The sequence below is a fragment of the Cherax quadricarinatus genome, chromosome 5, assembly GCF_038502225.1.
Source record: "Cherax quadricarinatus isolate ZL_2023a chromosome 5, ASM3850222v1, whole genome shotgun sequence".
Taxonomy (NCBI): domain Eukaryota; kingdom Metazoa; phylum Arthropoda; class Malacostraca; order Decapoda; family Parastacidae; genus Cherax; species Cherax quadricarinatus.
This window is the reverse complement of record NC_091296.1, coordinates 45,418,244-45,490,332: the sequence shown is the minus strand read 5'-3', so window position 1 is coordinate 45,490,332 and position 72,089 is coordinate 45,418,244. Positions and strand designations below refer to the sequence as shown.

Sequence of the window (72,089 nt, the reverse complement as noted above, 5' to 3'; positions counted from 1 at the left end):
TGTTTCTACTTATCTTTACTTCTGAACGAATCTGCTGAAATATGTGATGCATTTTTATAAGAGGAATTGATGATAATTTTAACATCTTTAAAGAACTTATCGGTCTTGAGTCACTTCATGGAAACACAAGAGGATCAGACATATTTGACAAAGTATAATCATGCCTAGAAAATCTGAAACTAGATTCTAGTAAACTCATCATTGTTTGTACTGACGGATCACCGTCGGTGATGGTAAAGCAGCTGGGACTGTAACTTTGCTGGAAACCTTTTTAGGTCTTCCTTTACTAAAATATCACAGCATTATATACCAAGAGTCGCTGTGTGGAAAAAAACTTAAATTTGCAACATGTTATGCTACCGGTTGTGAAATGCGTGAATAAAATTAGAGCAAGAGAATTAAACAGAAGAGAATTCAGAGAATATTGTGAATTGTTAGATTTGGAATATAGTGATCTCATCGTTCATTGTGAGGTGCGACTCTGGCTTTCTAGACGACAGCTTCTCAGTAGATTTTGGAAACTGAAAAATATTTTTTTTATTAACACATCGGCTGATTCCCACAAAGGCAGGGTGGCCCAAAAAAGAAAAACTTTCATTATCATTCACTCCATCACTGTCTTGCCAGAAGGGTGCTTTACACTACAGTTATAAAACTGCAACATTAACACCCCTCCTTCAGAGTGTAGACACTGTACTTCCTATCTCCAGGACACAAGTCCGGCCTGTCGGTTTCCCCGAATCCCTTCATAAATGTAGGTAGTAGGTTGGTAGACAGCAACTACCCAGGAAGGTGCTACCGTCCTGCCAGGTGACTATGAAACAGAAACCTGTAATTGTTTTACATGATGGTAGGATTGCTGGTGTCTCTTTTATGACTCATAAACACGCTGGATAACAGGTATATCTTAAGTCATACTACACCGGCAAGCACAGGCATATATATATATATATATATATATATATATATATATATATATATATATATATATATATATATACACATCTAGGGTTTTTCTTCTTTTTCTTAATAGCTCTTGTTCTTGTTTTTTTGTCTCTATTGTCCATGGGGAAGTGGAAAAGAATCTTTCCTCCATAAGCCATGCGTGTCGTACTAAAATGTCGGGAGCATTGGGCTGATAATAACCCCTTCTCCTGTACACATTTACTAAAAATCAGAAGAAAAACTTTATAAAGCTGAAAAATAATGTTCATAATTTTCTAGATGTGAAGAATGAGCTGCCTGAGGAAAGAGCTTATTTATGCGGCAACAAAAGGCTATTTGATTTAGAATCTTTAACTGATATTGCCAGCCATATCAGTCATCTAAATTTGAAACTGCAGTGCAAGAACAAAGTGTTTCCTTGCTACAATAGTTTTCCTCTTAGAAAATGAGGATATGGTCCAGTTTCCACATATAAAAGACCAGAGTGAATGGGCTGAAGATAACAGCAAATTTACAGAATATATTGAAAATTTCAGATTATTGCAAAAAGTCATTTGAAAGTCGTTTTAGTAACTTTGCTAAAGAAGAAGACTGCATACTAGCATACTCATTTTCACTTGAACAAAAAATTCTGAAAATGCTTAATAACAAAAATGGTGACCCTTGTAGGTTTAGCGCTATTATTGAAATAATAACATAAAAATAGAACTTACTGATTTGGAAATAAATTCATTATTGAAAATAAAATTTAATAAGAACATAAGAAAGGAGGAACACTGCAGCAGGCCTGTTGGCCCATACTAGGCAGGTCCTTTACAATCCATCCCACTAACAAAACATTTGCCCAACCAATTTTCAATGTCACCCAAGAAATAAGCTCACTACCCAATCATATGGAAGTCCCACTCAAATCCAGCCCCTCTCACACATGCATTTATCCAACCTAAATTTGAAACTACCCAAGGTTTTAGCCTCAATAGCCCAACTAGGTAGACTGTTCCACTCATCAACTACCCTATTTCCAAACCAATACTTTCCTATATCCTTTCTAAATCTAAACTTGTCTAATTTGAATCCATTACTGCGGGTTCTCTCTTGGAGAGAGATCCTCAAGACCTTATCTATATCACCTTTATTAATACCCATCTTCCACTTATGCACTTCGATCATGTCTCCCCTCATTCTTCGTCTAACAAGTGAATGTAATTTAAGGATCTTCAATCTTTCTTCATAAGGAAGATTTCTAATGCTATGTATTAATTTAGTCATTCTACGCTGAATGTTTTCTTACGAATTTATGTCTATTCTGTAATATGGAGACCAGAACTGGGCTGCATAATCTAGGTGAGGCCTTACTAATGATGTATAAAGCTGTAATATAACCGCTGAACTTCTGTTGCTTACACTTCTTGATATAAATCCCAGTAATCTGTTTGCCTTATTACGTACGCTTAGGCATTGCTGTCTTGGTTTAAGGTTACTGCTTACCATAACCCCCAAGTCCTTTTCACTATCTGTATGTCTAAGTTCAATATTATTTAACTTATAAGTGCTAGGGTTATGGACACTCCCGAGCTTCAGAATCTTGCATTTATCTACATTGAACTGCATCTGCCACTTTGAAGATTGAGACACTTATGCAACATATGAGAATCTTTATTCAGGAAACGTTTCGCCACACAGTGGCTTCATCAGTCCAATACAAAGTAGAAAGGCGTAAGGAGAGGAGGAGTTCGAGGTAATCAGTCCCTCAGCCTGGACTACAGTATATAAGCCACGTCTACGGCCCTATGCTGTACATACTACAAGACTGATGGACTGAACACATCGACTCCAGGCTGAGGGACTGATTACCTCGAACTCCTCCTCTCCTTACGCCTTTCTACTTTGTATTGGACTGATGAAGCCACTGTGTGGAGAAACGTTTCCTGAATAAAGATTCCCATATGTTGCATAAGTGTCTCAATCTTCAACTTGTCGGTTTTTCAAACCATTCATCACAACTGTCAGACACTGCAGCATCATGGGATCTTGTTACAAAGAATTCTTCAACACTTGTCCAACCTTTGGACGAAGACCTACTTAGACTAGTGGATGGTACCACTATGACGCCACCTCCTCTTGCTTCACCTCACCTCACTACAGTATATAAGCCACGTTTACGACCCTATGCTGTACATTCTACAAGATTGATGGACTGAACACATCGACTCCAGGCTGAGGGACTGATTACCTCGAGCTCCTCTCCTTACCCCTTTCTACTTTGTATTGGACTGATGAAGCCACTGTGTGGCGAAACGTTTCCTGAATAAAGATTCCCATATGTTGTATAAGTGTCTCAATCTTCAACTTGTCGGGTTTTCAAACCATTCATCACATCTGCCACTTTGCTGACCAGGTATTGAGTTTGTCTAAATCCTCCTGAAGTTCCCTGATATCTACGTTTGCATCAATTATCCTACCTATCTTTGTGTCATCGGCGAATTTGCTCATTTCACTAGTAATTCCCTCATCAAGATCATTGATATATATTATAAACAACAACGGGCCGAAGACTGATCCCTGTGGAACGCCACTTTTTACAGATCCCCACTCGGATTTAACCCCATTTATGAACACTCTCTGCTTCCTGTCTGTGAGCCATGACTCGATCCACGAGAGCACTTTTCGCTGAGTCCCAAATGCTTCCGACATTATTAATTTTCGGCGATCATTACCCTGTAAACATTTTCCAAAAATAAGAAAATTTGCCCAGTTATAATTGTCGTTTTGGAACAACGTACAGATGTGAACAAACACATTTATCCAGGAAATTGATTAAAAACTGAGGTCGCGACTGACTGATTTAATCTGAAGAATTGTCTGCTGCTCTCAGTAACTAACGTAGCTACAAATATGTTTATCTTGTCTTTATATTAAATTATTTTTTGTAAAAATGCAAAATATTTCCACATTAACATATTTTTAGAGAAATGAATGAGAGTATAAGTGTGGTATGGAGCATCTGAAGTAGAACATGACAAAATTGGCGCATAGAATGTAAAAATTGGCCACCCCTGGTCTATCTCTTTTCATAAAGTTTACAATTGAATTTCAGCATAATAAATCATTGCCTTTTTATACTTTTTAATTATTAAGGGTAACCATGAATTTGAATTCAAAATATACAAAAAAAAAAAAATCAACAAATAGCTGCTGTTCTGTGAACTATTATCTTTCATATTATGATAGGGTTAAACTTTTTTGAAGTCTTATCCTTGATATTGAAAGCTTTGTGAATTTGCAGCACCGAGTTAATAGATGAAGGAATTTTGAAGATTTATGGAATAACGAATGATTAGTAGACACGTTGAGCCCAATTATTGCAAAGATTTCTATTTTAAATATTAAAAACAATATAGATTTAGTAGAAGAATTAAGCATTATGACTAATTTAAATTATTACAACATGGATAACTTTCATGTTACTTCCTTGTTTACAAATGTTCTGGTTGATGATTTATTAAGTTTCCCATCTGAGGAACTTGTTAATTACGATTTACCATTGCCTGTACTTACTGTCATTAAGCTAATGGCGAGTTTTACACTCAGAAGTTTGGTATGGCAATGGGAAATCCTTTCTCATCTGTCCTTAGTAATTTGTACATTAAATATTTTGAAACAAGATCGCTTAACAAATCCTTCCCAACAGAGATAAGTGACATAGAAATGTTGAAGATTTTTTTTTGTCTTTCTTGATATACCTTCTCTACTTAAGAATTTATTTATGATTTATTAAGTTTCCCATCTGAGGAACTTGTTAATTACGATTTACCATTGCCTGTACTTACTGTCATTAAGCTAATGGCGAGTTTTACACTCAGAAGTTTGGTATGGCAATGGGAAATCCTTTCTCATCTGTCCTTAGTAATTTGTACATTAAATATTTTGAAACAAGATCGCTTAACAAATCCTTCCCAACAGAGATAAGTGACATAGAAATGTTGAAGATTTTTTTTTGTCTTTCTTGATATACCTTCTCTACTTAAGAATTTTAATGTCAAAGTTGTATTTAAATATCTTGATACAGGAAAAAACTTTTGGTAAAATTTCCCCAAATAATTATAATAGGTGTGTGTACAAGATTCCTTATAAAAAACGTGATAAAGGTTATTACAGTCAAACAGGGAAAAGTCTTGAACTAAGATTAAAACAACATAAATATAGCATAAGAACTGGACAAGATTCTAATGCTCTGTTTATTCGTGTGAAAAATTTTAACCATCTACTTGATTTTCAGATGGCCGAGAAAGTTATATCAAGCGGGTCCATGGTTATAAAAAAATAGTTTTGAAATTAATATGAATATTGCTTTAGGATTATATAAATTGGAATCATTTATAATTAATGAAATTTTAGAAAATTTAAGATACATTAGACAAGTTAAAATCTTAAAGTTTGAGTAGAATATAAGCTTTGACAGATCCTTGACTACCTACCTACAAAATAAAAAAGTCAGGTATTGTAAGTTGACCGTGACGTGTGATCTCATTCTTATATGCCTTTCTGTTGATATTTAATTTTAACAGATCCTTGATAATATGAGAGATTGCGAAAGCTATTTTTTTCACAGCGGTTGTTCTGCATATATATATATATATATATATATATATATATATATATATATATATATATATATATATATATATATAAATATATAAATATATATATATATATATATAAATATATAAATATATATATATATATAAATACATAAATATATATATATAAATATATATATATATATATATATATATATATATAATGTCGTGCCGAATATGTAAAACTGGTCAATTAGCAAGAACTCATTTAAAATTAAGTCCTTTCTAAATTTTTCTCTTATACGTTTAAAGATATATTTTTTTTTTCATTTATGTTAATGTATAAGGAGATTATTTGGTGTAGCTGGTAGCAGGGGAGTAAATGATACGTCTTCGGAGAATTCTTAACTTTATTTGTAAAGTCGTGGTGGGTACACAGGCTTGTGTGTTATGCCCATGGCCCAGGACGGCCATCCCACAAGAGGAGAACTAGTAGGCCTTGTGTCTTCCTGCTAGGCTGCTGAGAGAGAGTCAGAGAGTGTGGGCCCAGCATCCCACAGACCTGGAGCAGGCCCAGAGGGCAGCACCTTAGTGCCGCAAAATATGAACTAAGCTGGCAGACAGCATAGGCTGTCTGTGCAGAAATATTTACTGAAACACTCGATGTGACATCATGTGATGTCAGGCGTGATGTGAGGTGACGTCAGCAGCATTGTGACGTCAGCAGATATCTCGAGATGACGTCAGGCAGACATCGTGACGTCATGAAGTCGGGCAGCAGCATCGGTGACGTCAATGTGATGCGGGCAGCAGACCACGGCATGAGGCCTGGGACATCTGGCTTGGTAACCCATGTGGCTTGTAGATCCACATGACATCGCGCACACCCCACATGGCGTTGGGATCCACATGGTGTCGTGATCTACGTGGCATGCTGATCCACATGGCTTGCTGATCCATGTGGCTTGCTGATCCATGTGGCTTGCTGATCCACGTGGCTTGTTGATCCACATGGCTTGCTGATCCGCATGGCTTGCTGATCTATGTGGCATGCTGATCCACATGGCTTTGAGTGGCCTCGGGCACTCGGATGCACAGCTCTGGCAATGAATTCACATGGAAAACAGCAGAAAACACAGCAGAGGGAGTGGGCAGTGGTGAGTGTATGGTAGACGGGTGAGCGTGAGTAGGGCGAGCATGGGCTAGGCGAGGAAATGGCCACTTCCTCCTCTTCTCATCTCCCACCCATAAACACAGGGAGACACACTGGACGACACAGAAATCACCACAAAACTCACCTCTGGCTTGCTGAAACAGCTGTGCTGAGCTGAACAACAACAGCAACATACAAGTGATGCTGAACACGTGACTTGAGAAACAGCGTGGGACGCTGTAGCGTGGGGTCACTGGGACGCCACCTACAATTCTCGAAGACATTCGGCAAATTTCGGCTGGATCCTGCTTGTACCTGTGTCTGGATGCTCAAACGTGCAGACACGACATCAAGATAATCGTTGAGAGACAGATGCTTCTTGTATAGGGTGATAACGTGAAGATGACTTCATACCTCTTTCTTCCTCTCTCCAGGCAAACACAACTGCTGCGACCACCGTTGCTACCAATGTGAACGGGTTTATTGGTAATGCTGCAAGCGGGGTGTGAATTATAAACGTCTTCCTGAGGCTTCTTAACTTTATTTGTAAAGTCGTGGTGGATACACAGGCTTGTGTGTTGTGCCCATGGCCCAGGAGGGCCATCCCACGAGAGGGAGAACTAGTAGGCCTTGTGTCTTCCTGCTTGGCTGCTGAGTGAGTGTAAGAGTGGGCCCAGCATCCCACAGACCTGGAGCAGGCCCAGAGGGCAGCACCTTAGTGCCGCGAAATATGAACTAAGCTGGCAGACAGCATAGGCTGTCTGTGCAGACAGTACAGGCTGTCTACAAATGTAAAAATTAACAATTTTGTACGAAATGAACCTTATAAAATTTACCTAACGTTATTATAACAAGCGCAATTTAATATAGTCTAATCCAACTAAATATATTTTAGATAAGCTTACAACAGTTTAATAAACAAGCTAAATGAAATATATTTTTTTCGTTAGTTTCAGAGCGATTTTTGGAAAATTATTGTATACACAATTTTTCGCTTGCCTTATTTGGTAAGAACAGCATTGCTATTTAAGCCATAATCACAAGTTTTATCTATTCGGCACGACATATATATATATATATATATATATATATATATATATATATATATATATATATATATATATATATATATACGTATATATATATAATGTTAATATGAGAGGGGGAGAGAGAGAGAGAGAGAGACTTAAAAAAAATTACGTATGTAATACACAGTTACACTTATATATGCACACAAATACGTGCAAACATGTATGAGTCTGTGTGCATATGTATACACGTTGTGGAAAATACTGTATATATATTCCAGAAATTCAGTATTTATATGTATATAGATGGCCATAGTGAATATAATAACATTTACGTCATAGAAAATGGGAAACTGAGCCTGGGGAGAAGGGAGACTCGCCATTGTTGTTTGAATGGAGTAAGACGTTAATTAATATTGTGAAGAATTTTCGTGCTCTAGAGGTTAAAATTGGGTTGACACCTCTCAAATAGGAGGCGAAACTGTTGGATGCGCAGTCCTGCATAACTTGAGATATCAGGCGACTGGACAAGACAGCTCCAGGAACCTCAGATAAGTCTGTTATGTTATAACTCTGGCCAGTTGTTATTTTCATGTATAAACAGTGAGGTTTTCTGAGTATGATACAACTTAATCTCCAGTTAAATTGGCGAGTGATTTTTAAGATATTCTCCTTCTGTTATGTATATTTGTATCTATAATCATTTTTTAATTTTAATATACAGTCTACAGATTTATATATTTACCAGCATTCCTGGTGATACAAATTATTTATAATTAATAGGTCCAGAGCGATCGACACCATGCCTAACCCTTCTAGGGTAGGGTAGGTGCCTGAGCCCGAGCCTTTAGCTCATAAGACTGTCATTCCCATTTGCCCCCTTGGGGCGGGGATGGCAGACCAGAGAGGCCTAGCTTGTGGCTAGGCCTGGGGACAGTTGGTCCCAAAGATGAGGAGGTACTTGTGCCTCCTCCCATGGGAGACTTAGGTCTCAGACACTCCCTAAAGAGGGAGCCAAGGCCGGGCCACCACTTGGAAAAGGCCCGGGCCGGGAGAATACCGGCTAATCTTTAACTAACTAACTAGGTCCAGAGCAACTTGTGGATGTGACAGTGGTAGGTATCGAAGGGGGACATTTTTTGTGGCCTAGGTGTCCCAAATTCCTACTTGTCTAACTGATAAATAATAATTATCTATGTTCATTTATTGTTATGTACATAATGATACATTCAGATAAATGCAATTTTCCACAAACGTCCTTTTTGCGAGTATTCAGGTAAAGAAGGAATTCGGGGATCCCTTTCTCGGATTGGCAGCGAGTTCAATATACCTTGATTGGCTATCGTGTAATTTATTCCCATACGAACATTTCTGTTCCAGCCGTGAAGGTCTGTTTTTTTCCTGCAGATGTCCGGGTATTTACCTAATTGCTGACTGAAATGTGATGATAGCTTCTCCAATAATGTAGAACTGATGAACTGACGACTAACTTGATTTACTGCCTATCGGACATGCTTATCCCAGACAATAGTAACTTGTACATCTAGAGGATGAAAAAGGCTCTAGCATTTTCGTGATGAATTCATTGAAAGGAGCATTATTATAAGTCATCCAACATGTCTCATATATATCTCCTTTACCAACGTCAGCCTTGTCCGCCACCACCACCACCACCACCACCACACTGCTGCCCTGCGATCATAACAATCGTTGGCCAATTACTGCTGTCCCTGCGACCATAACAATCGTTGGCCAATTACCGCTGTCCCTCCTCTCCAGGACCCTCCCTCACCTGTTAGTCATTGTTGCACTAGCAATCCTCGTCACATTAGCAATATAAAAGCCTGATTTTCATGTTTTACCTGATATCATGATTTTTCTGCCTTTCCCCTTCATGCGTGATATTAATTATTTATTGCTTGTAATAAAGATGTTAAATCAACTATTATATTTAACCTTCTTATTAATTTATTATTATTTTATTAACACACTGGCCGATTCCCACCAAGGCAGGGTGGTCCGAAAAAGAAAAACTTTCACCATCATTCACTCCATCACTGTCTTGCCAGAAGGGTGCTTTACACTACAGTTTTTAAACTGCAACATTAACACCCCTCCTTCAGAGTACAGGCACTGTACTACTGTACTTCCCATCTCCAGGACTCAAGTCCGGCCTGCCGGTTTCCCTGAATCCCTTCATAAATGTTACCTTGCTCACACTCCAACAGCACGTCAAGTATTAAAGACCAATTGTCTCCATTTACTCCTATCAAACATGCTCACGCATGCCTGCTGGAAGTCCAAGCCCCTCGCACACAAAACCTCCTTTACCCCCTCCCTCCAACTTTTCCTAGGCCGACCCCTACCCCGCCTTCCTTCCACTACAGACTGATACACTCTTGAAGTCATTCTGTTCTCCCCATTCTTTCGACATGTCCGAACCACCTCAACAACCCTTCCTCAGCCCTCTGGACAACAGTTTTGGTAATCCCGCACCTACTCCTAACTTCCGAACTACGAATTCTCTGCATTATATTCACAGCACACATTGCCCTCAGACATGACATCTCCACTGCCTCCAGCTTTCTCCTCGCTGCAACATTCATCACCCATGCTTCACACCCATATAAGAGCGTTGGTAAAACTATACTCTCATACATTCCCCTCATTGCCTCCAAGGACAAAGTTCTTTGTCTCCACAGACTCCTAAGTGCACCGCTCACCCTTTTCTCCTCATCAATTCTATGATTCACCTCATCTTTCATAGACCCATCCGCTGACACGTCCACTCCCAAATATCTGAATACATTCACCTCCTCCATACTCTCTCCCTCCAATCTGATATCCAATCTTTCATCTTTCATGTTATACTCATAACCGTACTCTTTCCTGTATTCACTTTTAATTTTCTTCTTTTGCATACCCTACCAAATTCATCCACCAATCTCTGCAACTTCTCTTCAGAATCTCCCAAGAGCACAGTGTCATCAGCAAAGAGCAACTGTGACAACTCCCACTTTATGTGTGATTCTTTATCTTTTAACTCCACGCCTCTTGCCAAGACCCTCGCATTTACTTCTCTTACAACCCCATCTATAAATATATTAAACAACCACGGTGACATCACACATCCTTGTCTAAGGCCTACTTTTACTGGGAAATAATCTCTCTCTTTCTACATACTCTAAATTGAGCCTCACTATTCTCGTAAAAACTCTTCACTGCTTTCAGTAACCTACCTCCTACACCATACACCTTATTAATATGTTTTATTTATTTTACTAAAAGAAATTTTCCTGAATATAGAGGTGAAATCCTTTCCCTGACAAAGGGTACAGGGACCCCATTTCTGGTAGAGGGTATTGAGGTCAACTAAGTTCATACGATCGCTAAGAAACGAACAATATGCAGACAGACACAGAGCACTTAAGCGTTTGATATAATGGAGACTTTTGATACACTAAAACACGAAGAATTATTTCAAGTGCGAAATGAGTCAATATCTCGAAAGAATGGGAGGAAATTTTCAGGAAGTACTACGATCCACTATATAGAATTTTAGCTAAATATAATTTTAAATAAATGGATAGGTACTAGGCAAAGACACACGTAGTCAGAGCGAATAGTTACAAGGTAGCCATCGGTGGTTACTTGGCGATTTCCTGGAGATTAATTGGAGTAGGTATCGGAGGTCATCACCGCTGCGGCCCGGTCCCAGACCAGGCGTTGTGGTTGCTGGCTGATCAGGAACTGTTTGAGAATTCTTTCAAGTTCTCTCTTGAAGTGTCTAGGTTTGTTGGCAAATTTCCATTAAGCCTGAGACCGTTGAATAGTGGTCTTTTACACTTACCAAGTTCCCTCTTGTGTACAAAAGTAGTAATTTAGCTGTGCAAGCTCAGCACAAGTCCCTGCAGTACCTTCCAGGTGTAGAGTATGATGCATCTTCCTCGCTCACATTCTTAAGAAGACATTTCTAAGGACTTTACGAGCTCCCAGGTGCTTAATTTAGATTATACGAGCTGAGACGGTTTTCTGAACATTTCCCAGCTCATCGTTTTCACAGCAATAACCCAATCATGAGAAAACGAATGATTTTCTTTAAATTGCAATAACATTTTTGTGCACCTTGAGCATGAGATCTGACAACAACTCCCAGGTCTCTCACGTTCTCATTGGATTGAGTTAGTCTTGTAGTCTGATCATTTTTATATTTCTCAAATCTCCTGAAATGTAGTAAACAATTTTTTCCTCATTAATCATCATATTATTGTTGTGGTATTTATAGCAGTGGCTGCTCAGGTACCCAGGTGTCCACATCCACCTGCAAAACTAGTCGTACTACAGTTGATACTGGCCTTTCCTTAGGCCCCGTATATTCGCAAATACAAATGAAGTCGTATTGCGTGTTTGTTGGGTTAATTTTGTTACTGTCATCGTAGTTGTGGTTCTGGAGGGTGGCACTGGCTGTGCCTTCAGTCCAACAAGGTTCCAGATGTGTGGAATATTTTAATTATTTCTTTCCATTTCCTTTTTTCCGTTTCCTGCCACTACAAAGCAGTTGAAGTGGGATCATTGTAACTACTTTGGTTTGTTTCATGGGGTCTGAACCTCCTGGTCCTTTTTAAACGGTATGCGGGGCCGTTGGTGTCATAGCATTGTTTTCTGATGATTGATGACTGGCACATTTAAGGATGGAAGAATTTAAAAGAGGTAGAATGACACTCTCCTCTGGACAGAAAGTCGCGTCAGTTTTTTGGGTGCTTAAGGTTGCACGTCCCATTTATTTTCCCAGGTATACCATGTTTACAAATACCCCAAGCATAGAATTTGCCCCTTTTTGCTTTTTTTGGCTAAAATTTGTGGTAGATGCATTCGCAATTTGTATAATCTTCAGTAACCATGACACAAAACCACCACCAACTCTTTCTAGTAGACCAACATTGTCCCTCGAAGCAGACTCTTCCTCTACTACACTTGTAATAGAGGTTGTGGTTTTGTATAATGGTGCCTTTTTATTGGGGCTGAATTGGTGGCCGTGGTAGAATCTTCAGTCTAGTCTGGATCATCACCACGGCTGGGGGGGTTCAGCTTGATGATGCTTTGGTTTCTTACACTTTTCTCGGTGGGTCTCTATTTATTTCCGAGTCATCTGTTTTAATATGGGCATTTTGTAAGTTAAATTTTGCTCCTTTCTCACATTTAGGATCAGTAGGGATCGTCGCTTGCCCTTCCTTCCATGTTCTATATATCTTGGGTAGACTATCCAAGAGGGCCTCTTTGTTTTTCTGTTTATTATTTAACCTCCTTAGTACTTTCTTGAATCCTGTCCAAAATCCCATCCATATCCTTATTGCAGATCCACAAACACTTTGAAAGTTGAATGGCATTTTTGGAAACAGTGTTTATTCTGGCATATGATAATGAACTTTTTTTCCCAAGGACCTTTTCACATGTCCCACAGGTATTCCTGTATACCTTTCTGGTCCGTCCTGTCAGCCAAGTATCACGTTAGATCAGTATAATTGGAAACAGCCCTGAATAAATAGATTTCCAAATCAAAGCAGTCTCTGAGCTCATAAGCTCACTATCAGCTTCCTCGCTCTCCCAGGCGAGTTAGGCACCTCGTTTGCTTATTAGATAATTAAGTTCAAGAAGATCAACGTCCACTCACAGTAATTAGCGAAGTTAATATAACAGTCTACCAGCCGGAAATACGTGTTGCTTCACCAGTCGAGGAACCGTCTGTCACGACACTTTGCTGAGGAATACTGACTCTCCTATGAGAGTGAGATTGAGCGTGAGAGCGTGAGAGAGTGAGTGAGTGAGTGAGTGAATGAACGAGAGTGAATGTGAGAGTGAGAGTGTGAAAGAGTAAGCGTGAGAGTGAGTGAAGATGAATGAGGATGAGCGAGTGTGAGGGTGAGAAGGTGAGTGTGAGTGTGAGTGTGAGTGTGAGTGTGAGTGTGAGTGTGAGTGTGAGTGTGTGTGTGTGTGTGTGTGTGTGTGTGTGTGTGTGTGTGTGTGTGTACGTGTGTAATTGTGTGTACGTGTGTAATTGTGTGTACGTGTGTAATTGTGTACGTGTGTAATTGTGTGTACTCAGCTAATTGTGGTTTCAGGAGTCGAGTCATAGCTCCTGGTCCCGGAGTGCGTCTGTAGAGGGTTTTTAAACTTCAAACCAAGGTTATCTGATGAGAAAGATAATAAATAAATCAGAAGGCTCTCTCCCTACCCTCCGCTCTCTCCAGGCACTGCCGGTATGAAACAGCGGAGTAAAATGTGCAATAGTACTTTAAAGAAATGGCACGAAATTTACCAGAGAGGTAGAAATTGAATGGAAAGCTTACTACAAGCCACATTTACTATCTAGTATTGTCCCTACCTCAACTGCTAGTGTTAATCCTCATAGACCTGTGTGTACAAGTGATCCAGTTTTGGTTACCATTGGTTTGACTTCTTCATGCTGTGGTGCAGGTGGATTCAAACAGCTGGATATCCAGGGCAGCTTTGGAACAAACACCAGAATACCGGTGGACACTGCCTCCAATACCCCGGTGAACGATATAAAGGAAGGGTTACAGAAAAAAGGTCACAGAGAAAATTTGAGAAGGTAAACCTAGGTTAGAAAACATTAGGTACAACTAGATTTGGTTTACTTATGTTAGGTTTCCCAACACTATTTTGAGCTGTAAGCAATTTTTTTTTTTACTGTGACTTATTCAACTGTCCAAACATCTTCAGTGACCTTTTATGCTGTGAATTTATTGGCTGGTTTCATCTACCTCGTGGCTTAATTCAACCACGAGGAATGACTTGAAACGGAAAAAAAGTTTATGGATTTGCCCCAGTGAGACAGGAAGCTGGACAGGCATAAGGGAAATATTGAAAAGAGAAAACCTAAAAAATGTAAGAAATTTCCTATGGAGCTTGCCAAAAATGTGTAGTGGAAAAATGTAGGGAGAAATGAGAGTGCGAAAATATAGACAGGTACCAAGGAGCTGAAATATGGGCGGAGAGAGTCAATCAGGAAGGAAGAGACGGAAAAGAGACTACAAGATAGTGAGAATATTGAAAGGAGAAAGAGACGTCTGTAGCAGGGAAACAAGAAACAGAACAACCGAGAGGAAAAATGAACACGAGAATCCACATCACTTGGCAGAAAGTGACAATGAGTCTTAGTAAATGTTGGCAGTCAGGACATCTGCAAATAAGGGATATATCTATGTGGAAGAAAATGCTGGTATCAACAAACCAGAAAATGTGCAGACATGATAAGGAAGAGGAAGTGTCACTTTGAAAAGGAATGCGTGTGCCTTCATCCAGTTATGTGCAAAGCTTTAATGGAACTCAGAGAATGTTATGACCGTAGCTGTCGATTGTACAACAGAAAAATACACAATCGATACTGGAGAAAACAGGGGATCTAACAAAGCACAAACTGAACCAAAGCATCCCAAATGGTGAATCGTGGTTTCTTTCTACAAACATTCAGGGATTGAAACCAAATAAAACATGACTAAGTTATATTAGTATTCTCACCGAAGCGAATACCATAATTTGGAGCATTAACAGAAATACATACAAAATATTTCGAAAGATGAGATAAAGAATAAAAAAAACTGTATGTATTGATGTGACAGAATTATAAATCACAGGGAGAAGTAGGACTATGTGAAAGATACTCTTAGTTGCACAGATTTGTTGAGTTAATCGAACGATACAGTAGAAATTCTAAGTATTAAAATTGAAAATAGGAATCTGGTAATTATTCTCGTATATAAACCACCGTCAGCAACGACTGAGGAATTCAGAGATCAGTCTTAAAAGGTTGGAACATCTCCCACCAAACATTGGAGATTTCCATCTCCCAAATGTAAAATGGAAGATGGCTCATCATAACATTATACCATGGCAGCGGTTAAGTATATTGTAAGATATTAGGTAGGAGTAAACTTCCTTGTGCATTATTTTTTAGGAGATTATAGGTAGTAAAGTTTCATATAGGCCTATGGTTATTCACTTCAGTTGGATCGCCTCTTTTGAGGATCGGGGTAACCCTTGCTTCTTAAGTACGGGTGTGGAAGTTAAAGATTCAAATGATTAGTTAAACAGAGTTGCAATAGTGAGTGAGACCATATGAGCTGCATTTATGCACATGAGTGGCGGCAAATTATTGAGGTTTCCTGCCTTGTTTTTCAATGACTGTATGATGAGTGAGACTTCAGTAGGATCATTTGGAGCTAGATATGGATAATATGGATAGCTTCCGGTAAGGTTGCCATTTGCATGAGTATTTGAAGTTAGGATTATATTTGCTAGTTTTGATCCTATAGTAGAGAAGAAAACATCAATACACAAATAACCCGCACATAGGAGAGAGGAGATTACGACGACGTTTCAGTCCGACTTGGACCATTTACAAAGTCACACTAACAAAAAAGAATGTTACTTCATAAGTAAATGGTCCGTGTCGGACCGAAACGTCGTCGTAAGCTCCTCTTTCCTATGTGCGGGTTATCTGTGCATTGTTCCAGTCACGGTATTGTGCCTTTTTATTATTTATTTAAGAAAACATCAAGTTTGTTGGCAGTGTCTGCAGGCTGGACGCGAGGTTCATCTGGTTCAGTTTGTTCATATTTCTGTTCCTGGACGGTTTTCGAGAGCCCAGTGAAAAGGGTGACATGGTTGCTAAACTACCAGTGACTCTTGTCTGGTACTGAAATAAATATTTATGCCTTGTATGTAATAAGGAGGACGAACATTTTCTGCTTTCATGCGCCTATTAGAGGAATTCCTACTGATTTTATATATTTTCTTGTGAATTCTTTAAGAAAAAGGGAAACAAGAACTGTGTGGAGTGAGAAAAAAGTTTAAGATAAGGTGGCATTATCTCACCATTGTTGTTTATATTATATATTGATGAAGTAATGAGAGAAATAGCTTTAATGAATGTGGAATGTAAGATCTGCTTTCGTAAAGTAAATGTATTTCGTATATGCTCGTAGAAATAAATTAAAACAGGTAAACCAAGATATTACGTATTTAGTAAAAATATTAAATCTTTTAATTTTGGTAATATTATTAGCAGCATGAAATCTCTGAGGATTTTAAATACTTGTTTTATGCAATATTTAAATGTTTTATAAATTTTGAAAGGATTAATTCTGATTTTTTTTTAATTTAAAACATACTGCATACCTGATTATGGATTTAATTCCAAGTATTTTAGCATTTTTTATGCTTTTTTTATGTTTCTTTAAAAACATTGCTGATAGGCTTTATTCCTATTCTTCGAGTTTCTCTGGTAGTGCAGTAGTTTGCTGGTTACAATTTTCAGGCGGCTTCTTTTTTGTCTACCTCGCCTGCTACTGACATATGTAGCCTGAGATATGCTCATTCAATTTGGTGACTGCATATTTCAGCCTAATCTCTCTCTGTTTTCTACTTTTCTTTCCCTGTGACTCAGCGAGTCTTGTCTATTTCTTCTCCCTGAGCTGATGCTGCCCATCCCAAAGGTCTGTCTGAATCTCAGATCCCCCAGACGTGCTGGTGTTGTCATATTGGTAAAACTGTCGTGAAACGAGTGCAGTTAAGGCTACCGAGTAGTAATTTTACACTCTTCGGCTACACTCATCTTTTACTTCAGTCAAGCATCTCCTTACAACTTACTTTAAGATTCGTCGACTGTGGCAACGTTAAGTGGGACTAATCTTCTACTGCCTACCTACAGCTGGCTCTTGACACCAGCCACCAGTCCCCGACCTTCTCGTAAACTGAGAACTGCACTGCCGTCTCTTGTTCATACAATGATCTGACCACCATCCTTACCTTCCAGTTTGTTACTACTACCCTCCTGGAACTGGATCGTATTTCCATCCATGGCTTTATGCATCCACTGGTTTTAATTGGACGTATATAAACCTGTTAATCCTGGGATTCCAATTATTCCTCTGATACCTGAAAAAATTACTCATGTTTGGTTTACGATTATTCATACTTTCATTAATAAAGTTAATGGCATTTAATCAACATCTTCATCCTGTTTATCTTATGATGTTAACTTTTTTTTCTGTTTTTCATTTTCCTGAGCAGGAAAGGTGACTCCTCCCTTTCCCTGGCAACTGGAGACCTTACCAGGATATACAGGATTAATTAAAGTAACAGGATTAGTTGCTGTGTCTTTTTCTTGTGTACTAAGAAAGTGTTGCATTGTTAAATGAGCGAGTCATGTTTGTTTTTCCTTCAAAAGTTTGTGAGAAGTCGATACCGTAAACTTTTATAATTTTATGGTTCAGTGTAACTTAGACTTTGGTGTTCTTGGCTAAGCAGAGTACCTATGATAAACCTTTATTCTATGTTAGCTTTAACTAGGAGTTTCACCTAATCAAAATTATACACAATTTTTATCCTCTCTCGCCAGGTGATTTTATTACTGAATTCGGAATGCATACATTCTTCTAGACACTAATTCACTACGTGACTTCTTGGTGGGTAATCAAATCATCTCGCTACTCCCTACCATCGACACCATGCCCAACCCTTCTAGGGTAGGGTAGGTGCCTGAGCCGGAGCTTGCAGCTCGCAAGCCTGTCATTCCCATTAGCCCCCTTGGGGCGGGGATGGCAGACCAGAGAGGCCTAGCTTGTGGCTAGATCTGGGGACAGTTGGTCCCAAAGATGAGGAGGTACTTGTGCCTCTTCCCATGGAAGACTTAGGTCTCAGACACTCCCTAGACAGGGAGCCAAGGCCGGGCCACCACTTGGAAAAAGCCCGGGCCTGGAGAATACTGGCGAATCTTTAATAATAAAAAATAAATAACTACTCCCTAATGATCAGAATGTTTATCTGAGATAAAAAGAAAAGATGGTTTAAGCAGAGAATTTGTACACTCCGGCTCTTAATCGTTATCCTAAAGACAGTGTAAAGTCTAAGATTGAACAACAGAAGCTCTCTAAACCGTTTAAACAAACCAGAAAAACTCTGCTTCCATTATAAAATGTTTTACTTATGGTGAGAGTGGACATAAACTGATTATCTAGAAGGAAAACCGAAACTTTTCGAAGATGTTTGGCCGATATTGACAATTTTTTCTTTTAGTCAAGGAACAGCAAATGACATGCATATATCTATATTTCTTTAGGATATAGGTTGTTTGTTGAGGAAAAAATGGTAAGTGGTGCACTGAGGGGATCTTTGGAGACAAAGAACGTCATCCATTGAAACAGAGGGGAATGTGTGAGAGTATAGATATACCACCGTTCTTATATAGGTGTGAAACATGGGTCGTGAATGTTGCAACAAGGAGAAGGCTGGAGGCAGTGGAGATGTCGTGTCTGAGTGCAATGTGTAGTGTGAATATAATGCAGAGAATACGTAGTTTGGAAATTAGGAAGAGGTGTGGAGTTTCTAAAAATATTATCCAGAGGGCTGAGGAGGAGCTTTTGAGGTGGTTCGGACATTTAGGGAGGAAAGAACAAAATAAAATAACTTCGAGAGCGTATAAATCTGTAGTGGGAGGAAGGTAGGGTAGGGGTCGGCCTAGGAAAGGTTGGAGGGAGGGGATAAAAGAGGTTTTGTGTACGAGGGGGCTTGGACTTCCAGCAAGCATGCGTGAGCGTGTTAGGAGCAAGTGGAGGCAAATGATTTTATGACTTGAGTGTGAGCATGGTAACATTTATGAAGGGCTTTGGGGAAACCTTCAGGCCGGACTTGAGTTCTGGAGGTGGGAAGTACAATGCCGGCACTCTGAGGGATGAGCGTTGATAAGTTGCAGCTTTATAAATGTAGTGCAGGCACGCCTCTGGCAAGACAGTGATGACGCGAATGGTAATGAAAGCGTTCTTTTTCTTTTTTTTTCGGGTTACCTGCCTTGGTGGGAAACGGCCGATGTGTAAAAAGAAAAGTTGCTTGTGTGTTTCACATAAGCTGTTTCCAAACCCGAATTCCTCTAAATTTAAGTCTGTAAAATTTAACAGGATTACCTTGGCAAATCTGAAAGTTTTCCTGCTGCAGATTTGCTTTCTCATATATAAATGGAATTATGGGGAAACTGATACACATTACCCCTACAGCTTCATGCTCGTTCCTAGAATAAATATCAATGTAGCTGATTTCCCTGCTGTGCTTGATTAAATAGAAATTCCTAGAATTCATGGCTCTCTCTGTTTTCAGACATTCCTAATTCTTGACGAATCTATGAAAGAGAAAATGTATCCATGACTATTGTTAAAGAGATAAGTCCACGGGAGATCGATAGTAACACTTTGTTGAATCTGCATTAATTCCTAATGTACCAAACCCTGGCATACCTTCACCATTTGTTCGTACATTTACAATTATGGTTATACGAGCCATATCAAAGGTAAAAAAAATACATCTTTCGTTTAACTTGAAATAAAGCCACTTGACATCTCGCATGGCGATTTTGTCAGACTTCAGAATAATTATCCTAGTCTTAATTAGTATCGTAAAGTATCTGAAAGTGCTGAGGTGATCTATTGATCTCATAAATTCATTGTTATAGATTACATTTTATTCTTGATGATGGTAAGTTTTACTCAGCATACTGGCATTAATAATGATAACCTAGTTTTGCCAAGAGTGTCAAATTATGGTTCTTAAAATATCTCATTATTTGACAGCGTTAAGACATTTTCCTCAGGGACAGATCCTGTTTAAAATTAAAGACTTATGTTTGACCTGGAATGACTTCGGATATTCGAGACTATAAGGTCAAGAAGAGCTCCCGTTATAAAGCTGCCATTTTTTTCAGTCTCTCTTGAATTGGTGGCTGTAGATATTGTAGGTCTTCTGTCTACTCGTTTATCTGGTAGCCCTGTAATATATACTAACCTTGATAAATAAAAACACTAGTGCAACATTCTTTAGTCAAATGCAGAGAACGGTAGAGCCGATGTGTTATGTCCATCAGTCCTTTTTAACTTCTAATGATGTTGCAAAAGCCTTGTTGCTTGTCTTCTCTAGTTGGAATCCCGAGAGAGATGCCAACTGATCACGGTGCACAAATAATTTCTGGCCTTATCGATCAAGTATAAAACATAATGAGGTGGTGTAGTGTAGGGTGGTGTAGTGCAGTGTGGTGTATTGTAGGGTGGTGTAGTGTAGGGTGGTGCAGTGTAGAGAGGTGTAGTGTGGTGTAGTGTAGGGTGGTGTAGTTCTGGGTGGTGTGGTGTAGGGTAGTGTAGGGTGGTGTAGTGTAGGGTAGTGTAGTGTAGGGTGGTGTAGTGTAGGGTGGTGTAGTGTAAGATGGTGTAGTGTAGAGTGGTGTAGTGTAGAGTGGTGTAGTGTAGAGTGGTGTAGTGTAGAGTGGTGTAGTGTAGAGTGGTGTAGTGTAGAGTGTACTGTAGGGTGGTGTAGTGTAAGGTGGTGTAGTGTAGGGTGGTGTAGTGGTGGGTGGTGTGGTGTAGGGTGGTGTAGTGGTGGGTGGTGAAGTATTATAAAAAGGATTATTTGGTGTTCTGGAGCGGGGAGTAAATGATACGTCTTCGGAGGCTTCTTAGTTTATTGTTAAGTGTCGTGGTGGGTACACAGGCTTGTGTGTTTGTGCCCATGGCCCGGGCAGGGCCATCCCACGAGAGAGAGCTGGGAGTACTTGTGTCTTCCTGCTAGGCCGCTGTGAGGGTGAGAGCGTGGCAAGGGCTGGCAGGCTGGCGTGCCCACCGAGAGGCCTGGCTACAGAGGGCAGCATCTTAGTGCCGCGAAATATGAACTAAGCTGGCAGACAGCATGGGCTGTCTGTGCAGACAGTACAGGCTGTCTACATTCGCTCGGCCACCTACCGCGCGTCGTCCCGACGCGACAATACTGATGGTAAAAGAAACTCGGTCTCTCTCTCGTAGGAACAGGGCACAGAACACAAAATAAAAACATATATATACATATGGACATGGAAAAAAAACTTCCTACAGGGAGGGAAGAAAAAAACATGTGGGGTGTGCTAAACATTGAGGTCAAAGGCAGTGAGCATCAAAGTGCATCACTGCACGCCTTCCTGCATCTGGACAGATACTGCAACACGGGAGACATCGCTGCGGCTGAGCTGTGATTTAACAGGGTACGGTCTCCTCTGGAACGGTGAAGCAGTCATCGTAGGAGTCGCTGCAGGTTTCACTCAACCTGGGGCACGACATGCTGGTGCCCTCGAGTGAGGCATCGATAAAACTCGGCAACAGGGCAGGACTTCTGGTAAGCGACTCAGGAGGACACTTCTCGACTGGTACTGTCGATGGGCTGTCACCGCCGGCGAGCGTGGAGCGAGTTGTGGAGCGAGTCGTGGCAGAGACGACTGGGCGAAACATCTGGGAGTCGTAACATCATACACCAGACTGCAGTGAGAGAGCTAGCAGTCAAAGTGACATCTTTGTGCAGGCTGCTCACTGAAGCTTGTGACACGAGGCTGACACAGAGCCTGCCGACAGGGCTAACTGCGGCTTGGCGAGTATCATTCTCTGGGCAGTTGGAGTTCCAGCAGCTGTTAGTCTAAGTGTCCCCAGACTTGTTTCTCTACATATAACTGCACTCTGAAGGTCTGGAGGTGAAGTGAAACAAATCTCGATGGGAATCGTAGCAGGTACGATTCTGCAGAACATCACGAGCGACGAGCATAAAAGCTTTCTGTACAAGGGGCTAGGTCACTCAGGGCTGTCTGATAGCTGTCAAATACACTGGTCACACGGGTGACTTAACACAGTGGTGCTACTCAGGTCTGGCTCAGACCTCACTGGACACACGGAAACTTTAAACACACCGCGGTACAAGCAGTACACTAACATGTGAGAACACTGACTGAGAGGAATTAACACACGACATATATCTTCTCTTAGTCCTCTCGACAATATTTTAATTACTGAACACTCGATGGTGACATCATGTGATGTCACGAGGTGACGTCAGCAGACATCTCGAGGTGACGTCAGGCAGACATCGTGATGTGACGTCAGCACTGACGTCAGCAGACATCTCGAGGTGACGTCAGCAGACATCTCGAGGTGACGTCAGCAGACACTGTGACATCATGAAGTCGGGCAGCATCGTGGTGACGTCAATGTGATGCAGGCAGCAGACCACAGCATGTGGCCTGGGACATCTGGTAACTCACGTGGCCTGTAGAACCACGTGACATCGCCCACACCCACGTGGCGTCGTGATCCACGTGGCATGCTGATCCACGTGGCATGCTGATCCACGTAGCTTCGAGTGGCCTCAGGCACTCGGATACACAACTCTGGCGACGAATTCATACGAAAAACAGCAGAAAACACAGCAGAGGGAGTGGGCAGTGGTGAGTGGTGGTAGACGGGTGAGCGTGAGTAGGGCGAGCATGGGCAAGGTGAGGAACGGCCACTTCCTCTCCTCCTCCCCCACCCACAAACACATGGAGAAGCTCACACTGGACGCAGAAATCACCACGAAACTCACCTCTGGCTTGCTGAAACAGCTGTGCTGAGCTGAACAACAGCAGCAACATACAAGTGACGCTGAACACGTGACTTGAGAAACAGCGTGGGACACTGTAGCGTGGGACGCTGTAGCGTGGGACGCTGTAGCGTGGGACGCTGTAGCGTGGGACGCTGTAGCGTGGGGTCACTTACAATTCTCGGAGAATTTCGGCAAAATTCGGCTGGATCCTGCTTGTACCCGTGTCTGGATGCTCAAAAGTGCAGACACATCAGGATAACTCGTTGAGAGACGAATGCTTCTTGTATGGGATGATGAAGTGAAGATGACTTCATACCTCTTCCTTCCTCTCCCCGGGCAAACAACTGCTGTGACCACCGCTTTCCACCATTTATAACGAATTTGGTAGTATGTAAGCGGGTGGTTAATGACTGACGTCATCGGAAGCTTCTTTGTTTATTGTTAAGTCGTGGTGGGTACACAGGCTTGTGTGTTTGTGCCAATGGCCCGGGCAGGGCCATCCCACGAGAGAGAGCTGGGAGTACTTGTGTCTTCCTGCTAGGCCGCTGTGAGAGTGAGCGCGTGGCAAGGGCCGGCAGGCTGGCGTGCCCACCGAGAGGCCTGGCTACAGAGGGCAGCATCTTAGTGCCGCGAAACATGAACTAAGCTGGCAGACAGCATGGGCTGTCTGTGCAGACAGTACAGGCTGTCTACAAAGTATAGGATGGTGTAGTGTAGGGTGGTGTAGTGTAGGGTGGTGTAGTGTAGGGTGTAGTGTTGGGTGTAGTGGTGGGTGGTGTAGTATAGGGTGGTGTAGTGTAGGGTGGTGTAGTGAAGTGGTTTAGTGAAGGGTGGTGCAGTGTAGGGTGGTGTAGTGTAGAGTGTAGTGTAGTGTAGGGTGGTGTAGTGTAGGGTGCAGCATAGTGGTGTAGTGTAGGGTGTAGTGTAGGGTGTAGTGTAGGGTGGTGTAGTGTAGGGTGCAGCATAGTGGTGTAGTGTAGGGTGTAGTGTAGGGTGGTGTAGTGTAGGGTGCAGCATAGTGGTGTAGTGTATGGTGTAGTGTAGGGTGGTGCAGTGTAGGGTAGTGTAGTGTAGGGTGGTGTAGTGTAGGGTGGTGTAGAGTGGTGTAGTGTAGAGTGGTGTAGTGTAGTGTAGTGGTGTAGTGTAGTGTAGAGTGGTGTAGTGTAGAGTGGTGTAGTGTAGGGTGGTGTAGTGTAGGGTGGTGTAGTGTAGGGTGTAGTGTAGGGTGGTGTAGGGTGGTGTAGTGTAGGGTGGTGTATTGTAGGGTGGTGTAGTGTAGGGTGGTGTAGAGTGGTGTAGTGTAGGGTGGTGTAGTGTAGGGTGGTGTAGTGTAGGGTGGTGTAGTGTAGGGTGGTGGAGAGTGAAGTGCAGAGTGGTGTAGTGTAGGGTTGTGTACTGTAGGGTGGTGTTGTGTAGGGTGTAGTGTAGGGTGGTGTAGTGTAGGGTGCAGTGTAGGGTGTTATAGTGTAGGGTGGTGTAGTGTAGAGTGGTGCAGTGAAGGGCGGTGTAGTGCAGGGTGGTGTAGTGAAGGGTGGTGTAGTGAAGGGTGGTATAGTCCTGGGTGGTGTAGTGTAGAGTGGTGTAGTGTAGAGTGTAGTGTAGGGGGTGTAGTGTAGGGTGGGGTAATGTAGGGTGGTGTAGTGTACGTTGGTGTAGTGTAGGGTGGTGTAGTGGTGGGTGGTGTAGAGTGGTGTAATGTAGGGTGGTGTAGTGTAAAGTGGTGTAGTGTAGGGTGGTGAAGTGGTGGGTGGTGTAGTGTAGGGTGGAGTAGTGTAGGGTGGTGTAGTGTAGGTTGGTGTAGTGTAGGGTAGTGTAGTGTAGGGTGATGTAGTGTAGGGTGATGTAGTGTAGAGTGGTGGAGTGTAGAGTGGTGTAGTGTAGGGAGGTGTAGTGTAGGGAGGTGTAGTGTAGGGAGGTGTAGTGTAGGGAGGTGTAGTGTAGGGTGGTGTAGTGTAGAGTGGTGTAGTGTAGGGAGGTGTAGTGTAGGGAGGTGTAGTGTAGGGAGGTGTAGTGTAGAGTGGTGTAGTGTAGGGTGGTGTAGTGTAGGGTGGTGTAGTGTAGGGTGGTGTAGTGTAGGGTGGTGTAGGGTGGTGTAGTGTAGGATGGTGTAGTGTAGGGTGGTGGAGAGTGAAGTGCAGAGTGGTGTAGTGTAGGGTTGTGTACTGTAGGGTGGTGTTGTGTAGGGTGTAGTGTAGGGTGTACTGTAGAGTGGTGTAGAGTGGTGTAGTGTAGGGTGGTGTAGTGTAGGGTGGTGTAGTGTAGGGTGGTGTAGTGTAGGGTGTTATAGTGTAGGGTGGTGTAGTGTAGAGTGGTGCAGTGAAGGGTGGTGTAGTGCAGGGTGGTGTAGTGTAGGGAGGTGTAGTTCTGGGTGGTGTAGTGTAGAGTGGTGTAGTGTAGAGTGGTGTAGTGTAGGGGGTGCAGTGTAGGGTGGTGTAATGTAGGGTGGTGTAGGATGGTGTAGTGTAGGGTGGTGTAGTGTACGTTGGTGTAGTGTAGGGTGGTGTAGTGGTGGGTGGTGTAGTGTAGAGTGGTGTAGTGTAGGGTGGTGTAAAGTGGTGTAGTGTAGGGTGGTGTAGTGGTGGGTGGTGTAGTGGTGGGTGGTGTAGTGTAGGGTGAAGTAGTGTAGGGTGGGGTAGTTTAGGGTGGTGTAGTGTAAGGTGGTGTAGTGTAGGGTGGTGTAGTGTAGGGTGGAGTAGTGTAGGGTGATGTAGTGTAGAGTGGTGTAGTGTAGGATGGTGTAGTGAAGGGTGGTGTGGTGTAGTGTAGAGTGGTGTAGTGTAGAGTGGTGTAATGTAGAGTGGTGTAGTGAAGGGTGGTGTAGTGAAGGGTGGTGTAGTGTAGAGTGGTGTAGTGTAGAGTGGTGTAGTGTAGAGTGGTGTAGTGTAGAGTGGTGTAGTGTAGAGTGGTGTAGTGTAGAGTGGTGTAGTGTAGAGTGGTGTAGTGTAGAGTGGTGTAGTGTAGAGTGGTGTAGTGTAGAGTGGTGTAGTGTAGAGTGTTGTAGTGTAGGGTGGTGTAGTGTAGGATGGTGTAGTGTAGAGTGGTGTAGTGTAGAGTGGTGTAGGGTGGTGTAGTGTAGAGTGGTGTAGTGTAGAGTGGTGTAGTGTAGAGTGGTGTAGTGTAGAGTGGTGTAGTGTAGAGTGGTGTAGTGTAGGGTGGTGTAGTGTAGGGTGGTGTAGTGTAGGGTGGTGTAGTGTAGAGTGGTGTAGTGTAGAGTGGTGTAGTGTAGAGTGGTGTAGTGTAGAGTGGTGTAGTGTAGGGTGTTGTAGTGTAGGATGTAGTGTAGGGTGGTGTAGGGAGGTGTAGTGTAGAGTGGTGTAGTGTAGGTGTAGTGTCGGTTGGTGTAGTGTAGGATGGTATAGTGTAGGGTGGTGTAGTGTAGAGTGGTGTAATCAAGGGTGGTGTAGTGTAGAGTGGTGTACTGTAGGATGGTGTAGTGTAGAGTTGTGTAGTGTAGGGTGGTGTAGGGTGGTGAAGTGTAGAGTGGTGTAGTGTAGGGTGGTGTAGCGTAGGATAGTGTATTGTAAAGAGGAGTACTGAAGGGTGATGTAGTGTAGGGTGGTGTAGTGTATGGCGGTGTAGTGTAGGGTGGTGTAGTGTAGGGTGGTGTAGTGTAGAGTGGTGTAGTGTAGGGAGGTGTAGTGTAGGGAGATGTAGTGTAGGGTGGAGTAGTGTAGGAAGGTGTAGTGTAGGGTGGTGTAGTGTAGGGTGGTGTAGTTTAGGATGATGTAGTTTAGGGTGATGTAGGGTGGTGTAGTGTAGAATGGTGTAGTGTAGGATGTAGTGTAGGGTGGTGTAGTTCTGGGTGTAGTGTAGTGTAGGGTGGTGTAGTGTAGGGTAGTGTAGGGTGGTGTAGTGTAGGGAGGTGTAGTGTAGAGTGGTGTAGTGTAGGGTGGTGTAGTGTAGGGTATAGTGTAGTGGTGTAGTGTAGGTGGTGTAGAGTGAAGTGTAGGATGGTATAGTGTTGGATGGTGTAGTGTAGGATGGTGTAGTGTAGGGTGGTGTAGTGTAGGGTGTAGGGTGGTGTAGTGTAGTGGTGTAGTGCAGAGTGATGTAGTGAACGGTTGTGTAGTGTAGGGTGGTGTAGTGTTGGGTGGTGTAGGGTGGTGTATTGTAGAGTGGTGTAGTGTAGGGTGGTGTAGTGTAGGGTGGTGTAGTGTAGGGTGGTGTAGTGTAGGGTGGTGTAGTGTAGGGTGGTGTAGTGTAGGGTGGTGTAGTGTAGGGTGGTGTAGTGTAAAGTGTTGTAGTGTAAGGTGGTGTAGTGTAGGGTGGTGTAGTGTAGCATGGTGTAATGTAGAGTGGTGTACTGCAGGGTGGTGTAGGGTGGTGAAGTGTAGAGTGGTGTAGTGTAGGGTGGTGTAGTGAAGGGTGGTACAGTGTAGGGTGGTGTAGTGTAGATTGGTGTAGCGTAGGATAGTGTATTGTAAAGAGGAGTAGTGAAGGGTGATGTAGTGTAGGGTGGTGTAGTGTATGGCGGTGTAGTGTATGGCGGTGAAGTGTAGGGTGGTGTAGTGTAGGGTGAAGTGTAGGGTGGTGAAGTGTAGGGTGGTGAAGTGTAGGGTGGTGTAGCGTAGGGTGGTGTAGCGTAGGGTGGTGTAGCGTAGGGTGGTGTAGCGTAGGGTGGTGTAGTGTAGGGTGATGTAGGGTGGTGTAGTGTAGAATGGTGTAGTGTAGGATGTAGTGTAGGGTGGTGTAGTGTAGTGTAGGGTGGTGTAGTTCTAGGTGTAGTGTAGGGTGTAGTGTAGGGTGGTGTAGTGTAGGGTATAGTGTAGTGGTGTAGTGTAGGTGGTGTAGAGTGGTGAAGTGTAAGATGGTATAGTGTAGGATGGTGTAGTGTAGGATGGTGTAGTGAAGGGTGGTGTGGTGTAGTGTAGAGTGGTGTAGTGTAGAGTGGTGTAATGTAGAGTGGTGTAGTGAAGGGTGGTGTAGTGAAGGGTGGTGTAGTGTAGAGTGGTGTAGTGTAGAGTGGTGTAGTGTAGAGTGGTGTAGTGTAGAGTGGTGTAGTGTAGAGTGGTGTAGTGTAGAGTGGTGTAGTGTAGAGTGGTGTAGTGTAGAGTGGTGTAGTGTAGAGTGGTGTAGTGTAGAGTGGTGTAGTGTAGAGTGTTGTAGTGTAGAGTGGTGTAGTGTAGGGTGGTGTAGTGTAGGATGGTGTAGTGTAGAGTGGTGTAGTGTAGAGTGGTGTAGGGTGGTGTAGTGTAGAGTGGTGTAGTGTAGAGTGGTGTAGTGTAGAGTGGTGTAGTGTAGAGTGGTGTAGTGTAGAGTGGTGTAGTGTAGGGTGGTGTAGTGTAGGGTGGTGTAGTGTAGGGTGGTGTAGTGTAGAGTGGTGTAGTGTAGAGTGGTGTAGTGTAGAGTGGTGTAGTGTAGAGTGGTGTAGTGTAGGGTGTTGTAGTGTAGGATGTAGTGTAGGGTGGTGTAGGGAGGTGTAGTGTAGAGTGGTGTAGTGTAGGTGTAGTGTCGGTTGGTGTAGTGTAGGATGGTATAGTGTAGGGTGGTGTAGTGTAGAGTGGTGTAATCAAGGGTGGTGTAGTGTAGAGTGGTGTACTGTAGGATGGTGTAGAGTTGTGTAGTGTAGGGTGGTGTAGGGTGGTGAAGTGTAGAGTGGTGTAGTGTAGGGTGGTGTAGCGTAGGATAGTGTATTGTAAAGAGGAGTACTGAAGGGTGATGTAGTGTAGGGTGGTGTAGTGTATGGCGGTGTAGTGTAGGGTGGTGTAGTGTAGGGTGGTGTAGTGTAGAGTGGTGTAGTGTAGGGAGGTGTAGTGTAGGGAGATGTAGTGTAGGGTGGAGTAGTGTAGGAAGGTGTAGTGTAGGGTGGTGTAGTGTAGGGTGGTGTAGTTTAGGATGATGTAGTTTAGGGTGATGTAGGGTGGTGTAGTGTAGAATGGTGTAGTGTAGGATGTAGTGTAGGGTGGTGTAGTTCTGGGTGTAGTGTAGTGTAGGGTGGTGTAGTGTAGGGTAGTGTAGGGTGGTGTAGTGTAGGGAGGTGTAGTGTAGAGTGGTGTAGTGTAGGGTGGTGTAGTGTAGGGTATAGTGTAGTGGTGTAGTGTAGGTGGTGTAGAGTGAAGTGTAGGATGGTATAGTGTTGGATGGTGTAGTGTAGGATGGTGTAGTGTAGGGTGGTGTAGTGTAGGGTGTAGGGTGGTGTAGTGTAGTGGTGTAGTGCAGAGTGATGTAGTGAACGGTTGTGTAGTGTAGGGTGGTGTAGTGTTGGGTGGTGTAGGGTGGTGTATTGTAGAGTGGTGTAGTGTAGGGTGGTGTAGTGTAGGGTGGTGTAGTGTAGGGTGGTGTAGTGTAGGGTGGTGTAGTGTAGGGTGGTGTAGTGTAAAGTGTTGTAGTGTAAGGTGGTGTAGTGTAGGGTGGTGTAGTGTAGCATGGTGTAATGTAGAGTGGTGTACTGCAGGGTGGTGTAGGGTGGTGAAGTGTAGAGTGGTGTAGTGTAGGGTGGTGTAGTGAAGGGTGGTACAGTGTAGGGTGGTGTAGTGTAGATTGGTGTAGCGTAGGATAGTGTATTGTAAAGAGGAGTAGTGAAGGGTGATGTAGTGTAGGGTGGTGTAGTGTATGGCGGTGTAGTGTATGGCGGTGAAGTGTAGGGTGGTGTAGTGTAGGGTGAAGTGTAGGGTGGTGAAGTGTAGGGTGGTGAAGTGTAGGGTGGTGTAGCGTAGGGTGGTGTAGCGTAGGGTGGTGTAGCGTAGGGTGGTGTAGTGTAGGGTGATGTAGGGTGGTGTAGTGTAGAATGGTGTAGTGTAGGATGTAGTGTAGGGTGGTGTAGTGTAGTGTAGGGTGGTGTAGTTCTAGGTGTAGTGTAGGGTGTAGTGTAGGGTGGTGTAGTGTAGGGTATAGTGTAGTGGTGTAGTGTAGGTGGTGTAGAGTGGTGAAGTGTAAGATGGTATAGTGTAGGATGGTGTAGTGTAGGATGGTGTAGTGTAGGGTGGTGTAGTGTAGGGTGGTGTAGTGTAGGTTGGTGTAGTGTAGTGGTGTAGTGCAGAGTGATGTAGTGAACGGTTGTGTAGTGTAGGGTGCTGTAGTGTTGGGTGGTGTAGTGTCGGGTGGTGTAGTGTCTGGTGGTGTAGTGTTGGGTGGTGTAGTGTAGGGTGTTGCAGTGTAGGGTGTTGCAGTGTAGGGTGGTGTAGTGTAGGGTGGTGTAGTGTAGGGTGGTGTAGTGTAGGGTGGTGTAGTGTAGGGTGTAGTTTAGGGTGGTGTAGTGTAGGGTGGTGTAGTGTAGGGTGGTGTATTGTTGGGTGGTGTATTGTTGGGTGGTGTATTGTTGGGTGGTGTAGTGTCGGGTGGTGTAGTGTAGGGTGTTGCAGTGTAGGGTGTTGTAGTGTAGGGTGGTGTAGTGTAGGGTGGTGTAGGGTGTAGTGTAGGGTGGTGTAGTGTAGGGTGGTGTAGTGTAGAGTGGTGTAGTGTAGGATGGTGTAGAGTGGTGTACTGTAGGGTGGTGTAGTGTTGAGTTGTGTAGTGTGGTGTAGTGTAGCATTGTGTAGTGTAGCATGGTGTAGTGAAGGGTGGTGTAGCGTTGGGTGGTGTAGCGTTGGGTGGTGTAGCGTAGAGTGGTGTAGCGTAGAGTGGTGTAGCGTAGAGTGGTGTAGCGTAGAGTGGTGTAACGTAGAGTGGTGTAGCGTAGAGTGGTGTAGCGTAGAGTGGTGTAGCGTAGAGTGGTGTAGCGTAGAGTGGTGTAGTGTAGGGTGGTGTAGAGTGGTGTAGTGAAGGGTGGTGCAGTTTAGGGTGGTGTAGTGTAGAGTGGTGTAGCGTAGGATAGTGTAGCGTAGGGTGGTGTAGTATAGGGTGGTGTAGTATAGGGTGGTGTAGTATAGGGTGGTGTAGTGTAGGGCGGTGTAGTGTAGGGCGGTGTAGTGTAGGGCGGTGTAGTGTAGGGCGGTGTAGTGTAGGGTGGTGTAGTGTAGGGTGGTGTAGGGTGTAGTGTAGGGTGGTGTAGTGTAGGGTGGTGTAGTGTAGGGTGATGTAGTGTAGGTTGATGTAGTGTAGGTTGATGTAGTGTAGGTTGATGTAGTGTAGGGTGATGTAGAGTAGGGTGATGTAGTGTAGGGTGATGTAGTGTAGGGTGGTGTAGTGTAGGGTGGTGTAGTGTAGGGTGGTGTAGGGTGGTGTAGTGTAGGGTGGTTTAGTGTAGGGTGGTGTAGTGTAGGGTGGTGTAGTGTAGGGTGGTGTAGTGTAGGGTGATGTAGTGTAGGGTGATGTAGTGTAGGGTGATGTAGAGTAGGGTGATGTAGTGTAGGGTGATGTAGTGTAGGGTGGTGTAGTGTAAGGTGGTGTAGTGTAAGGTGTAGTGTAGGGCGGTGTAGTGTAGGGTGATGTAGTGTAGGGTGATGTAGTGTAGGGTGGTGTAGTGTAGGGTGATGTAGTGTAGGGTGTAGTGTAGGGTGGTGTAGTGTAGGGTGGTGTAGTGTAAGGTGGTGTAGTGTAGGGTGGTGTAGTGTAGGGTGGTGTAGTGTAAGGTGGTGTAGTGTAGGGTGTAGTGTAGGGTGGTGTAGTGTAGGGTGATGTAGTGTAGGGTGGTGTAGTGTACACGTGTCTCACTCCTTCCATTTATTGTATTATATCATTTTCCTCTCCTTTCAACCTCGTATCCTTTCCTCTCTCTTTCTCTTATATTTCCCTTCTTCATGTCTTCCCCTTACCTCTCCAACATGCCTCTCTCTTTCTTTCCTTCCTTCGTCTTCTCACTGTATTCCTCAAATAGTGGAAATCTTAATATTAAATCTTCGAAAAAAATGCCAAGAAAAGACTCTCCTAAGAAGAGAATTTGATTATAAATGATATATGAGGGAACGAAGGCATCCATTTGAGTTTAAAAATGAACTAAGGTTCCATTTATAATTTCTAACACACCTGTCCATCAAGCAGGGACTCGGAAACTGGAAATCTGTATTTTTTTTTTTAATGTTTTCGCTAATTGGGTATCTCTAACAGGTCACTCTCCTTGAGATATCTGTAATGGGCTCCTCATTTACTGGCTTCCCCTGTTTAATTATTTCAGTCTTGCAGACAGTGATGTTAAAGAAGCGATTATTCCATTTGCACTTATGTGGAACATTCAAATACCTTTAGGCAGCCTTTTTCGGCAGTATGAACTAGGCAGTTCTCCTGGACTCTTTGGCTCTCGTATTCGCCACTTTCTGGTACAGTTTTAATCCAGAGATTTCTTTATGAGTTAATTTTCTCCTTTCGAAGATGTTGACAGCGCTGTGAGCCTTTGTAGAGTGAATCGTCTTTTAGGAGAAAGCTCTAGTAGCTTTACCATCTTTTCCTGCCCTACACCATTACTTTAAAGTCGAAGCAACTCATCCTTCTAGTTTCGGGCAGAGAATGTATCTGCTGCGTTAGTCTACCCTTCAGTGTTCTGATTCGCTGAAAATTTACTGCAAAACACTTGCGTAGTATGGAACTGAACAAGTTACAGTGACGAAATGTGATATTGTCCTATATTTTTTTCACGATAGGGTAGTGACAACGTTGCCTCGATGCCACAATGCCCCACAACCACTATGTCGCCAACTTTCACTATAGGCGGCTCAGTGTTGCTCTCAGCTTTCTGCGCTCCTGTTTCTTCCAGCTAAGTGTTCTTGACTAGCAATGTGCCAGCTACCCATAATTTTGCTAACTATATGAACACCGTGTATGTGTGTGTGTATGTGTGTGTGTGTGTGTGTGTGTGTGTGTGTGGACTAGATGTTGCAATAAAACGACAATACATCTATGTTCGCAACTAGACAGTTTATACCCAAAAAACATTTCATGAGATGCCTTAGCCATCAAATTTTAATAAATGTCAGGAGACACAAACTCCACTTACTGAATTATAAATAACAAAATAGCAACTATATTCTTCCCTACCAATGACAACTGTCTTTTAAGTAGAATTAAGCAGTGTTGATAAGATAAAGCCAGAAGAGGCCTTTGCAGGTTTGGTGAAACCAAAGTCGGTAATGATCTGTATACCAAAGAGCATCTGTACATGCCAATTGTTCCAGGAACTTTCCCGTATTTACTGAATAATAAGTGAAAGTTTGAAGATGATCAGGTAAGACAGTCTAGAGTCATAAAAGATAGCCTTCGGGAAATCTGTGAATGAGAAAGACACTGTACCTAACAGTATGACTGGCTTTCATAATATCACAAGAAAATACCATATTAAAAGGTTCGGACTGAAATTTAGAAAACGCAATATTTTTTTTTGTATATGTGAAGTTCAGTTTAAAATAATTTCTATAAAATTGGCAAGATGAATCCTACACCGCCCAAATTGTAAACAAAAACACTTATTAGGATGCACATGTACCGTTTGAAGCCGAGAAGAAGAGTTATTCTCTAGTTATGATGTACGAACCAATTCCTTTAATTTTAAATTTTATTTAATAAAATTGACACAGGTCAAGATGAGGATCAAGCTGTCATTTAATGAATCCTATCAACGATAAAATTTTGAAGACTGTCAAAAAAGTTAATCTTCATTAATTCCTTTGAATCTAACGATTACATATTAAGTAAACAACATCAATAAAACTTCAGATTTGCATTATCCCAGAGTAAACGAATCGCACGTGATTTTGTTATCGACCTCTTGAAAATTAATATTCTGAAACTGATGAGAAGAAGCTTTGGTTACTTATTAAACGGAATTAGCACCACAATTTATTTAAAAAAAACTATAAACCGAGACCGGTGCAGCCTAATAACAAGATGTGCCTTGTATTCAACAAAATACATCAGTTCTATGAACCCATCTCCCCTCAAGGGAGGTTCTTTGATACCAGTGAGGGGGCTCATAGTCCAAGGAATTGGACTTGCCCTCCACTTTCTTGGATCGATTTTGAATGCCTCCCAGGCACTATATGACCCCTATGGCTCAATATAATAATAATAATAATAATAATAATAATAATAATAATAATAAAGTCAATTAAGTGTATTCTCAAATTATCGCAGATTGTAGCGATTCCAAGTTCACTTAACTCTTGTTGTAGAACTGGAAAAGAGGTACAGCCAATATTAGTTCAATAAGTGCACTATAATAGTTCATTATCCAGTCAGTAATAGTCTAGCAGATAGTCGACCAAAGAAATAAAACTTATTAGACATCCTAAGAGTAACAATGATTCAAGTAGCTACACTTGAGGTGAAGTTATTGCTCTTACATTAACACATCAGTAGGTGTTACACTCGGTTACATTCAGTCATTATGGTGTAGATAAGAGAACACTGTATGTTGTAGTATTCCTCTCCTCCATAAAGATCAAATGGATTTCGTTTTGCGACGATGCTAATGAGGCTTCTGTGTAAAACTCAGCATTGCCCACTGTCATTATGCATTCTTTCTCTGACTAGTCGACTGATACTACACATGGCAGTCCACATCAACGTGTATTAATATTCCGAAATGAGCTTGTTCTTACTAATAATTTTCACGCAGTTCCGAGACAGTCGTTCACTCAGTCAGGTGCTGACTATTTCTATATGAGCTGTGATGGGCAGGATTAAGTTTTAATATAAAACATTGTATAACTATTTGTGTTAAATTCAGTTGAGAAGATTAATTTACTGAAGATGGTAATTTCAAATTGATAATGGGGAAGTTATCGCTTAAATCTGTGAACTTGCCTTAGTCCTATTTTCAACAGTGATTCCTTGATGATATTCTTCTACTAGTTGTAAGGTATTGTAAACAAATATTTATAGTAGTATATTCAGATGTTAAATCTCGAAAAACAGTTCTTTGTTGAGTTATCGCACTTCTGTTATTTAAGTAGTCTTCTGTAGTTGCATTAATTGCATTAATTGCAATGTGTGAAGTAATGAATGTTCTTTTCACTCTGCCATAGTATATCCATAGTCTTAAATATTCACATACTGCAATATCTCTGGGCTTTAGACGTGCATATCATCACCGGAATCTTCATATTTGCTAAGTTTCATCATTCGCTGCTTGGATGAGGTAGAGTGTGGTCGTGCTTTGCACCCCTCTACTGTTTTCCCAGACGAGCTACTCAGTCAACAATATGGCGCCAGGTGTGCGCAGGAGAGTCAATACTGTGGGCATTGAACTCATTAGCGGGCTTTAACGCCTACGTCAGTCGATGTGTTATTGCCCAAAATTATAAGAGAGACATACGGCATCAGAGATGAGGATTTGTATGGAGTGGCACTGAACGGTGTTTATAGAATATTCGTGAAAGTGCTAACTGCTCAAGTATACGAGGCGTTGGTGGATCGTTGCCAAGATGTCAGCATTAACATAACACCGGCAGTGAGGGTCAAGTTGACGGATGTATCACGACATTATTCGTGGGTCAAGCTCCGCAACGTGCCTTTTGAGGCTGATGAAGTAGATATTCGAAATGTTTTCGAACGTTATGGAACTGTACAATTAGCCCAACCTGGCAAATGGGTAGAAGGAGCTTACACAGGATTTCCTGAAGGTTCTTTCAATCTCAAGATGACGCTAAGGCATCCTATACCCTCGTATGTATATCTCGAGGAGTTTAGAACCCAGGTAATGGTAGCGTATGCGGGGCAGAGGCGTACGTGCCGACTGTGTGGCGAATATGACCATATGGCGGCAGACTGTGGCAAGCGGAACATGGCTCCTGGGCCGGCAAGGGGCGGAGCACCTGCGCATGAGAAACCGATGCCTAAGGAAGAACGGGGGCAAGGAGGAGGGCGTGGTCGCATATGGAGTGAAGAGGTGGTGGATCCTCCTGTGGAATCGGAAGGAGCGGTGGTGATCCATGAATCACTTGGCCCATCAACAGTACAGTTGTCAAGTGAGGAAGTGCAGGTGGGCATAGCAGTGAAAGCTATTGAGGAGGAGTTGGAGATGGTGATACAGGCTATGGTACAGTCTACGGAGGTGGAGAGTCACAGCGAGCAAGAACCTGGGTTCAGGGCAGAAGGTATGTGCGGGGGGAGGGGAGGATCAGGTGGCACCTGTCATGGACAGTGCGAGTGCCATGGAAGGACATGGAGGCGGATTAAGGGTGGTAGAGGTGGAAGTCCATTGTGCTGGCTCCCAGGACTCAGATAGGGAAACTGAGGGAGCTACAAGGAAAAGGGCAGCAGCGTCAGATTCGGACGATGTTCTGACGCCGGCGCAAAGGCCAGGGAAAAAGACATGGGGTTATGGTACCCAGAGTGACTCTACGACAGGGCAGCTTAGCGCTTCTTTTTGATTATAATAATAATACGAGAGGGCCACAACAGAAGGGGGGGATGGTTGGGAAGGAGGGTGGAGTATGTGGCAAAGGCAAAGCCCAGGGGAATGGTCTGAAAGGGAAGAGTCTTGACATGAGGCGGGGAGGGAAACCTTAAACCGGCCTCAGGTGTGTAACAATAAATATTAATGGTCTGTGTGATGGTGTTAAACGTGAGTGCTTCAGGATGTTTTTGAATAGGTACAAGGTTGACGTAGCTTTTGTGCAGGAGCACAATTTTAAGCTTGGTCGTGAATTAGTGGGTATCAGGTTTATGTGTTGCCGTCTGAGCGTTTAAAAGGAGGAGTGGGTGTGTTGATCAGGGAGGCGAGCCCGTTTGTATTGCACAGGAAAGAGGGGGGGAGGGGGGAGAGTATTACGTGTGGAAGGATGGTGGATGGGAGAGTGGCGTTTGTGTGTGTATGCCCCAGCAGAAAGTGACGTGAAAGTAAAGATGGATTTTGTGCGGGAGGAGCTTCTGTACTACCTACGCACATTACCGTCTGTGGCGATTGTGGGGGGGGGGGGGATTGGAATTGTGTAGTTAAGAGGGCAGACGTGGAACCCAGAGGAGAGGGATATTTTTCCTCAGTCTTGGGGGACCTGCTTAGAGATCTTCAGTTACGTGATGTTTTCGGGGGAGGTCTGTGGGAGGTGGAACATACATTTATAAGACTGGGATATGCGGCTCGTTTGGACAGGTTATATTTATTTCAGAGGGTTTTGGTAGAGTCTTTTAAAACTATTGAGATGGTGTCTTCCGATCATAGGGCGGTATTAGTGGAGGTGGGGTGGGATGCTTTGGCTCGTAGGCAGGGAAGTTATTGGAAGCTGAACACGATGGTTTTGGGGGATAGGGAAGGAGTGGAAGGTTTTGCAGTATTTTGGGAAAAGCTCTGTGCAGACAGAAGGACTGAGGAGGATGTGGTAGGATGGTGGGATAGTGTGGCTAAGGTAAGAATACGTCAGTTTTATGTGAGGGAGGGAAAACGCATTAATCAATTGCGGTATGGTTTGTCAAATTATTTAGAATCTAGATTACGGGATTGTTACGATGGGGGGGGGGCGGTGGCCGGGGTGTACCCAGTGGAGGATATACACATGTTGAAGGACAGGATAAGGGATTTGCAAGAAGAACGTTTTGCAGTGGTACGGGTGCAGGGGGGGTTAGACCAAGTACTCTGGGGCGACAAGCCATCGGCTTGTGTGCTGCGAGGACAGAAGGTACGACAGCGAACTACTACAATACCGGGATTGCAAGTCATTTCTTCGGTGGGGGGTTTTAGAGAGGGTCAGGTATTACGGGAAACCACGAGGATGAGTGCATATGCAGATAGATGGTTTGAGGAATACGGGAAAAGTAGTGGGGTGGATGGCGAGGTTCTTGGGCAGGTATGTGAGTTTGTGCCGTGCAAACTGGAGAGTGATCGGGAGGCACTTGGTGGGGTCATTGAGGAGGAAATATGGAGAGCCCTTATGGACATGAGGAAGGGAAAGGCACCCGGGATCGATGGTTTACCAAGCGAATTTTATGTACAGCACTGGGGTCTGCTTAGGGGTTTCCTAGTAGGGTTAATGAATGCCATGAAAGGAGGTAAGATGGGAGAATCGCAGGCAACGGCGGTGGTGGTGTTGGTCCCGAAGGGTAAACAGCAGAGTACCCTTCGGAATTACCGAGTCATTTCGTTGCTTTGTGCTGATTATAAATTGTTCGCGAAAATTCTTGGGAATCGGCTTAAATGTGTTGTGGGGAGGGTCGTGTTTGAGTCTCAGTTTGGGTTACCTGGTAGGTCAATGGGCGAGGGCCACGGGATCATAAAGGAGGACATGGAAAGGGGAAGAGGGGCGTTGGTGGCGTTGGATTGGCAAGGGGCTTATGACAGGGAGGAAAGAAAGGCTTTGAGGGATATTTTCCTACGACAGGGGTTTGGCGAAGAAATAGTGGGGTGGGTGGATACGTTGTACTCAAACGCGAAGGTAAGGGTGCAAATCAATGGGTGTGTGGGGGAGGGAGTCAACATGGAGCGGGGTCTTCGGCAGGGATGTCCATTATCACAACTATTGTTTGCATGTGTTCAGGATCCCTTTTATAGGATGGTGGAGGATCGTCTAAGGACAGGTGGGGGGGATGGTGAGCAGAAGCCTTGGCCTGGTTTGGTGGGCTATGTTGATGATACAACTATTTTGGTGAGTGAGGAGACACGGTTAGGACTTTTGGGGGAAGTTGTACACAATTTTGGGAGAGCTACTGGGATGAAGGTAAATCTGGAAAAATCAATGATAATGGGGCTGGGAGAGTGGGCAGGGAGATTAGAATGGGGATGTGATGTTTTGCAGCGGCGGACCGGGAGTCTGAAAATCTGCGGTGTCATGTATGAGGCTGACCTGAGTGCTGCCAGGGTTAACAATTCGAATAGGATGGTGGAACAGGTGCAGCGACGTTTGGGAATGCTGCGACCTCACCATTTAACTCTTAGGCAATGTGCATTTGACGTCAATGTGTTACTATATAGTTAAGTCTGGCTTGTTTCGGCTGTGATTCCGTTAACAGGAACGGCGATCACGAGTATTCTTAGAATGGTGTTCAAATTTTTGTGGGGTTCAGGGTGCAACTGGTTGCGAAGGGAGGTAGTGACTTTGCCGGTATATAGGGGAGGGTTGGGTTTGTTGGACTTGAGAAAGAGCGTGAAATGTGTGTTTATTAAGAGGGGAGTGATGAGTGCAGGTGGATGGAGGGGGGGGGGGAGCTAGATAAGGTACATGCTCACCTGAGGAAATGGTATGGAGGGGCGGAAATGAAGGAATGTGAAACAGTGTTACGTGCCTTAATATTAGCCAGGGAATCGGGAAAAGTAAAGGTGGGAACTTTGTGTAAATTGTTAGAGGGACATGTAGTGGCGCCGGTTGAAGGGATCTACCCCATGTATGCATGGGATGTAATATGGCGATGATTTAGTAAATTAAGGATACGACCTAGGACGCGTGAGGTTATGTATCATTTCCTGCATGGGATTTTGCCAACGGGAGCGATGCTCCGAGATAGGAGGGTTATCGAGGGTGGGGGGTGTGGCAGATGCAGTGGGGAAGAGACTGCGTATCATGCTGTCTATTTTTGTGAAGGTTTGGAGTGCATCAGGGTATGGATGAGTAGGGTAGTGGCTAGGGTGGGGGGTCAAGGTGTGCCGGTATTGCGAGCGTTGAGTCTTGATATGAGTGGTGTGGATGAGGGTATGGTAAGGGGTTTAGCATACATAATCGTGGACTACATATATGTTTTGTGGGGTATGAGGGGAAAGGAGGGTGGGGATGTGCTGAGAGAGACTTTGGCGGCGACGTTTTATCGAACTTTGTGTCGCAATAGAGAGATTTTTGGGAAGAGGTGGGATGAGTTATTTTCTGAGGGTTATAGAGGACTAATAATAGGGAATTTATTGGCGTTATAAGGGGTTTTAACTGCCGGGGTGAGTAGGTTGGTAAAAAGGGGCGGGGGGGTTCAGGGGTATTCAACGGGCTCCCCTCCTTAGGTGTGCAGTGATGGGTGGTTGGAGGTACTCGTGTGGGACTAGATGAGAGGTTGTGAAAGATTAGTTTTGCTTAGTTTCCTTGATGGGGAAGGTGTAAAGAGCAGTTTAAATATATAACATTTATTAATGTATAACCTATAAATTATATAACATGTATATTTTCTTTGGTAGCGTATTATGTTCCTCTTGTACTGGTCTTGCAATGGAATTTTAACTTTTCTTGAGAGGGTATTCCTTTCACTATGGTTCCTTGAAGCGCTGAGTTATTTTTTGCCATTTTTGTAACGTGTTCCTGCATCAGTTTTGAAGTAATTACCTATTATGTAAACATGTGTGGATAAGGATTAGTTCTCTAAATTAATATTTTTTGTATGTATATTTGTATGTAATACTAGTTAGGCACGTGCTAGAAGGCACAGCGAAAGTATAGTCTTGTGGAATGTGTGTTTCGTTTTGGTAAGTTTGTATGTGGCGTGTTAGATGTTATAAGGAGTTTGGTGTTGTTATACTTAATAAAATCATGATGAACCATTTGGATAATACTTATTCATGTCCCAGTCTTGGGATCTTTAAAACATTTACATAGCCTAGTAGTGTACCGCTATGTAGCATGTGGTGTATTATCTTGCATTTTGAGCGTGAACTTCACGTTATGCAATGTTGTTTTGAAAGTTTATATTTCATGGTTGTTAACATTAATAATTGATTTTATATATTGGTGGTGTATATTCCTCTACTTATTACGGTGTATGTGTATAGGAATGTAATGTTTCATATCTGTTTTAGTTGTAAATTTATGTTTTTGTGTCTTGTTGTTCATGCAGTACCAAATCTTGGTAAATATTCATTAAGGTTTTGATGAGGTCAGGGTATGACCATTAATTAGGATAATTAATGTATGTTATTTAGAACGGGGACTGTACATATGTTAAGGGCGGGAAAAGTGTCAGCTGTGTTTTTGCACTGGCAATAATGATTATTGTAAAAGGAGGGTTTGTAGGATGTGTTGTGGGTTATGTATATGGTTGTAATATGGCCATTATCTATGGTGTTTATTTTCTGTACCGGGATTGTGTATTAGAGGTTTTGTAATATCTAGTATGGTTTTTAATTTTATACTCTTATACATTATTGTATTTGTTCTATGTTTTAAATAAAAAAAATTGCAAAGTTTAAGTTTACTTTAAACATTTCACTGCATAATTCACAGAATAGTTAATCGTGTATCATTTCAGTTTTTGAATTGAATAACTTTAAGAGTGTGCTACGTATAAAATAAATTTTCGTTAAAAAAATAAGACGTTTTGAACAGCCAAACAACCCATTAGTATTGCTTTAGAACTGTATTTCGTAATTTATTCTAGCTTTTTTAAATAACGAGAGTGTCATATAAACAGCATACCGAGGTGTCAGTAATAGTATTCTCATTCAATGAGCTGTTTTGCACCCGTCATTTTTTTTTATACATTTAATTCCAATATCTACCCTGAAAGATGATTTACTCCTTCCAAAATTACGAAAAAAATCCCTTAGAGACTGCCTCCTTTTAACGAATTCACCTTTTTAACACTGATGTAACAAACCAAGAGGAAAGTTCATTATATTGTGTAGGTACAAATTTTCTAATCAGTTATTCCAGACCGACAACCTTCACGAGGATGACTGATTCATGGAAGTTGGTATACAGGACTTCTCCACAACCTGCTTGCTATCTCCTGGGTATGACCTACTTCCACTGGGGAATCCCACCTACCAGTGACAATGCCTTCATCTCATCTGTCTCTGTGGAAAATTGCATTTACTTGGATGTATCATTATATACATAACAGTAAATGAACATAGATAATTATTATTTATCAGTTAGACAAGTAGGAATTTGGAACACCTAGGTCGCAAAAAATGTCCCCCTTCGATACCTACAACTGTCATATCCACAAGTTGCTCTGGACCTATTAATTAAATGAAATATACATCACCAGGAATGCTGGTAAATATATAAATTTGTGGACTGTATATTAAATTAAAAAAGATTATATATAAATACACATATAACAGAAGGAGAATATATCTTAATCATAACACTCACCAATTTGACTGGAGATTAAGTTGTATCATACTCGGAAAACCTCACTGTCTATACATGAAAATAACAACTGGGCAGAGTTATAACATAACAGACTTATCTGAGGTTCCTGGAGTTGTCCTGTCCTGTCGCCTGATATCTCAAGTTATGCAGGAATGCACATCCAACAATTGCGCCTCCTATTTGAGAAGCGTCAGCCCAATTTTAACCTCTAGAGCACGAAAATTCCTTCCCGTTACACTAACGTTGTATCCAATTCAAAATAACAATGGCGACTCCTCCTGTCTGCGCAGGCGCAGGTCCAGTTTCCCATTTTCCATAATGTAATTCTTTTAAATACAGTATGGCCATCTATTTACATGTAACTACTGTATTTCTGGAAAATATATACAGTATTTTCCACAGTCTCCAATACATAAGTACACTTCATTTTGCCAATGCTTCAGATTCATCATGACTGCTGTATTGACCACCTGTTTCTAGCCTGAGGGACTGATTACGTCATCTACCTCTCCAGTCTTCTGTATTGTATTGATTAAACCACACGCGTCTAATTAATCATTCCCAGATTTTGTTTCCTTGTAACATAAGTGGAGAGAACCTCTTCTTGTATCTTCCTGAGGAGAATGTTGGTATTGTTAATGGAGTGTGGGCGCCCTTGTGCTGGTTTAATTTCGAAATGGTTTAAGTGTTATTTCAGTATTTTGTGATGCTGGTGAGTGGCTCTTAATCCAAGGTATTGAAATTATCCTTCCCTTGCTTGGATTGGATCTGAATGCATCACATTCCAGATGATTCTATGATCCCTACTGGTTTAGCGCTTTCCCTTTTTTTAAAATATAACAACTGTCAGCAGTATCAATCTTTAATATTAAGACTGATTCATCTTATGAAAATGATAAAAGGTTTCTTGGCTTTAGGCTGTGTAGGTACACTTATGTTGAATCCTGTGCAGTTGCTGGAGAATGCCTCTTCTACTCGGCTTCAAACTTTTGTAGCAAATGTGTTGCTATCAATGGATGTTTTGCCTTGATATTAGGTTTTATTATGCCACTTTAATTATTCAAATTGGTTTCTGTGAAATAACTGGAAAATCTCTCCACTAATCAGAAATAAATCCTAGTGTTTGACTTCGCTAGGTTATCCTAGCTTATATCCACAAATTTTGTTTAATTACGAACATTCTTTTTTAAATGTTAAACACTGATAAATCTTACTTAGAAAAAAGTTTGGATTGTTTTATGGCTTGCGTTGGCCCCAATTTGGAATACTAATTTCCAAACAATAATTTCTGAGTGCCTCTCTAATTGTTTTCACCTTTCAACTGAATGACTTGATAATTCAAAATTGACTTGATTCAAACTTAATGAACTGGTGTATTTTAGTACATTTGTCCCTCTGGCTTCAATGCTGATGTTTCTAAGTGGAAAGTTAGAATTAGTTTAGGGATGTTTATATCCGAAGTTGCCATTTTTATTGAAAAGCATTGTGATAAATTTGATTCGCTTGAAATTTCCACCACAGATGCTTAACTTCATTATCTACCTATGTCAAACTTTCCACTAATTTTCTCGAATGCAGAGGCCTGAGTTTATGCACTAAGGGATCGTGCAGTGACCAAAGCACTCAGTTTTATAAAAAATTAAAGGTGGAAATTATTGTTTTTGTGAGATAGCTAAAAAAATGCACCATTTCATCAAGTTGAGATTTTCAACGCAAAAGTTCGCAGAAACTTTGCATTGCAATCTATGTAAGTTCCAATTTGCACATATTAATAAATTGATAAAATTTTATTCATCCTTCCTCTGAATTATAGTGTTTTAAAGCGTTTTCTTCTAGCATACCTTGCAGACATAAAAAAAATACCGTGAATTTTCATGTTGTGAGAACGGAACCTAATGCCTCTAAAAACCAATGTTACCTCTCTCCCTCTAATTTATTTTAAATCTCTAAAGGCTTTGCCGATTTATTTTTGTCTGTTTGGTCTCAACAATATATATTCCCTAAAGGGAATAGATAATGACTCTCCTAATGATCTGACCTCCTGCGCTCTCGGTACATAGTATTTGACAGATTGTGATTTACCATTTCCTACTGATTCATTTCACAAGAATTAGATCCTCGTTACCGACTCCCACCTCGTTTTCCAGGTGTAAGTCGATAACACAGAATTAGTGAGTGTCATACCTAGCGCTGTATCCTGTGGTAAAAACTGTACAGTTCTCCACTCATAGACCCAGAGTGTTGAAAATTTAATGATTCATGGGTTTTAATGGTAGAGTGTTGTTTTGATCCAAGCGTGTGTTTATTACAATGGCAAGTAGAGATTCTGTGGTCGTAACTCTCATATGTCATAAAAAAAATCGATTGGCGGTGCACTAAATAGCTGTGCACGAAGATGAGGTTCATGAAGCTTAGCAGGATCAGGTGAAGTTGCATATTAGTTACAGCCATGGAATGATGGAGATAAATATCTGTTAGAGCTGAAAGAGATTTGATTATTAGAGTAACAAATAATGAAACTTTAGCTCTCCGACTAATGTCGGAGGGAGAGGGAGCATATATCGTAAAATTTATGTGTACCAACAGAACTTGCATTGAAACTTCATGTACTTGACACAGTTATATCTCACGATTACGCAAACACGTCTTACACTACAACACTTGAACACTGTTACAGACGTTGCTTAGCATATGTCTGGGGTTAATTAGCATATGTCTGGGGTTAAGCGGGAGGAAGGGTCTCATGCAGATTTTAGAAATATTTATGAAAAATTTGAGTACTTATGAACATAATCATTATCATGTGCTGAGAAAAGCCTGGACCCCTTAACACGGAAGGAATTCACCTCAACACTCCACCAATACCAGAGGTGGAAGAAGAGTTCGATGGTAACAGATAGACAGACATTTCCAAACATTACACAGCAAGTAGAGAGCAAAATGTGATATGATTATTCCGGGAGGTCGGTGGTAGACATTTGATGTAGTTAACACGAGGTGCTTGCCTGGCCGTCAGAGCAACATATAAGACGTGAAAAGTTGTTGAAAAAAGATTCATTATGGCACTTCAGCTCTCCCACTGGCTGTTCAGAGGTACGAAAGGAAATGAAGGACACCATTGTAGGGTCGGCCCCGGGCTTGGGCGAGTGGAAGTTATATGATATGAGGTAAATACCAGAATTTTTTAGCAGTTCTTTATATAATCTGTGGTTGTGTACTGGTTATCTACCTACCGAGTTAAGGAAAGCAAGAACGGTACAACCTGGAGTCTACCTGGAGGATATTCCGGGGATCAACGCCCTCGCGGCCCGGTCCATGACCAGGCCTACTTAAAAAGAGCAAAACCGGAAACACCCTACTGAAAATAAGCCAGTTGGAACATCCAGTATTAAGGTGTTTCATAGGATTTTGTCAACTAGGTGTGTAGGGTGGTTTCCGCTCCACCCAGCACAGAGCTTTCTTGCCGACGGATGAGTTGGTATAATGTGTGGTGTTTTTGATGCAATAATCAGTGAGAGCCAAGTACCCTCAGTCCAAGATTTTCATGTTTTTTCTAAATGTAAAAATGGGGTATGACTCTGCTAATCATTAATTTGTTTGGAAGAGCTCTGTGCATTCATGACATTCCTTCTGTTACAGTCATATTATGACATCATGTATAGAGGCCACAACATTAGCGTTAGGTAGTCAGGTCAAATTAGGAGAAGGGTGAAACCGGGTGATCCCATCTCGTGTACAGTGGTCCCTCCTTTTTCGTAATTAATCCGTTCCTGGAGCCGTTACTATAAACGAAATTTACGATTTGCGAATCAATTTTCCCCATAAGAAATAATGTAAATACAATTAATCCGTTCCTGACACCCAGAAGTATTAAAACAAAAAAATTTTTTACATGAAATATACATGTAGTACATGAACAATACAATGGGAAATGATGAATGAAACATTAACAGCGTAACACTTACCTTTATTGGAGATTCTTCTTAGTGTATGGGAGACTGGAGGAGGAGAGAGATTGGATTGTTTACAGTTTGGAAGGGGAATCCCCTTCCAGCAACACCTCAGGTACCAATTGCTTCTCTGGGGTTGCTTCTCTTCTCTATTTCTTAATGCCACTTGGACCACCTTGAGAGTCACTCTAGTCCTGTCTCGCAAAGTAACTGTGGAGAGAGCTCTGTTTCTGGCATCTTTAATACTTCCCTAAAATGGCCCAAGACTTTGTCACTGTACATATTTCTCACATTTTTTACCACAGGCTTGGCACTAGGAACTTTCTTTGGAGCCATGGTAGCTTATATAGTACTTGCAAGCACTAAAATGAGTGGAATATTATGAAATATTTCGTAGGAGCACTTGAGGGGACCTTCACTCACTGGTAAACAATGCCAGACTGGCTGGGTAGGGAGGCCGCCCCGGCTCACACCATGTATACGCGTCCTGGACGAACTACTATTCGCGAGTCAACCTATGAAAAGCGAGTCCATGTTTATACGAAAATACACCAATGATTGGCGAAATTTACGATTGCCGAGAACTACGAAAAGCGAGGGACCACTGTATATTGTTTTATGTGGTAATAGATGAAGTGTTGTTGGCCTTGAATGACCATTGTGAGTAGCTGTTGCAAGACTGTGAAAGTCCTGTTTCGCCACTTGCTTTTGCCGATGACGTGGTGTTAATAGCACGAACTGAGGCAGGATTGACTATCCAGTTGGCGTCATATGCGTTGGAAGAAAATGCTTAGCAATATGCTATCCTGAAGTTTAGAACAGTACAGAAGAGGAAGGAGTTGTATGTTAACACGGTGCGTAATACTGACGAGAGAATCCCAGCTTAACCATAAAAGCCTACCACCGTACATAAATATTTGGGAATGCATTTCTCCTCGTCAGGGAGGAAAAAATCTTCCTAAGGAAAAGTTCGTGGAAAAGCTAAGTCATTTGGATAGAGTTCCATTAAAGCAACAACACCGTCTCTGTTTACTCAGTAAACATTTCATTCCTTACTGGTGCTGGGAGGTGTTTCAAAACACATTGAGAGCTGATGATGGAATAACTATATCAACGATCAGAAAATGGTTGAAGTTTTCTATAGATTCTCCGTTGAGGATGTTTTTTTCTTCCGTTACCTGTGGTGGATTGGGATGTATTTTCCTTTAGGCAAGATTACCAATATTAAGGAGGAACCGACTGGACTCGCTTCACGGGAAAGACAGCCCGTTGATTCAAGCAATGGCTAAACATCCGAATACAGCGAAAGTGATTTGGGTAGTGGGGAATGGTCAGGCTGCGGGCACTGTTGTGTTGCTATCCAGGAAGCAAGAGGATAGACGATATCATAAATAGCATGTGTCTTCCCATGATGGTGCAGGCCTGAGATAGCAGTCATTGGTGCCACAAGTCCGTGGTTGAATGACCGATGGTGAAACTTTGTTGAAAGAAGCTGATTATATTGATTCATTTACAGTGAAGTTTAACCTAATGTCTACAAAGATAAGAAACGCAAGAGGAGATCAGAGCCGTATTAAGATTTTCTAGGCTCCTGGGCTACAGGTACTACTCACCTAATTGTACTCACCTAATTGTGGTTGCAGGGTGTCGAATCATCCTGGCCCCCTCCTCTTCACTGGTCTCTACTCAGGTATAATAATAATCCATGAGCATTATCATACCTCATCTTAAAACTATGTATTGATCCTGCCTCCACTACATCACTTTCCAGACCATTCCACTCCATCTAAGTCCTCAAATTCCAACAGTGACTCCTTGTTGCTGTGTCCCATTTCTGAAACATCCTGTTTACGAGAGAGTACTGTATGGTGTTTTTGCCTGCTGGTAATTAGTCTACCAGGCAGAAGTGAAGAGGGGGGTGTATGTCAAGGAGCCTCCTTGATGATTTATTTGGTTTAACTCATTAGTAGCAGTGTGCTAGTGGCTAATGTGAACCGGAGTGTGATGGTTTTTTTGTGGTAGTTATAAGTTGTATATAAGTTACTGTTAATATAGATATATTTTTATATAGGTGAGTTTTTGTCCTTCCTTCCTAATAATAATTAATATTGTTTAATATATGAGTACATGCTGGCCCAAGGTTTGCTGTGTTTTTTCAGAGTAATTTTATAACCCCGAGACAGCAGTGTGGGCAGCCTTTAGGAGCCAGGACCATTTTATTTAAGTTACGACATCAAAGTCGTAAAATACGGCGACCAGAACTGTGCAGCATATTCTAAATTGGCCCAACCAAGGATATATAGAGTTGAAGAACAAGCCAAGGACTCCTATCATTTATGTTCCTTGATATGAAGCCAAGGATTCTGTTAGCTTTATTCCGAACACATACGCACTGTTAACCAGAACTCCCAAATCCTTTTTGCAATCAGTAATATTAAGATCTACATTATTTAGTTTATATGTAGCATGATTATTTTCATGTCCAATGTTTAGAACTTTGGATTTGTCTATATTAAATTGCATCTGCCACTTCTCCGACCACTGTATCAGTCTATTCAAATCATCCTGGAGTGCTCTAATGTCCTCGTTAAAATGAATTAAGTGACCTGCTTTGGTGTCATCAGCAAACTTGCTTATGTCACTATTTATTCCCTCATCAATTTCGTTTATATAAGTTCCAGAACAACAAAAGGCCCAACACTGACCTCTGTGGAACACAAATCATGATGCGCTCACACACTGATTTCTCTTCTCTCTCTGCTGCCTATCTGTCAACCATGCCTCTACCCAGGAAAAAAAAATTCTCCTATTCCGTGTACCTTTATTTTCCTCAATAACCTCTGATGTGGAACTCCTATCAAAAGCCTTAATGAAGTCCATATACATAGTATCATATTCATTACCATGATCTACCTACTCAAATACATTGGTGAAAAAAGTCAGTAAATTCTTAATTACGGCAGAAACGCCTCTTTGTAAAACCGTGCTGAAATTAATCAATTTATGCCTTTCAAGATAGCTACGAATTGCCTGGGCAATTATTGATTCCATAAATTTTCCCACCATAGAGGTAAGGCTTATTGGTCTATAGTTCGAAGCTATGGAAGTGTCTCTTGCTTTGTAAATAGGTATTACATTTGCCATTTTCCACTTATCAGGCACTATGCCAGTTTGTAGTGATATGTTGAAAAAACTAGTCAAAGGTTTCCTAAGCTCCTCTTTACATTCCTTTAACACCCTTGCAAACAGTTCATCAGGACCTGGGAATTTGTTCGGTTCTAATTTCTCTATTTGTCTGAGGACCATGTCAATAGTTACCGCAGTCGCGCATAGTTTATTATCGTCCTGGTCTACATAATTTATTATTTCTGGAATTTTGCTAGTATTTTCCTGCATAAAAACTGAGAGGAAGCAAGAGTTTAAAAAAATCACACATTTCCTTATCACTGCCAGTGATCTGACCTAAATTACTCTTAAGTGGGTCAATCTTGTCCCTAATCTTACTTCTGTATACCTTAAAGAAACCCTATGGGTTAGTCTTCGAATCCCTTGCCACTTTAGCCTCATAATCTCTTTTAGCTTTTCTTATTCCTTTTTTTATTTCTCTTTAATTAAATATATTGATTTCTTAAATGCCCGTTCCCTCTTTTGATACACCTATATATGCCTCTCTTTTGACCAATGAGATGTTTAAGTCTATTTTTTATCCCTTTGGGATCATTTTTGGTTGATCAAATTTCCCTACTTGGAAGACAAGTTGTCTGTGCAGATAGAATTATGCACTGAGAAACGTCATATTGGCAACCAACACCACCTACCTGACCCACAGTCAGGTCGTTCCAATTTAGCCCACCCAGGTAATTTCTCTGACAACAGAGTGTCAAGATAGAAATCGTATGTGGTAAAATAGCCGTCTTTGTAAACGGATGGAGGATTGCAACAAGTCATCAGTAATATGCCACATCGGAAAAGCGTATGTCAGAATGTCAAAATTGGGAGCGATTCCAGTATCTCGACTACGACACAACATTTTCTGGAGAAGGCAGTGTCCTACGACGCAGGTCAGGTTCGTCGCTGGGCTGCACGGTGAGCTCCTCAACGAAGATGTTTATCAGGACCTGAAGATAATGAGTCGTGAGAAAATAGTGACATACAGTCTTTCTCGCCCGAGGAAGTGATTCTAGATACTCTCATAATGACCTGGGAAGGAAATCCCTCTCGAATCCTATGTTATCATAAATAAAGCATTAATAATGGGTGTGGAAAATTCCGGCTTGTATGTTGTAAAAGCTGTGGAAGGTTGGGTGATTCAGTGGAGAATGCATACAAGATGTAGGAGAAGGAAAGCAGATCACCCATCGTCTAAAATTTGCATCAACATGAAAAATATTTCTAGTGAATTTTTTTAAATTTTCAACACTGGTGTATATTATTGAGAGGAAAGTTCGAATTGGTGGTAGGTTGTATAGGCATGAATTTTATTCAAAAAATAGTTATTTCTTAATATATTAAGTAGGTCCCAATTTCATTTTATTTGAGAAGGATTCTTCCTAACACCTTCAAAACATGAAACCAGAATATTAACACACTAAAAAACAGCCAACACATCCTACAAGCACCGATAGTGTAGTAATGACCTAGTGAACATAACGTTAGTGACTTGGCAATTGTTACACAATTATTGATTCTAAATATTTCTTTGTAGCCAAGAGGTACAAGGAACTAGGATTCTGGCTTCCAGTCAGTTTGCAGGGTTACTGCAAGCCCAGCTGTGGTTGAATATCGCATTTGATTCCTGAGCTGTTTGTACTGAATATTGGTGCTGAGTTAACCTATCATCTAGAGGTTTGCTAGTCTATCCAACGTACGATAAGTTGCATCTATTACACCCAATCTTGTAAACACCCTCAATACAGTGTTGAGGGGAATTCTTGATCTGAATGCTTTTATGAATCACCCGTGAATTCTTTGAAACTACCTGTATATTATTTTTTTAAGGGATTCAGGACAGGGCATTCATAACAATATCAAAAACTTTTAGAATTTCATAAGAACATAAGAACATAAGAATGTAGTGTGTACGAATGGTATATAATACCGACAAGATGAGAGTAAGACACATGTGCAACATCTGGGTATCTTTATTGTAGACGTTTCGCCATCCAGTGGCTTTATCAATACAAATTCTAGGACATAACTTGAAGACAGTAGACTATGTACAGAAGATGAGGTAATCAGTCCCTCAACCTAGGAGTAGGTGCGAACAGCACCATAGTCGTGGAGATTCATCATAAGAATGTAGGAACACTGCAGAAGGCCTACTGGCCCATACGAGGCAGGTCCTTATCAAAACGACATCTACCTAAAGCTACTCAAGAAATAACTCCCGTACCCCTTAACACCAATCAAACCCAGCCCCTCCCACTCATATATTTGTCCAGTCTCTTCTTAAAGCTACCCAAGGTCCTAGCCTCTATCACCCCACTGGGAAGACTGTTCCACGCATCTACAACTCTGTTAGAAAACCAGTACTTACCTCACGGGCACTGGCCCTCTTCGTCGGCTGAACTGAAGAGGCATTGATGTCCTTCTTCGATTGAACAGAATGGGCACTGACATACTTCTCTGATTGAACTCTGGGCTGCACACTCGATAGGCTCTCAGAAAGAGTGACAATGACACTCCTTTTCACTCTTGTTTTATGGTTTATGGTTAGAGTAGTAGTAGTGGATATATGAGCACACATTAGTGTCCTTCGTATATAGTGTAAACTTGAACGTTATATTAACCTGGTGGATCAGAACCTTTATGAATGGTAGTTAAAAACCCTACTTTTTTTTTTCTCTACAGTGAACCTTGTTAGCGTTGGCTCCTCGTCGTGGTAAAAAGGCTTTCGGTTTGAGGAATTGGACCTTTCGATCTTCTTCCTCCCACCGAACCTAATTACCTCCCACTCTCCTCCCTTTCCCTACCCCATCCTTTCCATCCCTCCCTTTCCTTCCCTACCCTTTGCCCCTCCCTCCCCTCATTAATTTCCTGATTTTGGTCTTTGGTGTCTTCCCCTCTGAAATTCCAGCTCTTAGGTTGGGGAAACTGTGCAGTTGTCCGTCCAATTCTGTTGAGGTTTTGTTGGTGGTCTAAGACACATCTCAATGGGTTATTAACTTGCTCTTATTAATTACATATACAACAAAGGTAAAATGGTAGTGAATATTATAGGGTACTATCTGTATTGAGTTCACTTTCAAAACGGCGGATGTTAACAAATATTCACATGAGTTACCAAGTTGTGCCAGCGTATAACAGTGTTGTATAAATGGCACCAGTTACAATGTGCACTTATTTCGGGTGCCCCTATTTCAACAGTTTTCCACTTATGTAAATATATATATATATATATATATATATATATATATATATATATATAGAGAGAGAGAGAGAGAGAGAGAGAGAGAGAGACAGAGAGACAGAGAGACAGAGAGAGAGAGACAGACAGACAGACAGACAGACGACCACACTATGTCCACCGTGTAGCCATCAAATACATATAGACTGAGGAGAGAGAGGGCTGGGGTTGGTGTGTATTATTAAAGGTGGAGGAAGTCTGGGATGAATTTGTAAGTACAGGGTGGTTGGTTATCATGGATGTGTAGTTAATATTAGTGTTGGGGAAGTAGGGGTTCGCCTTGAGTTGGGTCTCCAATGAGAGAGGTTGGCGTGCTTAGAGTTCATTGAGGTGGAGTGCTCCCTCCTTCTGCCTCCCTGTCTGCTTCTTTTTCCACTATGTACTCACCTATTTGTGCGCGCCTATTTGCGGTTGCAGGGATCGAGTCACAGCTCCTGGCTCCGCCTATTCGCTGGTCTCTACTAGGTTCACTCTCTCCCTGCTCTATCAGCAGGGAATGTGCATTTGTGCGTGTTTGCTAGTATATTTACATATTCACCATGAATTTGTCTGCCTCACCTATGCACTTCGATTATCTGGTGAGATTTTTATTTGATCTGATGGACTCTGATGTGATCAGGTTCTACTGTCATATTTCTGCCTCTTCTTCCTCTCTCGCCGTATGATTGAAAATTGTGTTGAAAAATCTCTTTTTTCTTATTACTCGAATATATTCTATTTCGATATTAAATACAATTTTGAATTTTTTCGTGGATTTCCTCAGATATTGTTCTGTCAGTCTCTTTTAATTTCCTAAATTTTCTTCGGTCTGTTATCTCATTATTTTCAATGAGTTTTCTCTTTATTGTGTAGCAGTGTGGGATAGATTTTATTTTGTAGCAGTGTGGAATAGACTTTATTGTGTAGCAGTGTGGGATAGACTTTATTTTGTAGCAGTGTGGAATAGACTTTATTGTGTAGCAGTGTGGGATAGACGTTATTTTGTAGCAGTGTGGAATAGACTTTATTGTGTAGCAGTGTGGAATAGACTTTATTGTGTAGCAGTGTGGAATAGACTTTGTGTAGCAGTGTGGAATAGACTTCATTGTGAAGCAGTGTGGAATAGGCTTTATTGTGAAGCAGTGTGGAATGCACTTTATTGTGTACCAGTGTGGAATAGACTTTATTATGTAGCAGTGTGGGATAGATTTTATTGTGTAGCAGTGTGGAATAGACTTTTTTGTGTAGCAGTGTGGGATAGACTTTATTGTGTAGCAGTGTGGAATAGACTTCATTGTGTAGCAGTGTGGAATAGATTTTTTTGTGTAGCAGTGTGGAATAGGCTTTATTTAGTCTTAAACTTTATGACATTTTTTTTCTGTTACTCTTTCTTATGTATAGTACCTACTCGTGATTTTTGTTCTCTTATCGATTTGCTTCGTTTTTGTTCTTCATTTTTTTGCCAAAATTCTTGGGTTCCCTCATGTTTTGCCCCCCTTCCCCACACTGCTGATTATCCCATGGGATTTCTTTCTACTTTAATATTTTTCCTGTTTTGCACTGGTCAATTTTTTTTTTTTTTGAACCTCTGCAATTATGACTAAGAAAATACTTTGTCTGGCTTTATGTATTTTCACTTAGTTTATGATTGTATTTCCAAGAGGAACGTTCGCTTTCCTCTATTTTCTCCTTCGGTATGATAATCACCTTCTGCATTTTGTATTCGCTCACCAGTATAGTTTCTTGTTGAAGATTGAGACACTTATGGGTCATATGGGAATCTGGTGAAACAGTTGTAGGAGGTATCACACTTGACAAATCCAAAAGTGGAAGTAGGTCTTCGTCCAAAGGTTGGACAAGTGTTGAAAAATTCTTCAACACTTGTCCAACCTTTGGACGAAGATCTACTTCCACATCTGGATTTGTCAAGTCTGATACCTCCTACGACTGCTTCACCTCACCTGTCTGCAGTATATAAGCCACTTCGCACATATGCTGTGTTGTTTTCAAGATTGACTGATTACATGGACTCAGACTCATGTCTGAGGGACTGATTATCTCAAACTACTCCTGTTTTTCACCATTCTCCTTTGTATGGACTGATGAAGCCACTGTGTGGCTAAACGTTTCGTCAATAAAGATTCTCATATATTGCATAAGTGTCTCAATCTTCAACTTGTTAGTTTTAAACCATTTATCACATAGTTCCTTGTATACGACCACCGTCAGTATTATTTTCACTCACATTAAATATTAGGTATAATTTTCATGGGTCATCTGCTCACCTCAAGCCCATTGTTTCTTTTTTATTTCTCATTGATTAGTCTCTCCAGTAACTGAATTTTTCCTTTTCCTCTATTACTTGCTATTGCTGTCCTCTCGATGTTTACAGAGGTAATATATTTTTCCAGTGCTGTTTGTTTCTGCTGATTTTGCATTGAAAATATGTTCAAAATGCATAATGTCATTTGCTGCTTCAGCGTCATAAACCTTATTTTAAAAATTCTCCGCATTCCTTGTATCTTTTTCTCTTCCCAGTACCTGATTCTTACTCAAGAAATTTTGTAATTGCTATTGTACTGTTTAAAATTGTTTTTAGCACTGCAAATATACCTAGATGTTTTTGCTTGTTTCTTTCTCTTAATGCTCTCTGATGGAAATTCTCAGGACATGTGTATATAACCTTGAGTTTTGCATGGTGGATCAAGATGTCACTCCTATGATAGGTGAAAGCGAGCTTAATGAAGTCATAGGTAGTTAATTGTGTAAGTAATGTTCACACGTTAACAAATGGTATCTGGAAAATATCTCTTAAGGATCGTTTATCTTCCAATGTTTAGTGTTAACTATGCGTCGGTGTATGAATAATAAAACAGCACAGTGTGATAAGTGTTTATTGTTTTAATTCTTAGGTAATTCTGTATATAAGTATTAAAACATTCATACAAATTTAAAGGTGACCCAGTAACACACTGTCTACCGAAGCCTCGCTGAGGCTATCTTGGCAGCTAAGGTTGACCCCTCTCACACTTATTCATTACTTAAATCACATCATCGTTGAATATTGCAGTATTTTTATTATACGCTTATGAAAGATCGTTTCTATATATTCACTAAATACTCTGAATTAAATCGATGAGAAAATATCTCAAGACTAGTTTGGCTCATATATACAACAAATTTTAGAGAAAGCACTGAGTCCAGCTTGGATAAGCCAGCAGTCGCTGCAGCAATGTCCCACCATCGAGACACTCAAAGCAATGAGTTCAGCACAAGTAAACCAACAGTCACAGATCAATGAGTTCAGTACCAATTAGAGAGGCTTAGTTGGTCCCGTGAAAAACCATTGTGTGACACTCAGATCACTGAGTCCAGAACTGGTAAGCATGAGGTCGATGCTGCCATAGGACCATCGATTATTCTGCTAGCACTTGTGTTCTTGAACATACTGTTTTGCAGCTAATTAGCCACAATGCTGACACCACCGATGGGTCATCTTACAACTAAGACTCATGTGAAGTGATTTTGTCTTGACGAATAAACCAAGAGCGTCGTATGTTCAGTGTGTGAACCTTGTTCCCACACTGCCTACTGATTACGTAACAGAAACTTGTGGCAGTGTTAACAAGTGTTTAGGGACGAAACAATTCAGGTCTCTCTAGCTTTGTTAACCAACTTTGGTCGTGTAAAATACTGTCCTGTCTAATAAAAGATAAAGGCTTAAGATGTCAGAATTTTTGAAAAAGAAATATTCGTATCAGTAAACATTTACATGTTACTGTAGAGCAAATAATACTGTCAAAATAATTGCTGGTTTTATACAGATAAATCATGAATAAAAAACCTTTGAAAACCTTTTAATATAAATAAAAAAGGCACAATACCGTGACTGGAACAATACACAAATAACCCTCACATAGAAGAGAGGAGCTTACGACGACGTTTCGGTCCGACTTGGCTCATTTACAGATATCTCTTCTATGTGCGGGTTATTTGTTCTCTTATTATAATGAAGCTAATTCAATTTATTTTGCTTCAAATGAGCAAATGACAAGCGTTTGATTCCAAAGTAACATTTACCAATAGTTTCCCTGACAGTAAAAATTAAACGACTATATTAAAAATATTTTACAAATCCTTTATCTCTTTGAATAGATTTTTAATTTACATTTGGCACTTACATGGTATAACAAAGTCCATTCTAAATCAGTGAAGGCTAGTTTTGTACTAACAGTAATATCATGCAAAAGAAGGAAATCAAGAAAGTATGCTAATACACACTGGTATAATATACAAAAATCTGTATTAAATACTGAAAGAAACATGTACTAGAACAAGAAGAAGGTTCTGTAGGAGGAAGTACCCATGGAAAGACTAGAAGTGCTAAATAAAGAGGTACTGGAGGAGGGAGTGAAGCAGATACATATGTGTAATGGCCCAGAGAAAATGATTACAAATCACGATTCATTTTCTAATTTGACTGGGAAATCAGATGACGCTTAAATGTTGGCAATAAACAGTACAAAACTTTTGCAAGTCAATAAAGATTTAGTGTTTATTCCTCGACGGTATGAGCTGCTAACTACAATTTTTGCTAATTATTATTTTCTTTTTTTAGCAAGAGTTTCACAGGGTTATTTACAACCTAAGAGCTGTTACCTGCATCAACGCATTTCGTCACTCACCCTTTGAGTAGTGAGGACGTGCGCTGCTGCTGCCCCTGGCGTTGATTAGTGGCAGATATATTTTCACAGCATGGTGCAGGCCAGCCGGAGACGCATAAACACAGTCTGTGTTGAGCTTATCCGTGGGGCTGTGACAGGAACTTCTATGGACCTGCTACTACCTGCAATCATACGAGATACATATGGTATTGCTAACGAGGAGATGTGTGAAGTAGCGCTGAATGGCACGACGAGGATCTTTGTCAAGTTTAATTTGGCAAGTGTGTATGAGGCGGTGGTAGACAAGTACCAGGAGGTTACTTTGACAGTTAACTCCGCTGTGACCGTGCGACTTCACGACGTTTCTCGCCATTACACATGGGTTAAGATTAGAAATGTGCCATTCGAGGCGGATGATTCTGACATCTGTCTTGCGATGGGCAAATATGGTACAGTACATATGACCACTGTTGGGAAGTGGGCTACTGGACCATACGCAGGGATACTCGAAGGAACGTATTCTGTGAAGATGACGTTACGTTACCCTATTCCGTCGTACGTAGTGCTGCCAGAATTTCGGACCCAGGTGTTTGTGACATACGCTGGGCAACGTCGGACCTGTCGGTTGTGTGGGTCATATGATCACCTAGCGGCTCTGTGTGGAAGGAGGCGTGGCAACATGGAACAACGGCAACGACATACATACAGCAGTAGAGAAGGGTGAAGAGCAAGATTTGCCTTATGTGACTCTGCCTACACAAGGTGGGTCCTGGAGTGAGGAGGTCGAGAGAGCGGAGGAGATGGAGTCAGCAGGTGTGACGAGGGGGGGGGGACCCCTTCATTGAACGCAGCTCAGGTGTGATAGCGAGTGATAGCGATGTGGAAGACTCATTAGCCATGGCTTTAAATGTGTTATTGGCTGACAAGAGTATAGGGAAGGTTGGGAGTCCAGACCTAGTTCTTGGGTCTGTTGTGGATCAGGGCGTGGAACAGGATCTGTGGTCTGTGCAGTGTGATAAGAATATTTTGATGCAAGCGGTGGAGGTGGAGGTCCACCGGGAAAATGTATCAGACGACATGATGCAAGCAAAGGGAGCATCATGGAAGCGCGCTGCTGCGCTATCTGACTCCGAGGACGTGATCACGCCTGCTCAGCGCACTGGCAAAAAGTCCTGGGCGGAAGTTACGCAGAGAGGACACAGCGGCCCTAAGGGGCAGGAGTTGGTTAAGACCGTTTCTAAAGGGGAAGAGAGGGACCGAGGTGTCACGAAACGATCTGGTGGCAAGACAGTACCAGGGTCAAGAAGGAAAACCACTCTGTAAGCTTCAAGTGCATGACATTGAACATTAATGGATTAAGATCAGAGAGAAAGTGTGTATGGTTTAGTGAATATTTGGTGCGTAATAGTGTTGACGTGGTGTTCGTGCAGGAACACAACTACAGACCAGGTTATGAGTTGAAGGTGAATGGGTATAATGTGTATGTGGAGCATGTGATAAGGTTGAAAGGAGGAGTTGCCATCCTAGTAAGGGAAACTAGCCCGTTCGTAGTGAGGCATTGTGAGGGTGGGGAGGGGAGGGTGATTCGTGTAGATGGGTGGTGGGGTAGGGTACAGATGAGTTTGGTGTGTGTGTATGGTCCGGCAGAGGGAGATGTGCGTATTAAGAATAAATTTGTGAAGGATGTCCTAGTATATTATTTGCGTGCTTTGCCGGGTGTAGCTGTAATTGGTGGTGATTGGAATTGTGTGATAAGGCGTAAGGATGTGGAACCTAGAGGGGCAGGGTATTGTTTGGGGATTTTGGGGGAATTATTAAATGGAGTGGGGTTAATGGACGTTGGAGGTGGTGGGGTAGAACATACTTTTGTAAGACGTGGATATGCGGCTAGACTGGATCGATTGTATGTGCCCCGAACAGTAATAGTGAGCAGAGTGCGTGTGGTGGACGCGGTTTTTTCGGATCACAGAGGAGTAATGGTGGACCTAGAATGGGAGGGATTGCCTAGAAGGGGTCAAGGTTATTGGAAGTTAAATGTGAAGCTTTTGCAGGGTGAGGAATGTCGTCAGTCTTTTGCGCAATTGTGGGAACGGTTGGTGGATGACTCGCCGGGGGATGATGAACTGGTAAATTGGTGGGATTCGGTGGCTAAAAATCGTATCAGAGAATATTATATTTGTCGTGGGAGGGAATATAATCGGTTAAAGTATGGGTTTCAAAGATATCTTGAAGGGCAGCTGCGTGACTGTTATGCAAGAGAAGGAGCAAGCTATCCAGTGCAGGACATTGAGGGTTTAAAGGAGAGTATTAGGGTATTGCAAAACGAGCGTTTTGATGGTGCGCGAATTATGGGAGGATTGAAGAAGTGCTATGGGGTTATCGGCAGTCGGCTTGCGTGTTAAGAGGCCAGAGAAAGAGGAGAGCGACTATGGAGATGATGGGGTTAAACGTACATGTAGGGATGGAAGGGTATAGAGCGGATCAAGCATTGGTAACGACAGAGGGTATGAGTGCATATGTAGACGCTTGGTTTTAAGTCATATACGCAAAGCGTGGGCTTCCGTGAGGTGGCATTGAGGGAAATGGGAGAGTATGTGCAGTGTGAGCTTGATGGTCAAGATCGGGTGACATTAGGTGGGCCGATTACGGAGTGTGAGATTTGGCAGGCGTTGTCAGGAGTGAGCTTGGGAAAGGCGCCGGGTATAGACGGACTGCCAAATGATTTCTACGTAAAGAATTGGGGGGTTCTGAGGGGTTTTTTAGTAAGGCTGTTTAACATACTTAAGGCGGCTGAGGTAATGGGAGAGCAGCAACGGACGGCCGTTGTGGTGTTGGTACCGAAATGGGAGCAGTCAACGGTAATGGATTATCGGGCACTTTCGCTTATGTGTGGAGATTATAAGTTGTTCGCGAGAATATTAGGGAACAGAATCAAGAGGGTAATATGCAAGGTAATTGATAGGGGGCAATATGGGGTGCCAGGAAGGTCGATGTATGAGGGGCATGGCATGATTCGAGAATTTATAGAGAAACGGGGGGAGTTGGGTGATGAAGGTGTATTGGCGTTAGATTGGAAGGCTGCTTATGATAGTGTAGAAAGGGAAGCGTTATGGAGGTTCATGCGTTGGCAAGGTTTTGGGGAAGAAATAATATCTTGGGCAAAATTATTGTATCAGGGGGCGTCGATGAGGGTGCAGGTTAACGGGAGGCTAGGAGTTAAAATACAGATGCGACGGGGACTGCGCCAAGGCTGCCCACTATCACAAATATTGTTTGCGTGTATACAGGATCCATTTTATAGGGCCATTCGGAGGTGTGTTGCGGGAGGTGGGGAGGGTACTGACCAGGGGGAGGGGGGGCTGGTATCGTAGGTTATGTGGATGACACGACTGTTTTGGTGAGAGGTAATAGGGATTTGCTTAGGGTGGGTAAGGTGGTGGATGTGTTTGGGGAGGCTTCATGTATGAAAATTAATGTTGAGAAGACTAAGTTTCTAGGCCTAAGGGATAGTACAAATGGGGATGAGGTGGTAGGGGGTGGGTGGAAGGTGGTGGATCAACTAATGATATGTGGGATAATTTATGTGAGAAATACACGGGTGGCTCAAGAGGTGAATTCGGTGCGAATAGTGGATGGAGTATTGAAAAGACTTTGTGGTTTGAGGGCGGCGCAACTAACGCTGCATCAAAGAGTAATAGTGACGAACGTGCTATTGTACAGCAAGATATGGCATGTCGTTGTCATGTACCCGCTGATGAGACGTGAGGTGAAGCGTTTACAACATGGGGTTTTTAGGTTTATATGGGGATCTGGCTGCGAATGGTTAAGTAGAGCGGTGTTAACACTTCCGGTCAGTCGAGGAGTTCTGGGACTTTTACCTCTGGAAAAAAAGGATGATGAGCGTGTACCTAAAACGAAGTTATATAAGGGAGGGGTGCGGGAGGGGAGGTGGACTTGTGCGAGTACGAAAGGATGTGCAACGGTGGTGGGGGGGTAGGGATTTAATAGTTGGTGAGGCCATGTTGAGGTTATTAATGACAGTGAGGGATCCGTCGTGTGTTAAATTGCGGGTCCTCGAAGGAGTGGAAGGTAGGTCAGTGGTGGCTGCTGTTGAAGGAGCATACCCTATGTATGCGTGGAACGAAATATGGACGCGTCTAAAACAATTACGTGTAAAACCGGGTGTTCGGGAGGTAATGTTTAGATTTTTACATGGGATTTTGCCGTCTGGGGTTGTCCTATTTAATAGGAGGATAAGGGAGGGAGGGGAATGTAGAGCGTGTGGAAGCATGATGACAATTTTGCATGCGGTATATTTTTGTGACTATAGAAGTTGTGCGGGTCTGGTTAGGAAAGGTGTTCAGGTTAGTGAGTGGGGGAGGGTTGCAGGTGTTGCGGGCTTTAAGTTTGGATATAGGTGGGGTGAGTAAGATGGTGGAGAATGCAGTGGCGTATTTGGTCACGGATTTTATATATACGTCATGGGCCATGAGGGAGGTGGGCGTGGATGAGAGGATAAAGGTGTTAGCTGCGACATTTTACGGAACTAAGTGCCGTAATAGGGAAATTTATGGAGGGAGTTGGGAGACTGCTTTTACTGAGGGCTATCGGAGTTTTCGGTTGAGGGATTTGTGGGATTTACGTGCAATGTAAGGGGTCGCGGCGGGCTGGCTTCCCGATAAGGACAGTGTGAAAGGGTTTAGTGTGGAAGAGAATGAATATAGTACTGAGACATAAGTGCCTTTGACTGTGTGATGAGCGGGTTGTGTTTTGTGAACGATACAAGTTCTTCAATTTAATTATTAATTATGCAATTGACAAAGGACGACAGATATCGTAATGTGATGGAATATTATATATCTGCAACGAAATTATTGGTATGTGTGTAATGAAATGACAATGTGGGTGCACTGTGTGAATGCGAAATATATATATACACATGAAGTATTGCGTGTGGTAGGAAGGCTTCAGTATTTATCGACGTGTGAAGGTCATGCACTGTTATGTTTTGTGCTAACAGACTTACATCTTAGTAGTGGTTTTAATGATATGGGTGAAATATTTTTAGAAAGCTTGACTTATCCTGTTTACTTATTACATATTGTTTTTTTTCATGGGAGCTCTATAGAGCACGTAGGTTTAGGTTACCGTTGAATTGATATATATTATAGGGTAATTGATGGATGACACAGGATTAGGTTTTTGTAGTTTCACTGGTTGTGTTGTAAAGTGTTTGTAACATATGTATATATTTATACCTTCCTCGAGAAGGTGATATGTTTGGGTGTTTAGTAGATATACGTTGTACATGAATCATGTAGAATTGAATTTTATATTATCTCAATACATTGAGTGATACTGAACGTATCATGTTGTTCAATATGGAATAATGAAAGTATTTCATACAATATACAGTTACATATAAAAATTGTTACGTGTCAGGTGGCTTGACATGCAAGAAGGGGGGGGGGTAGTGTTTTCAGAATGTAAGGTGTACATTCCGTGGCAGGATGTACAATCAGGAATTAGATGTACTTGCCAAGGAGTCTTTAGGTTAGATTTAGTGTTCCAGACATAATGTCATTACTTCAAGGATTGGAATGGTCATTGTTTACTGTACAGATTTGTGTCTTTCAGATGTAATATGTTAATTGGAAAGTACATGTACTATGCAGAATTTTTGTCATCACTGTTTTCACTATGTAATTTGTCGTTTATTTTTATATACTATGTATGTCTTTTAAATAAAATATAATAAAAAAATCTCTTCTATGTGCGGGTAATTTGTTCTCTTACTATAATGAAGCTAATTCAATTTATTTTGCTTCAAATGAGCAAATGACAAGCGTTTGATTCCAAAGTAACATTTACCAATAGTTTCCCTGACAGTAAAAATTAAACGACTATATTAAAAATATTTTACAAATCCTTTATCTCTTTGAATAGATTTTTAATTTACATTTGGCACTTACATGGTATAACAAAGTCCATTCTAAATCAGTGAAGGCTAGTTTTGTACTAACAGTAATATCATGCAAAAGAAGGAAATCAAGAAAGTATGCTAATACACACTGGTATAATATACAAAAATCTGTATTAAATACTGAAAGAAACCTGTACTAGAACAAGAAGAAGGTTCTGTAGGAGGAAGTACCCATGGAAAGACTAGAAGTGCTAAATAAGGAGGTACTGGAGGAGGGAGTGAAGCAGATACATATGTGTAATGGCCCAGAGAAAACGATTACAAATCACGATTCATTTTCTAATTTGACTGGGAAATCTGATGACGCTTAAATGTTGGTAATAAACAGTACAAAACTTTTGCAAGTCAATAAAGATTTAGTGTGTTTATTCCTCGACGGTATGAGCTGCTTACTACATTTTTTGCTAATTATTATTTTCTTTTTTTAGCAAGAGTTTCACAGGGTTATTTACAACCTAAGAGCTGTTACCTGCATCACCTCATTTGCAATGTAACTGTTGTTTGCTGCCCGTCTTGTTGTGTAGAAGCTGTCTACTCGCTGTCCACGAAGTGGAGCCAAGTGTCGTACCTTAATTAACAACAAGGGAATTGTACCTAACAGTAAGGCCACTCATATACCTCCGGTGTTGAAGGCTTTGTTGAAATGACATCTGTCTAGGTAGGGTCCAGACGAGAGACGAGTCGTCTTGCTCTGTCCGCGTACACTTAAATGGTCAATGATCAATATATTGACCATGAATTTCAATCTCTTCAACACTAATGAATGCAAATATTCTTAATGGTGTACTTAACAAAAAATCTATATACTTAACAACAAAAAATCTATATACTCGTATAAATAGTGTCTGAAGTAGCTAAATCTTCTTTGTATCTTCTACAATGACGCTCTTTGTTTCAGAAAAATTACTAGGCGAACGAGCTTCAATGAGAGCTTCAGCAGAGTTAATTCACACAATGCAGCATTAATATGGGCACTAGCACAACGAAAGATCTTCATGAGAGTCAATTATCACAACCGGAGATCTTCAGCTTTGTCAGGTCATACAGTGAGACATCTTCAATAGTATCAAGTCGCAAATCGACAATGCTTTTGCATGTCTACTTCACAATGAAAGAGCATCTGCTTGATCAGCTCCGACACAGAGAATCAGCATGGTTAACTCAAACAATGAGAGCTTCAGCATGATTAACTCAAACAATGAGAGCTTCAGCATGGTTAACTCAAACAATGATAGCTTCAGCATGGTTAACTCAAATAATGAGAGCTTCAGCATGATTAACTCAAATAATGAGAGCTTCAGCATGGTTAACTCAAACAAAGAGAGCTTCAGCATGGTTAACTCAATGAGAGCTTCAGCATGGTTAACTCAGTGAGAGCTTCAGCATGGTTAGCTCAAATGAGAGCTTCAGCATTGTTCAATTAACGAAAGAGCTTCTCCAGGGTTAACTTCTAACGAGTGAGCTTCGCCATGATCAGCTCAAAAAGAGCCTCAGCGTAGTTATACACGATGAGGCTCTCTCAGCGGAGAAAACAACTAAACTGATGGAACTGAGGCTTCTATAACGTTTTTCTTGTAAGTAATTAATGAAAAGAAAAAAGGAAATATTAACGTTTCATTGGTTGCGTGCAGTTGTGGATGAAGTATGAAGGTTGAGAGTTATTTGGCTTGAGTGTATGTAGGGACGTAGAATAAATAAAGAGAAAGAATTGAATGTTAATGTTATGAATGAAAATACCTTGCTGCTGAAGAAAGTCTTCTGTAAAAGTGAGATGAAACTGCCTCTCTTTTCCTCTTTTCCTCATTGCATTCCTTTCCCAGAGCTCCTATGACGTTTACGGTCTTAAGGTTCTTAAATAGTACTACTACTACTACTACTACTACTACTAATAATAATAATAATAATAATAATAATAATAATGAATAATTAAAATGTAATGAACAATTGCCAATACTCAATAATAACCCTCATGAAGAAAAACTCAGAAGGGGGATCGAAATATACAAATCAAACAATCTCTTGTGTTTCTATCTCCATGTGGGTTATTATTGAGCAATAATAATAATAATAATAATATAATAATAATAATATACTACTGAAAGGCAACTGGATCATCTAGCACTGCATACAGCAAACTTAAAAGGAGAGGAAGAGTTTCTTTGGGAAGGAGTGAGAAGTTTAAACGGGAATGATAAGGAGAGCTTGAATGAGAAGAAACAGGAGCGTGTAAAAGAAAAGGAAAGTGAGTCGGAATGGGGTGGAGGGGGAGAGATGGACTGGGAAGGAGAAAGAAAGACCTAGAATGAGGAGACTGAGAATGCTCAGTTCGATTTAGATGGGTCATGGGGTTTCATCTCCACACTGTGAATGGCCAGATGATGGTAACAGTGCATAAGTGTGTGTGATACGTATGCAACCTATGTAAGGCATCGTTATGGTAAGGAATCACTTGTGGAATTTGATGGATACAGTGACTCAGTTAACTCAATCAATGAGAGCTTCAGCATGGTTAACTCAAACAATGAGAGCTTCAGCATGGTTAACTCAAACAATGAGAGCTTCAGCATGGTTAACTCATTGACAGCTTCAGCATGGTTAACTCAAATGAGAGCTTCAGCATTGTTCAATTAACGAAAGAGCATCTCCAGGGTTAACTTCTAACGAGTGAGCTTCGCCATGATCAGCTCAAAAAGAGCCTCAGCGTGGTTATACACGATGAGGCTCTCTCAGCGGAGAAGACAACTAAACTGCTGGAACTGAGGCTTCTATAACGTTTTTCTTGTAAGTAAGAAATGAAAAGAAAAAAGGAAATATTAACGTTTTATTGGTTGGGTGCAGTTGTGGATGAAGTATGAAGGTTGAGAGTTATTTGGCTTGAGTGTATGTAGGGACGTAGAATAAATAAAGAGAAAGAATTGAATGTTAATGTTATGAATGGAAATACCTTGCTGCTGGAGAAAGTCTTCTGTAAAAGTGAGATGAAACTGCCTCTCTTTTCCTCTTTTCCTCATTGCATTCCTTTCCCAGAGCTCCTATGACGTTTACGGTCTTAAGGTTCTTAAATAGTACTACTACTACTACTACTACTACTACTACTACTAATAATAATAATAATAATAATAATAATAATAATAATAATAAGAATAATGAATAATTAAAATGTAATGAACAATTGCCAATACTCAATAATAACCCTCATGAAGAAAAACTCAGAAGGGGGATCGAAATATACAGATCAAACAATCTCTTGTGTTTCTATCTCCATGTGGGTTATTATTGAGCAATAATAATAATATAATAATAATAATAATAATAATAATATACTACTGAAAGGCAACTGGATCATCTAGCACTGCATACAGCAAACTTAAAAGGAGAGGAAGAGTTTCTTTGGGAAGGAGTGAGAAGTTTAAACGGGAATGATAAGGAGAGCTTGAATGAGAAGAAACAGGAGCGTGTAAAAGAAAAGGAAAGTGAGTCGGAATGGGGTGGAGGGGGAGAGATGGACTGGGAAGGAGAAAGAAAGACCTAGAATGAGGAGACTGAGAATGCTCAGTTCGATTTAGATGGGTCATGGGGTTTCATCTCCACACTGTGAATGGCCAGATGATGGTAACAGTGCATAAGTGTGTGTGATACGTATGCAACCTATGTAAGGCATCGTTATGGTAAGGAATCACTTGTGGAATTTGATGGATACAGTGACTCAGTTAACTCAATCAATGAGAGCTTCAGCATGGTTAACTCAAACAATGAGAGCTTCAGCATGGTTAACTCAAACAATGAGAGCTTCAGCATGGTTAACTCATTGACAGCTTCAGCATGGTTAACTCAAATGAGAGCTTCAGCATTGTTCAATTAACGAAAGAGCATCTCCAGGGTTAACTTCTAACGAGTGAGCTTCGCCATGATCAGCTCAAAAAGAGCCTCAGCGTGGTTATACACGATGAGGCTCTCTCAGCGGAGAAGACAACTAAACTGCTGGAACTGAGGCTTCTATAACGTTTTTCTTGTAAGTAAGAAATGAAAAGAAAAAAGGAAATATTAACGTTTTATTGGTTGGGTGCAGTTGTGGATGAAGTATGAAGGTTGAGAGTTATTTGGCTTGAGTGTATGTAGGGACGTAGAATAAATAAAGAGAAAGAATTGAATGTTAATGTTATGAATGGAAATACCTTGCTGCTGAAGAAAGTCTTCTGTAAAAGTGAGATGAAACTGCCTCTCTTTTCCTCTTTTCCTCATTGCATTCCTTTCCCAGAGCTCCTATGACGTTTACGGTCTTAAGGTTCTTAAATAGTACTACTACTACTACTACTACTACTACTACTACTACTACTACTACTACTACTACTAATAATAATAATAATAATAATAAGAATAATGAATAATTAAAATGTAATGAACAATTGCCAATACTCAATAATAACCCTCATGAAGAAAAACTCAGAAGGGGGATCGAAATATACAGATCAAACAATCTCTTGTGTTTCTATCTCCATGTGGGTTATTATTGAGCAATAATAATAATATAATAATAATAATAATAATAATAATAATAATAATAATAATAATAATATACTACTGAAAGGCAACTGGATCATCTAGCACTGCATACAGCAAACTTAAAAGGAGAGGAAGAGTTTCTTTGGGAAGGAGTGAGAAGTTTAAACGGGAATGATAAGGAGAGCTTGAATGAGAAGAAACAGGAGCGTGTAAAAGAAAAGGAAAGTGAGTCGGAATGGGGTGGAGGGGGAGAGATGGACTGGGAAGGAGAAAGAAAGACCTAGAATGAGGAGACTGAGAATGCTCAGTTCGATTTAGATGGGTCATGGGGTTTCATCTCCACACTGTGAATGGCCAGATGATGGTAACAGTGCATAAGTGTGTGTGATACGTATGCAACCTATGTAAGGCATCGTTATGGTAAGGAATCACTTGTGGAATTTGATGGATACAGTGACTCAGTTAACTCAATCAATGAGAGCTTCAGCATGGGTAACTCAAACAATGAGAGCTTCAGCATGGTTAACTCAAACAATGAGAGCCTCAGCATGGTTAACTCAATGAGAGCTTCAGCATGGTTAACTCATTGAGAGCTTCAGCATGGTTAACTCAAATGAGAGCTTCAGCATTGTTCAATAAACGAAAGAGCATCTCCAGGGTGAACTTCTAACGAGTGAGCTTCGCCATGATCAGCTCAAAAAGAGCCTCAGCGTGGTTATACACGATGAGGCTCTCTCAGCGGAGAAGACAACTAAACTGCTGGAATTGAGGCTTCTATAACGTTTTTCTTGTAAGTAATAAATGAAAAGAAAAAAGGAAATATTAACGTTTTATTGGTTGGGTGCAGTTGTGGATGAAGTATGAAGGTTGAGAGTTATTTGGCTTGAGTGTATGTAGGGACGTAGAATAAATAAAGAGAAATAATTGAATGTTAATGTTATGAATGGAAATACCTTGCTGCTGGAGAAAGTCTTCTGTAAAAGTGAGATGAAACTGCCTCTCTTTTCCTTTTTTCCTCATTGCATTCCTTTTCCAGAGCTCCTATGACGTTTACGGTCTTAAGGTTCTTAAATAGTACTACTACTACTACTACTACTACTAATAATAATAATAATAATAATAATAATAATGAATAACTAAAATGTAATGAACAATTGCCAGTGCTCAATAATAACCCTCATGAAGATAGAAACTCAGAAGGGGGATCGAAATATACAGAGCAAACAATCTCCTGTGTTTCTATCTCCATGTGGGTTATTATTGAGCAATAATAAGGTAAGGCAGCCGGGATTGATGGGATAAAGATAGAAATGTTAAAAGCAGGTGGGGATATAGTTTTGGAGTGGTTGGTGCAATTATTTAATAAATGTATGGAAGAGGGTAAGGTACCTAGGGATTGGCAGAGAGCATGCATAGTTCCTTTGTATAAAGGCAAAGGGGATAAAAGAGAGTGCAAAAATTATAGGGGGATAAGTCTGTTGAGTGTACCTGGTAAAGTGTATGGTAGAGTTATAATTGAAAGAATTAAGAGTAAGACGGAGAATAGGATAGCAGATGAACAAGGAGGCTTTAGGAAAGGTAGGGGGTGTGTGGACCAGGTGTTTACAGTGAAACATATAAGTGAACAGTATTTAGATAAGGCTAAAGAGGTCTTTGTGGCATTTATGGATTTGGAAAAGGCGTATGACAGGGTGGATAGGGGGGCAATGTGGCAGATGTTGCAAGTGTATGGTGTAGGAGGTAGGTTACTGAAAGCAGTGAAGAGTTTTTACGAGGATAGTGAGGCTCAAGTTAGAGTATGTAGGAAAGAGGGAAATTTTTTCCCAGTAAAAGTAGGCCTTAGACAAGGATGTGTGATGTCACCGTGGTTGTTTAATATATTTATAGATGGGGTTGTAAGAGAAGTAAATGCGAGGGTCTTGGCAAGAGGCGTGGAGTTAAAAGATAAAGAATCACACACAAAGTGGGAGTTGTCACAGCTGCTCTTTGCCGATGACACTGTGCTCTTGGGAGATTCTGAAGAGAAGTTGCAGAGATTGGTGGATGAATTTGGTAGGGTGTGCAAAAGAAGAAAATTAAAGGTGAATACAGGAAAGAGTAAGGTTATGAGGATAACAAAAAGATTAGGTGATGAAAGATTGAATATCAGATTGGAGGGAGAGAGTATGGAGGAGGTGAACGTATTCAGATATTTGGGAGTGGACGTGTCAGCGGATGGGTCTATGAAAGATGAGGTGAATCATAGAATTGATGAGGGAAAAAGAGTGAGTGGTGCACTTAGGAGTCTGTGGAGACAAAGAACTTTGTCCTTGGAGGCAAAGAGGGGTATGTATGAGAGTATAGTTTTACCAACGCTCTTATATGGGTGTGAAGCGTGGGTGATGAATGTTGCAGCGAGGAGAAGGCTGGAGGCAGTGGAGATGTCATGTCTGAGGGCAATGTGTGGTGTGAATATAATGCAGAGAATTCGTAGTTTGGAAGTTAGGAGGAGGTGCGGGATTACCAAAACTGTTGTCCAGAGGGCTGAGGAAGGGTTGTTGAGGTGGTTCGGACATGTAGAGAGAATGGAGCGAAACAGAATGACTTCAAGAGTGTATCAGTCTGTAGTGGAAGGAAGGCGGGGTAGGGGTCGGCCTAGGAAGGGTTGGAGGGAGGGGGTAAAGGAGGTTTTGTGTGCGAGGGGCTTGGACTTCCAGCAGGCATGCGTGAGCGTGTTTGATAGGAGTGAATGGAGACAAATGGTTTTTAATACTTGACGTGCTGTTGGAGTGTGAGCAAAGTAACATTTATGAAGGGATTCAGGGAAACCGGCAGGCCGGACTTGAGTCCTGGAGATGGGAAGTACAGTGCCTGCACTCTGAAGGAGGGGTGTTAATGTTGCAGTTTAAAAACTGTAGTGTAAAGCACCCTTCTGGCAAGACAGTGATGGAGTGAATGATGGTGAAAGTTTTTCTTTTTCGGGCCACCCTGCCTTGGTGGGAATCGGCCGGTGTGATAATAAAAAAATAAAATAATAATAATAATAATATACGACTGAAAGGCAACTGGATCATCTAGCATTACATACAGCAAACTTAAAAGGAGAGGAAGAGTTTGTTTGGGAAGGAGTGAGAAGTTTAAACGGGAATGATAAGGAGAGCTTGAATAAGAAGAAACAGGAGCGTGTAAAAGAAAAGGAAAGTCAGTCGGAATGGGGTGGAGGGGGAGAGATGGACTGGGAAGGAGAAAGAAAGACCTAGAATGAGGAGACTGAGAATGCTCAGTTCGATTTAGATGGGTCATGGGGGTTCATCTCCACACTGAATGGCCAGATGATGGTAACAGTGCATAAGTGTGTGTGATACGTATGCAACCTATGTAAGGCATCGTTATGGTAAGGAATCACTTGTGGAATTTGATGGATACAGTGACTTCCTGACAATCAAATCTGCAGAACAACAGCGTCGTGCTGTGCAATGTACTTCAACTGACATAAAGTTTGAAAGGTCCATGAACCTCACTACTACTCGGAAAACTTTTCTACATAACTAGAAGAACAAATCTCGACTGATTAACTTCCTCACAGAGGACCTTCAAAACAATGGGACTATAGTGAAATAACACTGACGCTCAGGCTGATCTCATAGTCTCTACGACGCACAGTACAAGTGAACAGACTGCCTCCTACAGGCGATGCAGACAAGTTTCATTTATATCTAACACACTGTACTACTAAACCAAACGCCCGTGGTAAGATTAGTGGCTGCCGAAAACGGGGTTAAACTGCTCATTTATGTGGAGTCACTGTACGGACTTCAATGCTCCAACATCCAGTTTCATTCCGGTGTATTTCGGGTACTTGAAAATCAACCAAGTGTTATAAAACCCATGTTGTCTGTAAAAATATTCAGCAAATATGTAATGATGAAGAAAATTGAAGGTGTTATTGTCGTGACTTAAACAATGGCGTTTAATTTCGACAGTTTATAAAAATAATAATTAGGCAGTACTCACTTGCATTAATTATTAAAACATTTTTTCTCCTGAACAATGTGTCACCTCTTTTATTTTAATTTAGTTCCATACTGAAAAAATCTGATTGCAGAATAGTGTGTTATTTAGATCATGTTAGAAAGTTTTTCTCCACCTATGGTTGAATTCGACTTAATGATCCTTCACTACTAATCAAGATTTCATCCGGAACCAGCTGTAAGTGGTCATAGAAGAATTGCCACCGAATTTTCGGTTTTCTTTTGCTTTCAGCAGTCAACAGCATTGTATAATCGATGGAAGATAAGCCTTTAATAAGCTTTTAATTTTTTTCATGAAAGCTGAAGAGTGCGTTTTAAAACTGTCGGTCTTGGTCCAATAATGCTTTATTCATTATCATGACGAACAGAATATTTGAAAATGTTTCACCCTCTTTTGCCCTGCGGTTCATTGGGCTACGGCTGCAAAATTTCTTTATTGTAGTCCCGTAAGTGAACAAGACGTCCTCATACATACATGGAGAAATACCGTTGTGTAAGTGGACGATTAACAAATCGATAAATATCAAAGTTATGTACTTTTTTGACATCAAGAAACAATTCTGCCAAAGGTTTAGATTTTGTTTTAGACGCAAATTGCGTCGGGTTGGATCCGAGGAAATTTTTTTTCACTAAAACAT

General features: G+C 41.5%; 1 protein-coding gene across 1 annotated transcript in view; it reads right to left on the bottom strand.

Annotated features, from left to right (window-relative positions):
* Positions 1–71,482: 71,482 nt before the first annotated feature.
* The window catches only part of fusl (fuseless), a gene marked incomplete in the record, with an annotated part of 465,734 nt that continues 465,127 nt past the window's right edge, over positions 71,483–72,089 (bottom strand). Inside the window, 1 exon segment of the mRNA XM_070101756.1 lies at positions 71,483–72,089. This exon segment is cut by the window's right edge and continues 1,514 nt beyond it.